This window comes from Hemicordylus capensis, chromosome 16 (assembly GCF_027244095.1).
Source record: "Hemicordylus capensis ecotype Gifberg chromosome 16, rHemCap1.1.pri, whole genome shotgun sequence".
Taxonomy (NCBI): Eukaryota; Metazoa; Chordata; class Lepidosauria; order Squamata; family Cordylidae; genus Hemicordylus; species Hemicordylus capensis.
Window position 1 is genome coordinate 6,998,714 of NC_069672.1, and position 71,599 is coordinate 7,070,312.

The 71,599-nt window shown below is 49.2% G+C and overlaps 1 protein-coding gene across 1 annotated transcript; it reads right to left on the reverse strand.

Moving 5' to 3' along the window:
* Nucleotides 1-242: 242 nt before the first annotated feature.
* On the reverse strand, nt 243-44,883 carry WNT4 (Wnt family member 4). The gene is made up of 5 exons (XM_053281506.1): nt 44,493-44,883; nt 13,021-13,256; nt 5,803-5,934; nt 2,830-2,972; nt 243-881 (listed from the first exon to the last, which is right to left on the reverse strand). Exons 1-5 carry the CDS (start codon nt 44,567-44,569, stop codon nt 414-416), a joined length of 1,056 nt encoding a protein of 351 aa, XP_053137481.1. The 5' UTR covers nt 44,570-44,883; the 3' UTR covers nt 243-413.
* Between the last annotated feature and the right edge of the window lie 26,716 nt (nt 44,884-71,599).

A 71,599-nucleotide genomic window follows, 5' to 3' on the forward strand; every position in this document is an offset into this window, starting at 1 on the left:
GCTAAGTTGAGCAGGCCTGGGTTTGACCCTCTTTTCAATCATCTATGGAGGCAAACCTCATTTACTGCCAGGCACGACCTTCCCCATTCATTGCAGGGGGAGCCCACACAGGTCTCAGATCCAGTGGAATCTCTGCAGCAGGATCGGCACACCGCCCCCCCCCCCCCACGGAGCAAACTGTACCCCAGTCCGGACGAAAGGGCTCTGGGTTCAGCAATAAATAAAACAGACCCACAAAAATGCAATCGCTATTGGAACTTTTAAATATCTCCCCCTTAAAAAAAGAAAGAAGAAAATCCATTTCCTCTGCAGCGTCTCCCCGCTGGGTAACCCCAGGTCCTTTCCACGCGGTCTCTGGGCCCGCCTCCGTCAGCGCCGCCGGGGTGGCCGAAACGGAGGCTGCGTTCCCCAGGTCACCGGCAGGTGTGCATCTCCACCACTCGGTGGCACTGTTTACACTTGACGAAGCAGCACCAGTGGAATTTGCAACTGCACCGCTCGACCACCTCCACCTCTTCGGTGTGGAAGCCCCGGCCGCAACACATGAGCTCGCAGCCGTCGATGGCCTTGGATGTCTTGTTGCAGTGCCTCCCGCCGGTGCCCAGCACGCCGTTCTTCAAGTCGTGGTCGCAGAAGTCCGGGCTGGAGTCCAGGTAGACCAGGTCCTCGTCCGTGTGGGGCTTGAACTGGGAGTTCTTGGGGACGAGGACCTTGGTGGAGCCGACTTTGCGCTGCTCCACCTCGGTGGCCCCGTCGAACTTCTCCTTCAGCATGTTGCCCACTTTGCGGAACGGCGGCATGGCCTTCCAGCAGGTCTTCACCTCGCACGACCCCGACACCCCGTGGCACTTGCACTCCACGCGCATGTTGTTCAGGATGGCCTGGAAGAGAGAAGGCGGAGCGCAGGGGCGTAACTATCAGAGGGCAAGGGGAGACAATTGTCCGGGGGCCCACTGCCTGGGGGGGGCAGAAGCAAGTCACACGACTGACTCCCCCAGCCACACACCCGTACGGGCTTCCTTCCGTTGTATTCATCCTCCAAAACTGATGTGAGTGTGAAGAGCTGGGGCTACCAGAACAGCATGGCTTTCTCTAGTATCATTAAACGACTTGCATCATCCACAATTTACAAAACCTTAAAAAAATAATTTAGGATGATGGCTGAGCTTCAATGAGGGGGGCACATTCTAAAATCTTGTCTCTGGGCCCTCTCCAACCTTGCTACGCCCCTGGCGGATTGGACACAGGGACACAGGAAGGTGCCATACCAAGCAAGACCCTCGGTCCATTGCCTGTCCAGACTGGCAGCGTCCCAGCCCTACCTGGAAACGTCAGGGATTGACCCTGGAAACTTCTGCATGCCAAGCAGATGCTCTACCGCTAGGCTATGGCTCCTCCCCACAAACACATGCATCTGCTTTATGCGGAATCAGACCCTTAGCTCATCCAGCTCAAGACTGTCTACTCTGACTGGCAGCGGCTCACCAAGATCTCAGGTTTCAGGCAGGACATTCTCTCAGCCCTACCTGGAGATGCTGCCAGGGGTTGAACCTGGGACCTTCTGCATGCAAAGCCGGGGCTCTACCACTGAGCCATGGAGGCTCCTAATGAACATTTGAAGCTGACATACAGTCAGACCCTTGGCTCCTCTAGCTAATTATTATCTTCTCTGACTGGCAGCTGCTCTCCAAGGTTTCAGGTAGGTGACTTTCCCAGCTCTACCTGGAGATGCTTCCAGGGGTGGAACCTGGAACCTTCTGCAGGCAAGCATCGGAATATAGGAAGTCGCCATATACTGAGTCAGACCCTTGGTCCACCTAGCTCAGTCCTGTCTGCCCAGGCTGGCAGCGGCTTCTCCAAGCTTGCAGGCAGGAGTGTCTCTCAGCCTTATCTGGAGATGCTGCCAGGCAGGGGTGTATCTAGGGTAGGGCAGGCAGGGCACATGCCCCGGGCGCCACTTGAAGGGGGCACATTTTTTAAAATGAAAAAGAATTTTTTTAATGGCTACCGAAAACAAAATGGCCATCATGCAAGCTCAAATGGCCTCTGCAAGGCCGTAGTATCTGGGAAAAGTCAAATTCTCCATTTATTTTTTAAAACTTATGTAATAGTGATGCTACAATACATAGTAGAGAATTAGACAGGCACTTCTGTTTAGTTTTCCAAGTACACCTCCACATAGTATTTGGGTGTTTCATGAGCCCCAGCATACTGAAATTTGTAGTTTTCGAGCATTTTTTGGTCGGGCTACGTCCACTGCTAAATAGTTTTTGAAATATTTAAAGATTAATGAGCTTGACTTGTATTTTTGAGCTGATATTATGGTAAAGTTATCTGAAAGATGGGTGTCAGATGTTTGGACAGGGGGCACAATTTCAGTGCTTGCCCTAGGTACAATTTTCCCTAGATACGCCTCTGAGGGAGGGAACCTTGTACCGTCTGCATACAAACATGGGTATGCTCTTACCAGATCGGCCCGATAGTGATCTAGATGGATCAAGGACCGTACCTGGCTCTCCGCTGATCAGGACCGTACCTGGCTCTCCTACCCTGGCTGGGGGCTCCTTTGACCCCAATTTTGACTGTGGGAATGAGCCAAATGCCATATCAGAGAGCTGGACATTTCAGGAGTCGGGCAAAGACCTGTGCTGGGAATTCAAACTCCATCCCCTACCAAACGCTCCTCCAGCTTTTGAGATTTCACCAGATGCAGCCTGCATATTTTCAAGCTCTGCGGAAGACTTAAGGACTAAAAACTTGCTCTTTTTTTAAAAGGCAGCACACACAAGCTGTGAATGTGGCTATCCCACTGACATGGGTTGCCCCTACCTTTCTTCCAGCTTCATTGTTATGAAGGTTCATGAGTGCCCGGCTGGAGGAGGCTCCTTTGCTCCTCTCCCGCACATCGACGAAAGACTGCGAGAAGGCCACACCGTAGGCAATGTTGTCAGAACAGCCGGACCACTGGAAGCCTACAACAGCACAAAGAACAGAAATGGAGGGAGGGAAAGTGAGCTAGTTCAGTGCTACAGCTCGTCAGAGAACCATGCAGGCTCTTTGCTCTTACGTGAATATCCCGCTCTTCCTCCAAGGAGCCCAAAGCAGTTTACAGGGTTATGCTTACCCTCACAACAACCCTGTAAGGTAGGCTAGGCTGAGAGATAAGCGACTAGCCCAGAATCACCTGGAGAGTTTCGTGACTGGCTAAATGGGGATTTGAACTCAGGTCTTCCCGGTCCTAGTGGACACTCTAATGACTATACCATGCTGGCCCTCCTCTTTTTCTTCTGGGCTCCTTAGAGGGAGAGTGGGATATACATGTAAGAATAAAATGCACAAACTCACTAGGAACATAGGAAGCCTTCTATATACTCAGTCAGACCTTAGGTCCATCTAGCTCAGTATTGTCTACACAGACTGGCAGCGGCTTCTCTGAGGTTGCAGGCAGGAGTCTCTCTCAGCCCTATCTTGGAGATACTGCCAGAGAGGGAACTTGGAACCTAGATGCTCTTCCCAGAGCGGCCCCATCCCCAAAGGGGAATATCTTACAGTGCTCACACTTCTAGTCTCCCTTTCACATGCAAACCAGGGCAGATCCTGCTTAGCTAAGGGGACAAGTCATGCTCGCTAGCACAAGACCAGCTCTACCTGGAGGTGCTGCCAGAAGCTAGAACCCTCTGCATGCAAAACAGGAGCTCAGCTATGAATGTTGCTAATGAACATATGAAACTGTCTTATGGCACTTCGACGTTCTAGTGCAGTATTGTCTACCCTGACTGGTAGTGGCTCTCCAAAGCTATAGGCAGGAGTCTTTCTCAGACTGATGCTGGGATCACAGAAGCAGGTAGAAGCTCTTCCACTGAGCTACTGTCCCGTCCCCAAGGCAGGCATAGGCAACATGTGGCTCTCCAGATGTTGCTGAACTACAACTCCCATCATCCCCAGCTACAGTTTATTTTGGCTGGGGATGATGGGAGTTGTAGTTCAACAACATCAGGAGTACCACCGGTTGGGAACCCCTGCCCAAAGGGACTGTCTTAGAGTGCTTACATGTAGTCACCCATCCAAATGCAAACCAAGGTGAACCTTGCTTAGTACAGGGGGCAATTTATGGTCACTACCCTCAGACCAACTAACCAGGAACCTCTGGGCTCCTTGGAGAAAGAGCAGGATATTATGGTTGGGGCGGGTGGGGGTTAGTAAAAAATGAAAAAAAGTAGCTAAACAGAACGGGGTGTACAGTCTCCTGGTTATTGCTCTCAGCATGTCGCCCAAAATTTGGTCCATTTTGGCCTCTCAAATTCAGAAGAGCATCCATCTAGTCCCGGCAAGATACTAGGATACCAGGCCCCGACATCTAGTCCTGAGAGGATACCGAAAACTAAGATTCTAGGGCCCAAGATCTAGCCCTGACAAGATACTGGATACTAAGCCCCGATATGATACTGGATATTAGGCCCCAACATCTAGGCCAGATGGGATACTGGATATTAGGCCGCGACATCTAGGCTCCAACATCTAGATGGGATACTGGATACTAGGCCCTGACATCTAGACTGGACAGGATACCAGGCCCCGACAACTATCCCCCAACATCTAGGTCCAATGGGATACTGGATATTAAGCCCCGACAGTATACTAGGCCCCAACATTTAGGCCTGATGGGATACTGGAAGGATATTAGGCCGCGACAGTATACTAGGCTCCAACATCTAGACCCGACGGGATACTAGGCCCCGACATCTAGGCCTGATGGGATACTGGATATTAGGCTCTGACAGTATACTAGGCCCCGACATCTATCCCCCAACATCTAGGTCCGACGGGATACTGGATATTAAACCCTGACTAGGCCTCAACCTCTAGGACCAACAGGATATTGGGCTCCAGCATCTAGGCCCAACGGGATAGTAGGCCCCGACAGGATACTAGGCTCCAACATCTAGGCCGAGCCGGACACTGGAAGCTAGGCGGCCTCAACATCTAGGCCCGATGGGATACTGGATATTAGGCCCTGACAGTATACTAGGCCCCAACATCTAGGCTGAACAGGACACTGGATACTAGGCCCCGACATCTAGGCCCCAACATCTAGGTCCGAAGGGATACTGGATATTAGACCCTGACTAGGCCGCAACATCTAGGACCTTCATATTGGGCTCCAGCATCTAGGCCCAACGGGATAGTAGGCCCCGACAGGATACTAGGCTCCAACATCTAGGCCGAGCCGGACACTGGAAGCTAGGCAGCCTCAACATCTAGGCCCGATGGGATACTGGATATTAGGCCCCGACAGTATACTAGGCCCCAACATCTAGGCTGAACAGGACACTGGATACTAGGCCCCGACATCTAGGCCCCAACATCTAGGCCCGATGGGATACTGGATACTAGGCCTCGACATCTAGGCCCCAACATCTAGGCCCGATGGCATACTGGATACTAGGCCTCGACATCTAGGCCCGATGGGATACTGGATATTAGGCCCCAACATCTAGGCCCCAACATCTAGGTCCGATGGGATACTGGATATTAGACCCTGACTAGGCCGCAACATCTAGGACCTTCATATTGGGCTCCAGCATCTAGGCCCGACGGGATACTGGATATTAGGCCCCGACAGAATACTAGGCCCCGACATCTATCCTCCAACATCTAGGTCCAATGGGATACTGGATATTAAACCCTGACTAGGCCCCAACCTCTAGGACCAACAGGATATTGGGGTCCAGCATCTAGGCCCGACGGGATACTGGATCTCGGTCCAACAGTAACCCAACCACTTTCCATAGATGGACTTACCCTGGGGACTGACGCCGTGCACTGTCCGATCGCAGCCGCATTTGTCGAGTTCTCCGCTGCTGCAGGCCCGGGTCACGGCAAAGGCAACCCCGGCCGAGGAAATGGCATACACAAAGGCTGCCTCTCGGGTCCCTGGCAAGGGAAGCGGAGTAGAACAGGCGTGAGTGGTGAGCGTGGTCAGCCATGAAGCTCCATGGCGCGCCCCAAGGAATTTCCCCAACTCACCCGGGCAGCTCCTGACCGAACATGCTTGCTTGGGCCCTTTGAGCTTGACTGGAAGTATGGGATGGACGGATAAAGGTAAACGATCAGTTCTTTGTGTTGGATTTAGTTGTTTTGAGCTCAGACTAGAACGAGGGGGGGAGGCATAACTCAGTGGCTGCGTACTTGAGTTGCACATGTGGTGCAGTGGTTAGAGTGCTGGACGAGGACCGGGAAGACCTGAGTTCAAATCCTCATTCAGCCATGAAACTCACTGGATGATTCCGGGCCGATTGCCTATCTCTCAGCTTAACCGACCTTTTACAGGGTTGTTGTGAGAACAAACATAACCATGTACACTGCTCTGGGTTCCTTGGAGGAAAAGCGGGATATAAATGTAATAAATAAATAAATAAATAAATGTCCATGTATAAACATCTCCTGTTAAAAGGGATCTCTGAAAACAGAGGTCTTGTTGTAAACCGCCCAGAGCCTTTGGATGGGGTGGTTTATAAATGTAACAAACAAACAAACAAACAAACACAAACAAACAGGGCCAATTATAGGAGAGAGAGAGAGAGAGAGAGAGAGAGAGAGAGAGATTGATTGATTGATTCACATCTGTTATCTATGTCATAACAGACACAACCCCCCTGCAAGGTCATTTATTTGTTTGTTTGTTTAGAATATTTATAACCCGTCCCTTCAGTACGCGACTGCTCAGGACGGCGTCCAACATTAATCAGACAGATACTATGTAGGATTAAAAAAAAACAAAAACCATTAAGGTCAAACAGTTGTAAAAGACCAGGCTAAAGCCACAGTTAAAATAAGTTTTTAAACTGATGTTAAAAGGTATCAGTAAAAAAAAAGATAAACACTGAGACCCAGGCTATACACAATGCAGAACCAAGAGTTCAATGGACTGCACCCTGGTGGCGCAGTGGTAAAACTGCCGCCCTGTAACCAGAAGGTTACAAGTTCGATCCTGACCAGGGGCTCAAGGTTGACTCAGCCTTCCATCCTTCCGAGGTCGGTAAAATGAGTACCCAGAATGTTGGGGGCAATATGCTAAAAATCATTGTAAACCGCTTAGAGAGCTCCGGCTATAGAGCGGTATATAAATGTAAGTGCTATTGCTAAGTGCTAGTGCTATTCTGGTTCTGTGCCCCCACCGCTTGCGTTCAGACATTGTCTCTCTGCAGTCAGTGAGGCAGAAGAACAGCCCACACAATCAATCGGGACGGAGTGAATCTCCCTCAACTCTGGCTCCATGGGTGCCAGCGTCCATATGTAACACTGACACCGCAGAAATGAAGTTTGCAGTGGCAAAACGGCACTCTGACCAAAGGTCCAGACTGGGGTTTGCCGAGGGAAACCGCAGGTCTCCCCACCCCCAAACTCCATTTCACCTAATTTGTATGTTCTGGTTTGGGAACCGGCGATGAAAGGACCTCCGGTTTCCCGTTACGTATGAACTGGGCCCATGAATCCTACCAGAGAAAAGCAGAGGATAGGCTATTAAAAAGACTCTAAAAAGATACGTCTTAAGTCGCTTCTTAACTGAATGGCCATTACGGGAACTCCTGATAAGCCAGGCCAGGCCCACAGATTTTGTCCATTGGTAAAATCTCGGGGGATTAATGCCCATCATGATTTTTGAACAGGAAGAACATCTTGCCGATTGCTAAGAGCTTTCCTGGGCAAGCATACAGAAGTCAGGACCAACCCTTCCTTTTACTCCTTTCCTTTGGGGAATGTTGACTGTGTCTGTCAAATGCAAAATGGCCTTTTCACTGACAATCACTCCTCCTCCTCTGATTCTGACCGGGCCATCCATGTATTGGAAGCATTATCCAAGGAAATCTAATCTTACATGTGGTAGGGGGACCTGTGGGAAATTAAGTCTGGCTGGCACAAGTTATCCAAATTCTATATGTTAATTGAGTTTTGGTTCCAGAGGAAATTAAATTTCATTACCTACCCTGATCATAGGAATCAGGCCACCAGCTTTGGTTCAGAAAACCACATGCTTGGTGCAGCAAAACAGAATGGCGGGGAGTATCCTGGAGGAAGGAGGGATATGGAAATCCCTGTGCCTGGAACCCTTTTTGTGCATGGAGGCTCTAATCCTTTTCAGGTTTATGTTGAATGTGTGTACAGGGAAGCGACCACAGCTGAGTCCTTTTAAAGCTGGTGGGCATCACCACGTCCTCTGGCAGAGAAGTTTGCAGATGTAACGGTTGCCAGGAGATTTAAAGGCAAAGTGTGCCGTCGAGTCGGTGTCGACTCCTGGCGGCCACAGAGCCCTGTGGTTGTCTTTGGTAGAATACAGGAGGGGTTGACCATTGCCATCTCCTGCGCAGTGTGAGATGATGCCTTTCAGCACCTTCCAATATCGCTGCTGCTCGATATAGGTGTTTCCCATAGTCTGGGAAACGTACCAGTGGGGATTTGAACCGGCAACTTCTGGCTTGCTAGTCAAGTCATTTCCCACTGCGCCATTAGGTGGTTTGCTAGGAGATTTAGGACTGATAAAAGGAAGTACTTTCCCCACCCACTGAGTGCATCATTCATCTCTGGAACTCTCTGCCACGGGATGCAGGGATGGCCACCAGTTTGGGTGGCTTTAAAAGGGGTTTAGACAAATCCATGGAAGACAGGCCTACTGTCTTGATGGCTATAGGCTACCTCCAGGCTCAGGTAGGATGCCCATGAATACCAGCTGCAGGGGAGCAACAGCAGGAGAGAGGGCATGCCTTCATCCCTTGGTTGCGTGGCTTCCCAGAGACATCTGGTGGGAAACAGGATGCTGGACTAGATGGGCCTTGGGCCTGATCCAGCAGGGCTGTTCTTATGTTCTTGTAAACATAAACTGTAAACAAACTGTGTGCAGCATACGCACAGGAAAATAAGACCATAGGAACAGCCCTGCTGGATCAGGCCCAAGGCCCACCCAGTCCAGCATCCTGTTTTACACAGTGGTCCACCAGATGCCTCTGGGAAGCCCACAGGCAAGAGCTGCGGGCATGCCTTCACTCCCCTGCAACTGGGATTTAGAGGCATCTTGCCTCTGCGGCTGGAGGTGGCCTCTAGCCACCAGACTAGTAGCCATTGATAGACCTCTCCTCCGTGAATTTATCTAAACCCCTCTTAAAGCCATCCAGGCTGTTGTCTGTCACTACATCTTGTACACACCTTTATGTTCAATGCACTTACAGCTGTAAACTTCTGTACTCTGTATCTCAGAGTATCTGAAAACACAGATATCTCTGTATTTGCACTCCGCATTTCAGGGAGCCTGTACCCAGGTCCACTTTTCAAACTGAATGAAGCCATATATGTTGCACATAACATGCAGGGAGCCACCACCTTCTTGTTTCCAGGTGTAATGTTCAATGTCCAGATCAGACTGGATGCCAACCAGCCCAAATCCAGCAATTTGCAAGCATTTAACATGTTACGTTGAGTGCATGCGTAATACCAGAGGAACACAGGATGCTGCCTTCTACTGAGTCAGACCATGGGTTCATCTAGCTCAGGATTGTCTAGATTGACTGGCAGCGGCTTCTCCGGGGTGTTTCCCAGCCCTGATCTGGAGATCTGGAACCTGGGACCTTCTGCATGCCAACCAGATGCTCTACCACTGAGCTACAGCCCCATCCCCTACCTAGGGAGAATATCTTACAGAGCTCACACACAGTCTCCCATGCAAATGCAAATCAGAGCAGGCCCTGCTTAGCAAAACAGATAATTCATGCTCGCATAGGGCAGGGCAGCAGAGGAGGGTGGAAATGAAAGCGGTACACTCAGATCATCAGTCCATCTTGCTCACTATTGCCGACACAGACTGTCAGCGGCTTCCCCGAGGTTGCAGGCAGGAGTTTCTCCCAGCCCCAGGTAGCGATGCCAGGGAGGGAACTTGTAACCTTCTGCTTGCAAACCTGCAGGTGCTCTTCCCCTAAGCTATGGCCCCTTCCCCTAAGGGGTCTTACAGAGCTGACACGTGGTCTCCCATCCAAATGCAAACCAGGGTGGCCACTGCTTAGCAAAGGGGGCAATTCATGCTCGCCACCGCAAGACCTCCTCCTCATACGCTGACTCTCCCTGATCCGGCAGCTGACATTTAAAAAAAAAATTATTGCATTACGCATATGCTTAATGCTGATGTGTTCTTTCCCCTCTAAACCAGGGATTCTCAACGTTGGGCCCCCCAGATGTTATTGGACTTCAACTCCCATAATCCCCAGGCCCAGTGGCCTTTGGCTGGGGATTATGGGAGCTGAAGTCCAATAACATCTGGGGACCCCACGGTGAGAATCTCTGCTCTAAACTAAATAGCAGCCCGAGCGAGACCCAGAGCTCGGATCAGGGACCTTTCCCACGGCTGCTCTTTGCCCAGGAAAACAAGCACACACACATCACACTCACACACACACACATCACACTCACACACACACACACACACGCCGCTGCAGCCCAAGAGAGCAGAAACCCAGAGTGCCGCCCTGGCTGAGTTTTGCTTAACTGCCTGCCGGCCAGCCAGCCTGTCTTCCCTGCCCATAGAGGTGTCTGTGTCCGTTCCCTCGCTGTCCTCGTGTGACGAAAGAGGAATACGGGGTTTCGTGGTTATCAATTAAAGCCTCGCAATGCGCCGGCTCCGGCCAAGGGCGGTTAGAGTGGAACAGGCCCTCCTGTCTCGGAAGATCCTGGCATCGGCCTTCCGCTCCCTTCCCACAGCACCCAGCTGCCAGCCGGGAGGGACACAGGCTGCCCTTGACCGCCCCCCCCCCCCCACCCCCCAACGAGCCTCCGCCGTCGCTCAGCAGTCTGTTCCGGGAGCACAAACAAGGGAGACAGCCAAACGCCCCGGCCTGCGGTCAGAACGGCGCAGGCACCAGTGACCCGGGGCGGGGGAAAGAAGCAACGGACCGACCTCTGAGTTAATCAAGGTCAATAGCAGGCTAACGCCGGCTGGTTTGTTCTGCGGCTGCCCAGCAGAGAGACGAGCAGCACTTTCTGGTATTTCTGGTATTTCCAGGCCGAAAAGCTTCATAAGCACAAACCTTCACCCCCCTGAAGACAAGGAGGAGAAAGTTAAATAAGAAGCGGTAGTGGCGGAAGTGGTGGGGGAGGAGGCAGAAGAGGCCGAGGTCCGATACCCTGGTATCGGACCTCGATACATGAGGTATCGGACCTCGATACGAGATGACAAAGCCAGGCCTAGTTTCATCACACCAACCCATGGAGGGGTCCTTCCTAGGAACATAGGAAGCTGCCATATACTGAGTCGGACCATTGGTCCATCTAGCTCAGTTTTGTCTTCACAGACTGGCAGAGGCTTCTCCAAGGTCGCAGGTGGGATTCTCTCTCAGCCCTAACTTGGAGATGCTGCCAGGGAGGGAACCCGGGACCTTTTGCTCTTCCCAGAGCGGCTCCATCCCCTGAGGGGAATATCTTACAGCACTCACATGTGTTGTCTCCCATTCAAATGCAAACCAGGGAAGACCCTGCTTAGCAAAGGGGACAATTCATGCCACAAGACCAGCTCGCCTTCCCTACAGCATGGATTCACCTCTTGCCAAACTGCTCTTTTGCAGAGCGCACGCACACACACACGCATGCTTATTGTAAACGGCCCAGAGACGTGAGTTTTGGGTGGTCTCAAAATATGTTAAATATAAATAAATAAATACACTCTATTATCACGGGCTGAAAAACGCCACGTGTCCATGCTTGCAGACCAAGACTGTGGGTCACATCCTGTGTGATGCGATGCACATGGCAGAGCGCTGTGTCGGGGAGGAGAGCTGGTCTTGTGGCAGCAAGCGTGAAGGGCCCTCTTTGCTCAGCAGGGTCCACCTTGGTTTGCATCTGGATGGGAGACTACACTGAGCGCTGGAAGATAGTCCCCTTAAGGCAGGGGTTCCCAACCTGTGGTGCTCCAGATGTTGCTGAACTACAATATCCATACTCTCCAGCCACAATAAATCCACTTTTTGGTGGTTTTAGGCATGTTGAGCTGCTCTGGAAACAAAGTCTTGTGATGAGCAGCTGAAGAAGAAGGCAGTTGTTGGCTAGACATTAGGAAGGATTTATAGGCTGTGAGGCACTGGGACGGTCTGCCTCATGCAAGGGTAGAGTCTCCTTCTCTCAAGGTTTTCAGAGGATGGGCTAGTTAGGGAGGCAGTAGCAAATTCCTGCACTGAGCAGGGGGGTGGACTAGATGACCTCCAAGGACCCTTCAGACTTCACTATGCTATGCTTCGGATTCCTGACTCTAAGAGCTGACTGACAGTCTGCATTGCACTGTGGTAGCCTTTCCTTTTCTAGAGGTTCTCCAGCAGAGCCTGGAGGGCCACCTGTCAGGGATGCCGTCGCAGCATCCTGCACTGAGCAGAGGGTTGGACTAGATGACCTCCTGGGTACCTCCCAACTCTGAAATCCTAGGATTCCAAAGTCCAGATTCACAGCATTATTGGGAAGGGTTTATGGAGACTGGCCATATTGAAACCCAGTTCCTGGCTGAAAGATTCACCATCGGAACATAGGGAGCTGCCATATACTGAGTCAGACCATTGGTCTATCTAGCTCAGTGTTGTCTACCCAGACTGGCAGCGGCTTCTCCGAGGTTGCAGGCAGGAATCTCTCTCAGCCCTATCTTGGAGATGCTGTCAGGGAGGGAACTTGAAACCTTCTGCTCTTCCTTAGGGGAATATCTTCCAGTACTCACACATCAAGTCTCCCATTCATATGCAACCAGGGTGGACCCTGCTTAGCTAAGGGGGCAAGTCATGCTTGCTACCACAAGACCAGCTCTCCTCTCCACAGGGCACACTTAGAACATAAGTACAGCCCTGCTGGATAAGGCCCAAACCCATCTTGGGCCTGATCCAGTAGGGCTGTTCTTATGTCCCTGCTTCCCCAAAATTCTGCTCCACCGTAGACCAGACTGAGAGGTCTGGATCTCCACATCGCCCGGTTCCTCCATGGCCTCCTGCTAAACCAGGCCCTCACCTTGCGTCACCACCTTGCCAAAGACAGGGAGGCTGTCCAGTGTCGAGCAGTTCCACCGGCGGTTTCTGAACTGGAATTGGCACTCCTCGATAGCCAGCTGGGCCCCCCGGCGCACTGAGTCCATGACCTCCAGGTTCCTTTTGCACATCTGCACTTGGCGCTGGATCAGGCCTTTCAGCTTCTCACAGGTCTCCTCCTCAGAGATGCTCCCCACCGACGACAGCTTTGCCAAATATCTGTGGGGACAATGCCAACAACATCCGTGAAGAGGGGGCACAGCCTCAAAGACCGCCCAGAGATGCAAGTTTTGGGCGGTGTAGAAATGTAATAAATAAATAAATCTGCAGCTCTGGCCTTTGGTTTCAGGTCCTGCCTCTTCACCAGGCAGAACTAGGCCATCGCCTAGGGTTCCAGTTCTTGGAGGGCGCCTAAACAGTGCCAGAGCCTATCACTGCCAGTTACTTAATATATTCACTTTATTATTTATATTTCTATCCTGCCCTTTGTCCAAAGACTCCAGGAAGGTCAACAAAAAGACAAACACTAATCAGAATTCAACAAGATGCAAAGCTAAGACTAAAACACAGCTACGTTAAAAAGAGAGCCAAGGGCCACTCATTGATCAAATGCCTCTTTAAAAAGGGCAGTCTTCAGATTCCTCCGAAAGGAATCTTTCTCTCCCTGCTGCATTGCACCCCTGAAACACTGCCCCCTGCTCCCCAAAAGGCCGGCACGCTCCGCACCCCAGAATCTACAGTCCTTTTTGCTCATTATACTTCAGCTCCCAATAAACAGCTAGTCTTATAAGCAGCACTTCCTCTCTTGAAGACTTGCCAGCCTCAGCGTTCATTTTTAAAAAGAAACGGCCGTAGGCTGGATTTCCAGATTCACAACAACATCTTTTCATCTCTGAAAGGGCTAGAGTTTTGCCCCCATAATAGACTGTGGAACTCTCTGCTACTGTATCCTCAAACTGGCGCGAGCTAGTCATTCGCTGGTCATCCATGCAGGCTAGTCATGTGACCTTGCTAATGAGCAGCCTGCGAGCCTCAAGTTAACACCAAGGCTCTTTACTTCTTGGCTGGTCAAATGGGGGAGCTCTTCACTTCTTGGCCCGCCCCCTGCAAAAACCAAATTTCGCCCAGAGTGCCCAAAACCCTAGATCCTGCCCAGATGCGTTGCAAAGGATGACAATGTCTCTTTACTGCTTGTGCTTCCCAGATTGGGCTCAAAGGCAGCCCAAGGTAGTTAATGAGACCAAAATCGTTCGAAGAATCAGCAAAATGCATTCCGAAAGCCTCCTGCCCCCAAATCCTACAAAACAGATACTGCCCCAGCTTCCAAATGCTTGGTGGACTAACCCACTTCCTAAGGGTTAAAACAGATATCACCAAACAAGCCTCAAGAGGAAAAAAAGATGTGAATGAAGGGGCCACCACAGAACAGGCCCCGTCCCTGGTAGAGGGTAACCTGGCTTCCTTAAATGATAGATCTTGGAACAGAGGTTCATGAGAGGAAGTCAGCATAAGGGGATGGGGGAATGAGATGGGAGAAGATTCTTTCTATAGTATCCTGTCCCCAGTCTGTCTTCCCCTCCCCTAAGCGAAGAGCTTTGCAGACACATCATCACCATCGCATAACTTGGGTTTTAGCCTGTTGCCACTCAAGAAATTGGTCATCGTTGGCTTGGGATGATGGGAGTTGTAGTCCAACAATATCTGGGGACCCAAATGGGAGAACCCTGCATTATGCCAATGCACTGTTTCGGTGTCCTTTAGGAACACAGGAAGCTGCCTCATACTGAGTCAGACCCTTGGTCCATCTCGCTCAAGACTGCCTACGCAGACTGGCGGCAGCAGCATCTCCCAAGTTTTCAGGCAGGAGTCTCCTCCTCAGCCCTATCTCGGAGATGCTGCCAGGGAGGGGACTGGGAAACTTCTGCTTTTCCCAGAGTGGCTCCATCCCCCGAGGGGAAGATCTTCCAGTGCTCAAACATGTCGTCTCCCTTAGCTAAGCAGGGTCTGCCCTGGGTGCATTTGAATGGGAGACTAGAAGTATGAGCACTGCAAGATCTTCCCCTCAGGGGATGGAGCCGCTCTGGGAAGAGCATCTGGGTTCCCAGTTCCCTCCCTGGCAGCATCTCCAAGACAGGGCTGAGAGAGATTCCTGCCTGCAACCTTGGAGAGGCTGCTGCCAGTCTGGGTAGACAAGACTGAATTCGATGGACCAATGGTCTGCCTCAGTATATGGCAGCTTCCTATGTTATTTATTTACTTCCTATGTCATGACTTATTATTTACATTCCAGGCATTGACCTTTCATATGTTCCCATTCCAGTGCAAACCAGGGCAGACCCGGCTTCGCCAAGGGGGCCATTCATGCTTGGTTCCATGCTATCCTTTGGCCAGGTCCTTTGACAGCATCCGGGGACTCGAGTCTGAGGACTCCTGGCCTAATGTCATTTGATGTTCCTCCAGATCTCACAGCACTCTCTCTTCTGCTCTGGGTGGCACTGCTGAGGAGCCCTATTGTGAACAGGGCTTGGGGACCCTCCCCTCCCCTCCCCTCGCCGGGGGGGCGGCTGTTGCCCTCCCAGCTCCACAGTTGTCCTTTGTTCCTCTCGAACGGGGAGGGTGAGGGATAGGACGGGCCCTGTCCGGCCGGCCGGGTCCCAGTCTATCCGAGGGCTATTCGGAGAAGCCAGAGTGGTCTGGAGCCGGCCAAAGTCAGCAGAATGAGGGCAGCGGCTGCCAGCTCGGGCCGCCACAAGCCTCCTCCCTCAACACGGGGCCCTGTTCTGCCGGCCAGAGGCTCCCTCAAAACCACTTCCCTCCTGAAGGCCAAGCGCAGCGCCGCCGGCTCCCAGCTTCACAGGGCCTTCCCACCGCTTGGAAGGGCCGTGGGGCTCGGAGACAGAAGCCTCTTGCAGACAAGCCAGAGGCGGGAGATCGGCGGGGCCTCTGGAGTCCCCGAGGCCTCGGCAAGCCACACGATGACAGCGGTCTCCCCTCCCTCCCTCCTCGCCCAGGGCAAGCAGACTGGTTCTCTGGCACTCCTGGGGGCAGAGCAGGAGCCACTGGGTTGAAGTGGCAAGGAAGCCAAGTCAGATGGGAGGAAGACGAACTTCCTAACTGGAAGAGCTGCTAGGCAGTGGAACAGCCTGCCTCATGAAGAGAGCTGGTCTTGTGGCAGCAAGCATGACTTGTCCCCTTAAGCGAAGCAGGATCCGCCCTGGTGGCATATGAAAGAGAGACTAGTAGTGTGAGCACTGGAAGATATTCCCCGTAGGGGATGGAGCCGCTCTGGGAAGAGCATCTAGGCTCCAAGGTCCCTCCCTGGCAGCATCTCCAAGATAGGACAAGATTTTATTTATTTTTTAAATAGGACAAGATTTTTTTATTGAACCAACAAACTACCAAAGCATCCAGTACGTTGCCAAGATTGGCTGAGAGAGATTCCTGCCTGCCACCTTGGAGAAGCCGCTGCCAGTCTGTGTAGACAAGACTGAGCGAGATGGACCAAGGGTCTGACTCAGTATATAGCAGCTTTCTATGTTCCTATGAAGTGGGGGCGCTCCTTCATTAGAGGTGTTCGAAGAGAGGCTGGGTGGCCAGCTGTTTTTAAAACAAGTGTACCCTTTCTGTTGCAAATCTTCAGCTTAGGTACCCCATGGAGATTTTGAGAGAGAGAGAGAGAGAGAGAGAGAGAGAGAGAGAGAGAGAGAGAGAGAGAGATATGTTACAAATTTAAATGTTACTAGCCAGGTCTCGTCACTGGCTTCTATCCAGACTAAGTTACTCATGAGTACTCCCATTGAAATTAATAGGCCATTAATTTCAATAAGTGCTTATGAGCAACTTAATCTGGATGTATGGCCATCTCATAGTTGTGACATTTAAATTTGCTCTCACTCTGTCTTCCCTTCTCTTTCTTTCTCCCCTTCTCTCTCTCTCTTTTTTCCTCCCCTTCTCTCTCTCTCCTTCTCTTTCTTTCTATTCTCTCTCTACAGCAGGGATTTCTAACCTGTGGTCCGACGGATGTTGCTGAATGACAACTCCCATCATCCCCGGCTTATTGTGATGATGGTTGTTGTAGTTCCGCAGCATCTGGAGGACCAAGGGTTGAGAACTCCTGATCTACAGATAACGTTTATAATTTATATTTAAGGAAGCTTTTGATTTGTGGCAACAACTTGTCTTGAACTAAAATTTCCTTTAAAAATTAAGAAAACCCACAATTCTTTATATTTGGTGGGCTACCTAATGGCGCAGCGGGAAATGACCTGACTAGCAAGCCAGAGGTTGCCGGTTCAAATCCCCGCTGGTGTGTTTCCCAGACTATAGGAAACACCCGTATCGGACAGCAGCAATATAGGAAGGTGCTGAAAGGCATCATCTCAGACTGCGCGGGAGGAGGCAATGGTCAACCCCTCCTGTATTCTACCAAAGAAAACCACAGGGCTCTGAGGGGGCCAGGAGTCGACACTGACTCGACGGCACAACCTTACCTTTGATGGTCTGTCAAGCCCCACCTGAGAGGACATTTTCCCCGCCTACTACATTCAGGAGCCGAGGACAGAATCTGCTTAGCGTGCGCTTGTCCTACCCAGCGGGGGTTCGGCAGTCGATCAGTCTCCCTGCCTCTGACCGTTTCTATCTAACACACGATCACGAAAGGGGAGTAGACCCAGCGCCTGAAACTGGGTAGGAGCGTCTCCTCCCAGTTTGCCGTGGTGCGAATTGCCAGGAGTTCCTAAGCTGTGGTGCTCCAGATGCTGTTGAACTACAACACCCATCAGCCCCAGCCCCAATAAATTGTAGCTGGAGATGATGAACATAGGAAGCTGCGTCAGACCTTTGGTCCATCTAGCTCAGTCAGCTTAGCTCAGTCAGGTCCATCTAGCTCAGTCAGTATACTGAGTCAGGTCCATTCAGCTCAGTATTGTCTACCCACACTGGCAGCAGCTTCTCCAAGGTCACAGGCGGGAATCTCTCTCAGACCGATCTTGGAGATGTTGCCAGGAAGGAAACTTGGAACCTTCTGCATGCAAGCAGGCAGAAATAATAATAATATGAGCATGTGGAGTACACAGTTAACAATCAATGGTGAGACACTTGGAAGGGTTAGCATTAGAAGAGGCATTTTCCAAGGGGACTCACTATCCCCTCTGTTGTTTGTAATCGCCATGACCCCACTTTCACAAATACTCAACAAAACAGGCCTCGGATACCAAACATCTAAAACATCAAGTCAAATAAACCATCTGCTGTACATGGACGATTTGAAGTTGTATGGAAAGTCCCAGTCAGAAATTGAATCACTGCTAAACACTGTCCGTATATTCAGTAGCAATATAGCAATGGAGTTTGGACTAGACAAGTGTGCTGCATTAAGAACAGAGGAAAAATAAGAAAAACAGAAGGAATAGAACTGCCTAATGGAAGCAACATCAAGAACTTGGCAGAGAAAGAACGTTACAAATACTTGGGCATTCTCCAGGCTGATAACATTGCACACACTGAAGTTAAAAGAAGAATGGGAGGTGAATACATCAGGAGAGTTAGAAAAATCCTCAAGTCCAAACTCAATGGCGGTAACACCATACAAGCCATAAACACCTGGGCTATACAGGTGAAACTCGGAAAATTAGAATAACGTGCAAAAGTCCATTAATTTCAGTAATGCAAATTAAAAGGTGAAACTAATATATGAGACAGACGCATTACATGCAAAGCGAGATAAGTCAAGCCTTAATTTATTATAATTGTGATGATCATGGCGTACAGCTCATGAAAACCCCAAATCCACAATCCCAGAAAATTAGAATATTACATGGAACCAAGAAGACAAGGATTGTAGAATAGAACAATATCGGACGTCTGAAAAGTATACAGTGTACTGTGCTTGATTGGCCAGTAAACTCGCCTGACCTGACCCCATAGAGAATCTATGGGGCATTGCCAAGAGAAGGATGAGAGACATGAGACCAAACAATGCAGAAGAGCTGAAGGCCACTAATGAAGCATCCTGGTCTTCCATAACACCTCATCAGTGCCACAGGCTGATAGCATCCATGCCACGCTGCATTGAGGCAGTAATTGCTGCAAAAGGGGCCCAAACCAAGTACTGAATACATATGCATGCTTATACTTTTCAGAGGTCCGAGAAACTATTCAACACCAATGAAACAAAGCAGGCCTACAAGAAAGAACAAGTCAAGAAACGAGCAGAAAAATGGAGAAATAAGCCCCTGCATGGTCAATATTTGCAAAATTTAAGTGGAAAATCAGACATCACCAAGACCTGGCAATGGCTTAAGAATGGCAACTTGAATTAAAAACAGAGGGTTTAATATTGGCTGCACAAGAACAGGCACTAAGAACAAATGCAATAAGAGCAAAAGTCAAAAAATCCACAACAAACAGCAAGTGCCGCCTTTGTAAAGAAGGAGATGAAACCGTGGACCACCTAATCAGCTGTTGTAAAAAGATCACACAGACTGACTACAAACAAAGGCATGACAAGGTAGCAGGGATGATACACTGGAACATCTGCAAAAAATACAAGCTACCTGTAGCCAAGAATTGGTGGGACCATAAAATTGAAAAAGTTGAAGAAAATGAAGATGTAAAAATATTATGGGACTTCTGACTACAAACAGACAAACATCTGCCACACAATACACCAGATATAACTGTAGTCGAGAAGAAAGAAAAACAAGTCAAAATAATTGACATAGCAATACCAGGGGATAGCAGCATAGAAGAAAAAGAAATGGAAAAAATCACAAAATACAAAGATCTACAAATTGAAATTGAAAGGCTGTGGCAGAAAAAGACCAAAATAATCCCAGTGGTAATTGGTGCCCTGGGTGCAGTTCCAAAAGACCTTGAAGAGCACCTCAACACCATAGGGGTCACAGAAATCACCACCAGCCAATTACAAAAAGCAACTTTACTGGGAACAGCCTATATTCTGCGACGATATCTATAACAACAGCAACAACATGGACAATACAGTTCAGCCATCCCAGGTCCTTGGGAAGGACTCGATGTCTGGATAAAACAAACCAGTCAATAACACCTGTCTGACTGTGTAAACAAGAAATAATAACAACAAATTAACCACAAATTAAGAGCTTATTATAAATGTTATCTGTAGATCAGGGTTCCCAACCGTTCAGATACTGCTGAACTACAATGACCATCATCCCCAGCCACGATAAGATGGGGATGATAGGAGTTGTCGTTCAGCAACTCCTTTCCTCCCAGAGCAGCCCCATCCCCTGAAGGGAATATCTTACAATGCTCACATTAAGTCTCCCATCCAAATGCAAACCAAGGTAGGCCCTGCTTAGCAGAGGGGGGCCATTCATGCTTGCCACCACAAGGCCAGCTCTCTTCCCCAACGCTGTGCACAGGATGTCACCCACGGCCCTCGTTTGCCAGCACTGACGCGTGGCGTTTCAGCCTGTGACAAAGTGCGTGTGCAAACCTCTACCTTAGTACTGGGGGGCGGGCAACCTTGGGCCCTCTAGCTGTGGCTGAACTACGACTCCCATCACCCCCCGCCACAATACACTGTGGTGGGGGGTGATGGGTATTGTAGTTCCCAAACAGCTGGAGGGCCCAAGTTTGCCCACCACTGCCTTAGTATCTGATCAGGGTGTCTCCGCAGAGCATGGCAGGGCTCCATCTGCAATCCAAGACCGGAGATAGTTCTGCCGATCTTTCCAGGAGATGGAGCATCCCGGACTCCAAGGCCAGGAGGACCGACCCGCAGCCCGACAGGCCCCCTTTCAAAGGCTTCCAAGCAGATGCTCCAGATAAGCGCTTCCCCAAACAAATGCTTATTGCTCTTTGGGAGGATAGAAGGGAGATAAATGTGTTGTTTCAGCGAGAGAGAGCGTGCTGTAATGGGATCATAGCAACCAGCTCTCAAAACAAGGATGCCAGATGTCCCTCCTTGCAGCAAATGGCAGCCCACAGAACAGAACGTCTGGCCCGTCCTTCATATCATGACGCCCTGGTAGAACCTGAACGCCAGTACCTCGAGCTGGCATTATTATTATTATTATTTTATTATTTTTCTATTTATATCCCGCTCTTCCTCCAAGGAGCCCAGAGCGGTGTACTACATACTTGAGTTTCTCTTTCACAACAACCCAGTGAAGTAGATTAGGCTGAGAGAGAAGTGACTGGCCCAGAGTCACCCAGCAAGTATCAGTTGCTGAATGGGGATTTGAACTCGGGTCTCTCTGGTCGTAGTCCAGCACTCTAACCACTACACCGCGCTGGCTCTCTATTTCCACCCTCCTCTGAGAGTGGCTTATTCTAAGGACATAACAGAAGCCCTGCGGGATCAGCCCAAGGCCTGCCCAATCCAGCATCTTGACTTGCACAGCGGCCAATCAGGTGCACTGGACAAGCCTGATTGGACAGTTGGAGCGGGGAGAGAGATTGCCCCCGCCCATGGGCATCCCCCAGCATGTGGTGTTCGGGGGCATGCCCCCTAAGATCCTGATGGAAGAATCTGGCTACCAAGGCTAGTACCCACTGATCGCCCAATCCCATTGGAGAGGAGAGCTGGTATTGTGTTTGCAAGCATGAATTGTCCTCATTGCTAAGCAGGGTCTGCCCTGGTTTGTATTTGAATGGGAGACTGCATGTGTGAGCATATTCTTTTCCAGGATGGTGCCGCTCTGGGAAGAGCACCTGCTTGCTTGCATGCAGAAGGTTCTACGTTCTCTCCCCAGCATCTCCAAGAGACTCCTGCCTGCCACCTTGGACAAGCCGCTGCCAGTCTGTGTAGACAATACTGAGCTAGATGGACCTATGGTCTGACTAGGTAGAAGGCAGCTTCCTACGTTCCTATTCCCCATAGTGAATGGGGCTGCTCTGGGAAGAGCACCTAGAAGGTTCCAAGTTCCCTCCCTGGCAGCATCTCCAGGGTAGGGCTGAGAGAGATTCCTGCCTGCAGCCTTGGAGAAGCCACTGCCAGTCTGTGAAGACAATGCAGAGCTAGACAGACCAATGGTCTGACTCAGTATCAGGGGCGTATCTAGGGCAGGGCAGGCAGGGCACGTGCCCCGGGCGCCACTTGAAGGGGGGCGCCATTTTTTAAAATGAAAAAAAAAATTTCTTAATGGCTACTGAAAGCAAAATGGCCACCACGCATGCTGAAATGGCCTCTGCAAGGCCGTAGTATCTGGGAAAAGTCAAATTCTCCCTTTATTTTTAAAACTTATGTAATAGTGATGCTACAATGCATAGTAGAGAAATAGACAGGCACTTCTGTTTAGTTTTCCAAGTACACCTCCACATAGTATTTGGGTATTTCATGAGCCCCAGCATACTGAAATTCGTAGTTTTCTAGCATTTTTTGGTCCGGCTACATCCACTGCTAAATAGTTTTTGAAATATTAAAAGATTAATGAGCTTGACTTGTATTTTTTGAGCTGATATTAATTATGGTAAAGTTATCTGAAAGGTGGGTGTCAGATGTTTGGACAGGGGGCACAATTTCAGTGCTTGCCCTAGACGCTATTTTCCCTAGATAACGCCTCTGCTCAGTATATGGCAGCTTCCTATGTTCCGATGTTTCTGTTCTAAGGATGTTACCTGCAAAGGAGACAAAGAGAAGCCCATTTCACAGCTTCCATCACTAATTCCAGTAATTTTGCCAAGTGTTCACTCTCTGGCTCCTAAATTTGGGGAAAGAAAAGGTTGTGCCGTTGAGTCAGTGTCGACTCCTGGCAACCACAGAGCCACAAGAGGGGGTCGACCATTGCTTTCTCCCGCGCAGTACGAGACGATGCCTTTCAGCACCTTCCTAGATTGCTGCTGCCCGATCTAGGAGTTTCCCATAGCCTGTGAAACATACCACTGGGGATTCGAACCTACAGCCTCCTGCTCTCCAGGCAGGTTGCTTCCCTGCTGCGCCATTTGGTGGCTCCTAAATTTTGGGGCTGGCTCCCAAATCCAAAGAGGAATGGCCAAAACCTGTGGAAGCCACTCACTGGCTTCAGAATGGTGTACCTGTTGCATTGGATGTACTGTGCAAGCAAAGAGAGAGAGCAAACACACCCCCACATACCCACACTCACACACACCTAGAACAGCTTGTGACGTGTGCTTGTTGGGAGAAGGGGAGCCCAATGCAGTGGCACCATCCAGGATTGGCGCGAGCCGGGAAGCAGCAGAGAAAGTGGGAAGGGTCCTGTGTTGGCCACTTGGCTGATCACCCAATCACAAAAAAGAAATCATCAATTGAATCCCAAAGCATTAGTTCAGAGAGAGGTCTCCTCGAACCGAAGACGCTGCCAAACCGAGTCAGACCATCGATTGGCCTAGTTCAGTACTGTCTGCGCTGACTGGAAGCAGCTCTCCGGGCCTTGAAATGGAATGAGAGGAGAGCTGGTCTTGTGGTAGCCAGCATGACTTGTCCCCTTAGCTAAGCAGGGTCCACCCTGGTTGCATATGAATGGGAGACTAGAAGTGTGAGCAAGATATTCCCCTTAGGGGATGGAGCCGCTCTGGGAAGAGCAGAAGGTTCCAAGTTCCCTCCCTGGCAGCATCTCCAAGATAGGGCTGAGAGAGATTCCTGCCTGCAACCTTGGAGAAGCTGCGGCCAGTCTGTGTAGACAATACTGAGCTAGACAGACCAATGGTCTGACTCAGTATATGGCAGCTTCCTATGTTCTTATGATTCTCCTGGAGGTGTGGAGGATTGAACCCTAGACTTCTTCATGCAGTGCATGAGCTCTACCACAGAGGAGGGAGGGAGACAGAGAGACTCTCTTTTCCATGTCTTTGAATGTGTCAGAGCCTGGGGCGATGTAGCTCAGATTTAAGAGGAGAAACAAAACAAGCCCAAATATGTGGTCCCTGCCAGTTGGTTAGCAACCAGTGTTTATGCAGAGGTGTGTGTGTGTGTGTGTGTGTGTGTGTGTGTGTGTAATCACATACACAGATTGCAGCTGAGTATTGTTTTGAGAGCGGAGTGCGTGAGCTCGCTTTAGGCTGAATTCATCTGAGGCAATTTGGAGAGGCGGCTAGTAAGAACATGTATCAGGAGCCTTCCCATTCTGACAGTTTGACAGATTCTACTCCCTTTCTTTTGGAACAAAAAGAAACTTCAGCTTCTTGGGTTCGGAGGCTGAACGTAGGCAGCTGCCTTCTCCTGAGTCAGACCATTAGTCCATCCACCTCAGTATTGTCAACACAGACTGGCAGCAGCTTCTCCAAGGTTGCAGGCAGGAGTATCTCTCAGCCCTACCTTGGAGATGCCAGGGAGGGATCCTGGGTCCTTCTGTATGTAAGAACGCAGATGCTTGTACCAGAGTGGCCCCATTTCTTACAATGCTCACATGCAGTCTCCCATTCAAATGCAACCAGTGTGGACCCTGCTTAGCAGAGGGGACATATTTTCCTCTGCTGGAACTGATGAATGCTCATTGAATGCTCAATGAATGCTCATTTCTATCCCGCTCTTCCTCAGAGGAGCCCAAGGAGAAGAGATTGATTGATTGATTGATTGATTGCTTAAGTGCCATCAAGTCGGTGTCGACTCTTAGCGACCACAAGCCCCTGCTTATCTTTGTCCTCACAACAACCCTGTGAGGTAGGTTAGGCTAAGAGAGACGTGACTGGCCCAGAGTAATCCAGTGAGTTTCATGGCCAGGAGGAGATTGGGTCTCCCTGCTCGTAGTAAAGGTTCTCTCTAATTTTTTTCATCTGTGTGCAGAATGAGCTTTGTTCTGGGCGGCAGGATCAAGGCACTGTGTGCGCCTTGAGTGGGGCCTTCCCGATTCAACCTGAGCAGGATCTTAAATTAACTGAGCGGACATTAAAAAAAATCTTGTGGGAGCATGCACACGCACAGGCCTTAGAGGAAACTGTGACCACTACCTCATGCTGGCTTTGTGACCAGGTCTACCCTACCTGTATGAAACACAGCTGCCTCCTTTTATTCTTAGTCGTGTATTTTTAGTAGTACTTTCAGTACCTTGATCTATGTGGAGGAGGACTTTAAAAAATTTATTTGGTTTTATTGTTTGTAGCAGAAGTTTGATCGTCTTCTCTTCTACGTTTATTTTAATCTCATGCTGGTTGCTGACCAAAATAAAAAGATTTACCCTAAGAGATGGAAAAGAGGGGATCACACTGAAGGACGTCCAGCCTTCCGTGAGTTCTCATGATTTGATTGTCCTGACCATCGGGCTTTCTGTGCCAAATCTGCAATGGTGTTTTACAAGCTTTGAAAAAGTGTTAGGAACATAGGAAGCTGCCATATACTGAGTCAGACCCTTGGTCCATCTAGCTCAGTATTGTCTGCACAGACTGGCAGCGGCTTCTCCAAGGTTGCAGGCAGGAATCTCTCCCAGCCCTTTCTTGGAGATGCTGCCAGGGAGGGAACGTGGAGCCTAGATGCTCTTCCCAGAGCGGCCCCATCCCCTAAGGAGGGGAATATCTTGTAGTGCTCACACATCAAGTCTCCCATTCAGATGCAACCAGGGCGGACCCTGCTTAGCTAAGGGGACAAGTCATGCCTGCTACCACAAGACCAGCTCTCCTCTCGCATTTAAAAGCACCAAAACTACTACATGAGGATCTCGATATTCCCAGGGGTTCCTTTCCCAGCTGCAACCATGGATACGGAAACCACAGATATCTTGGCATAGGGGTCAAAGGGATTGCGAAGGTTAGGTTTCCAGTTGGCTGGAAAATTGTCTAAAATTGCTGGAAATTGGCCAAATTTTGTTTGTGTGTGTGTGTGTCCCTCCCAACATATGCTGAGCGGTCTGTGTCTTTTACCCAACTGCAGATATGTGAATGCGTGGATAGCGAGGTTTCCCTGTATAACATTGTATCAATATGGTCAGTGAAATTGGCAGGATGGTCCTCCATGGAGAGAGTACGACTATTTGGACGATTTGTTCCTTGTTACCCTGACCATAACCTTTTCCCCTGTCCAAAGATGACTGCAACGTTACCTTAGTTGTCTGGGGTCAGGGATGACGAAGGGGCAATAACACCCGGAAAGCTGTAAGTCAGAGCTGCTCAACTTTGGCCCTCCTGCCTACAACCCCCATAATCCATGGCCATGGGCCATGGTTGCAGGGGATAATGGGTGTTGTAGTCCAAAACCAGTGGGAGGGCCAAAGTTGAGCAATCCTGCTGTTAGCATGCCTATATTTGGGTGGGGGGGGGGTAGGCAGCATGGCCAAAAAGCACTCTGAGCATGCATCCCCCTGAGATGGGACTAATGTTCAAAATCTGTGGGGCTAGCTCACAAACTATCAACCCACAGAAACCCATTTCTAAGCGCAAAAGTCCCGCCCCTCACGCTCGTCTCCAGGTCTCCGCCTGGTGATCCAGCTGGTTCTTCCTGCAGTGACACACTCGCTAATGGCATGCGTGATTCAACATGGCCTCGCCATAGCAACGGGCCGCATTTATTTATTATTTTATTATTTAGCATATTTTCATACCGCCCAAACCTTACATCTCTGGGCAGTTTACAACAAGATTAAAAAGTAAAACATTAATTAAAAACAAAAAATTAAAAATTGAAATTAATTTTAACTCCTCCATATGGTACCTTTGATCCCTGCTAACTGAGCAAAGAGGCACCTTTGAAAGTGACGATTCTCTTACGTTTAGCCAGTGGGGAGCAACTGGCTGTATCCAGCCCCAGCACGGTATCCCTCCTGTGGCCACTGCTGGGCAGCGGGGTCTCCCTTCAGCTTCTTTTTAAATTGACTCCTTCCCCCCCAAAGGGCTCACAAGCTAACTAAGCAAAGAGGCACCTTTGGAAATGGCGATTCTGTTATATTTAGCAGGGGAAGAGCAACAGCATGCTGGTCTTGTGACAGCAGCTGTGAATTGTCCCCTTTGCTAAGCAAGGTCCACCTTGGTTTGCATTTGGATGGGAGACTACAGGCGAGCATTGGAAGCTCTTCCCCTTAGGGGATGGGGCCGCTCTAGGAAGAGCATCTAGGTTCCAGGTTCCCTCCCTGGCAGCATCTCCAGGATAGGGCTGAGAGAGATTCCTGCCTGCAACCTTGGAGAAGCCGCTGCCAGTCTGTGAAGGCAATCCTGAGCTAGATGGACCAATGGTCTGACTCAGGATATGGCAGCTTCCTATGTTCCTAAAACTTTTTCAAAGCTTTTAAAACACCATTGCATATTTGGCACTTAAAGCTTGATGGTTAGGACAGTCAAATCATGAGATCACACTGGATCAGTGTGATCTCCTCTTTTCCATCTCTTGGCGGGGCAGACCTTGTCAAAAAGCCAGAAGGTTCCATGTTCCCTCCCTGGCAGCATCTCCAAGATAGGGCTGAGAGAGACTCTTGCCCGAAACCTTGGAGAAGCCGCTGCCAGTCTGTGAAGGCAATCCTGAGCTAGATGGACCAATGGTCTGACTCAGTATATGGCAGCTTCATATGTGCCTATGTAAGTGAGACTGACCAGCCCACAATTCAAAAATAATAAATCCAGAACATTTACAAACAAAGACCTTTATCTATTCTTGTTTGATTTTGTGCAAGCATGTTTTTTGTTTTTTTTAAATGTACATCCTCTCCTTCAAAGTAAAACATTTCCAGGGCAGTTAACAACAATAAAGTCTTTTTAAAAACGCTCTAACAACAAACAATAATAAAACAATAAACAAAGATCAAAAGAAACAAGATTTTAAAAATAGCAATTAAAAACACTCCCCATCACAGATTAAAAAGCCCTGGAGAATCAAGAGGTGTTTCTCAGGTGATAAAAGAACATGGACGGAGGCACCTGGAGAATTTCCACACAGCAGCTTTACTGCGAGTTTGAATTTGCCTCAAAAAACCCACACAAAAAGCGGATTTTTTTTCTTTACCCCAGACAAAAATTGGGCTATGCTCTAACATGCAATGAAAAACCTGAATTGTGTGTGAAGTGCTCCCCGCAGGGACTTCAGGGAATATCTCGCTGATATGTGAACACACACCCTCCATTCCGGAGGAGAAGTGAGCTAAGAGTCCCATCTAGAAATGCTCCTGGTGAGACTCTGGTGTGTGTGTGTGTGTGTGTGTGTGTGTGTGTGTGTGTGTGTGTGTGTTACTGAACTGTGGGGGGCGACAACTGAAACAGACCCAGCCGTCTTCCACCTCCCGTCTCAGGAAAGGGATGCTCATTGTAATTTTTGGCAACGCCTATCCCCGTAAAGGTAAAGTGTGCCGTCAAGTTGGTGTCGACTCCTGGCGACCACAGAGCCCTGTGGTTGTCTTTGGTAGGATAGAGGAAGGGTTTCCCATTGCCTCCTCCTGCCCAGTATGAGATGATGCCTTTCAGCATCTTCCTGTATCACTGCTGCCTGATATAGGTATTTCCCTAGTCTGGGAAACATACCAGCAAGGATTCGAGCTGGCAACCTCCGGCTTGGTACTCCAGACATTTCCCCACTGCAAAATTAGGTGTAGGCATATCCCCCTAGAGATGGGGAAATTGCTGATTGCATTGTGGCCCTTACAGGTTTTGGCATCACCTTTTCTTTACCCCTAACGCCCCAAACCACTAGGGTAAAATTTTATGGCTGGTTTTAAATTGTTGCATTGTTTTAACTTTTTATATTATTAATAATTATTATTATTTATTTACACAGTCAGACAGGTGTTATTGACTGGTTTGTTTTATCCAGACATCGAGTCCTTCCCAAGGACCTGGGATGGCTGAATTTTATTGTTAATGTTGTTGTTATTATTATTATTACATTTATATCCCGCTCTGGACTAGGACTGGGGAGACCCGAGTTCAAATCCACATTCAGCCATGAAACCAGCTGGGTGACTCTGGGCCAGTCACTTCTCTCTCAGCCTAACCTACTTCACAGGGTTGTTGTGACAAGAAACTTAAGTATGCAGTACCGCGCTCAGGGCTCCTTGGAGGAAGAGCGGGATATAAAAGGTAATTTAAAAAAATATATTCTTCTCTCCATGGAGTAAACTATGGAAGACATCCCTGCCCATTTCCATTTTCATTCCTCTGACAACATCAATAACACCCTTTAGTACTTAGTGAGCCAGGTCTCACGATCAGCGGGGAAGGAGCCCTGGGCAGCTGAATTGGCCCCTGGAAGCACTAGCGTGCAGGGCATGGTGGCGAAACCCCCGGAGCCGGGAGGCGGCTTATCGCCTCCCCTTTGGGGGTCTCCTTGTGAGTAGCTGCGCTGCGGCTACTCACGATTAAAAAACCCGAGTTTGCGGAGCGCTCCCCCAGCCTGATTTTGCCTGATCGTGGGAATAGCCCCTATGAGTTTTAATCCCCCCCCCAAGCTTTTAAAACACTGTTGCCCGATGGGACAATCAAAGCAGGAAGACACTCTGAAAGCGAGGTGCTACCACCGCTTTTTCATCTCTAGTGGGGTAGACCATGTCAAAAATTGCACAGAGCCTTCATCCCATGAAACCGATTGCCAAGACATTTGGGACCAACAAGAGGAAGGACTTTCTCACACAATGTATAATCAGCCTGTGGAATTCTCTGCCACAAGATGTGGTGACAGCCAGCAGGGTGGCTTTAAGAGGGGTTTAGATAAATTCATGGAGAACAGGTTCGGTTGTTTATATCCATGTAAACTTTTGTTGAAAAGTAGTATATACATATTTGTTGTGTTTGTGTTTGAATTTATTGCCGATTTTGGCTTCCACCTTCTTTAAGAGGGTTTTAGATAAATCCATGGAGGACAGGTTTATCAGTGGCTACTAGTCGGAGGGCTACAGGCCACCTCCAGCCTCAGAGGCAGGATGCCTCTGAATCCCAGTTGCAGGGGAGCAACAGCTGGAGAGAGGGCATGCAGATACCTCCTGCCTGTGGGCTTCTCGGAGGCATCTGGTGGGCCACTGTGGGAAACAGGATGCTGGACTAGATGGGCCTCCTTGGGCCGGATCCAGCAGGGCTGTTCTTATGTTCTTATTCCTGCCCCCAGCCCGAGTCAGCATGGAGTTGGCTCATGTGCTGAATTCCACACCCTGAAAAACGGAATTCCGAGAGCTGAATAAGTTACGCCCATGGAGGACGTTTTGTCCACCCACCAAGCCAGGAGAGGCCGGTGTGGTGCAGGTAACAGGATCCTGCCTTTTGCGCATGCTCGAAGAGTTTCCAGACGGAAGGCCCTCCCTCAAACCGATTCCCCTTTGCTGGCCCACTTGTCCAGGCACAGTTAAACACCTCCTGGGGCCATTTGGGTGGGGGCAGGGGAAGAAAAGACATTTGCATAAACATCCACTCCACTTAGCAATGCAAAAACAGCCAGCTCTGGCCTCCGGGGCAGTCCTGCCACATTCTCAACCCTCGTAAATAAGAAGTAGAAAGAGCCCTGGGTGGCACACCCTGATCCGACCTTAAGGAGCACACCAGCACTGTGTACGGCGCTCACCTTGGAGACCAGAAGCTTCCCGAACGGGAAAGGAACAGAGAGACTCCCCGGGACTTCCAAGAACACAAGCTTTGGACTATACTCCTTTGGGTCTAATAGACACCAGAACCAGGGGTCATCCCATGAAACGGAGTGCCAAGGAATTTAGGACCAGCAAAAGGAAAATACAACCAGTACAACCTTGACAGCATATAATCCACCTATGGTACTCTCTGCCACAAGATGTGGCAACCTGGATAGCTTTAAGAAGGGTTTTTTAGATACATTCATGGAGGACAGGTCAATCTTTAGTCTCTAGTCTTTAGGCTACTAGTCTGAAGGCTACAGGCCACTCCAACCTCAGAGGCAGGATGCCTCTCAGTACCAGTTGCAAGAGAGCAACAGCCGGCATGGTTCAAGTAGGGTTGCCAGATTCTGGCTTTCGAAATCGGGGGCGGGGGGGGGGGCTAATTTGCATATTCTGTAAATTGGTTTGAAACGGATTTCTGAGCAGAATAGTGACTGCATGTTTTGCTCCACAACTCCGCTTCTACAAGGGCTAGAGCTTAGCTTTTTTAAAAAAAGAAAAGAAAAGAAAGCTGAAATCCAGGCGAATCTGGGTGGGCTATGCAAGCTGGGTAAAATCTTTAAAATCCGGGGGAAGCCCAGAATTCGGGGGGGGGGCATGGCAACTCTAGGTTCAAGTGAAAACGGGGGCTACACATTTCTTGGCTGAGTGTGTGTGGCAGAATCGCACTTCTCCTGGGCTGCCAGAAACCCAGCGGCGGGCTCTGGCAGGTTGACTTGCGACGTTGAACAGAGAGCTCTCTTCCACAATCTCTTTCCCCCAAGTGCTGGGGAATGCGAGTTCTGACAGGCCAAGAAAGGCTTTCAGGAGCTGGGGAAGACAGACAGAGAGCGGGAGAGAAAACACCCTCCTGCTCCGGAGCTTAATCGCTAATCCGGCCGGTTTCTGGGGAGGGGAACCAAAAAAATAAATAAAATGCAAACGCTGCCAAGCTGCCTGCAGAGAAAGGGAACACCACCCCGGCCGCAGCCTAGAGCAACGGAGGACCCCGCCCACACCTGGGCACACAAAAAAGCAGGGGCCTGGGACAAGCGTGGATGCCCCACCTGACCCACGCAGGCCTACAGCGCTGACTTAGTAAAGAGGTGGAGGAGGAGGGAAGGAAAGACCGATGGGAGAAGATGCATTCCAAAGCAGCTGCCGCCGATTTTTTGGTGCTCGGTTTTTTGGTTCTCCGTGGATGCTGCCGAGCTGAGCCTAGTGCCCTCTGGCAATCCCTCCTGTGAAGAAAAGGATCTCTGTCTCACTGGCCAAAGTATGATAAAGCGGCTACCTTCTGCAGTAGCCACCGAATGGCGCAGCGGGGAAAGGACTTGACTAGCAAGCCAGAGGTTGCCGGTTCGAATCAGACTATGGGGAACAGCTCAGTCGGGCAGCAGCGATCTAGGAAGATGCTGAAAGGCATCATCTCATACTGCGTGGGAGATGGCAATGGTGATGCCCCCCTGTATTCTGCCAAAGACAACCACAGGGCTCTGTGCTTGACACCATACTTTATTTCCTGCAGTGGTCTCTCTAGGCTTCTGTGTGTCTGAGGCAGGGGGTCAGAGGTTCTCCCCCCCCGCCACATGTGTGCACCCCCTTTTTTGAAAGGTGTTGCCCCCAAGACCAGGAGAGCTGGTCTGGTGGAGGCAAGCATGGATGGTCCCCTTTGCTAAACAGGGCCCACCCTGGTTGGCATTTGAATGGGAGACTACATGTGTGAGCACTGTGAGAGATTCTCCTTAGGGGAGGCCTGCTCAGCTTTGGCCCTCCTGCAGATGTTGGTTGACAGCTCCTTTAACCCCTGGCTATTGTCTACTGTGGCTGGGGATGATAGGAGTTGTAGTCCAAGAGAAGAAGAGGACAAGCAGCAGCAAGGTGGATGGACTCAATGATGACAGCCATGAAAGCACCACTGAGAGACCTGAAAGGCCAAGCTGAAGACAGACCACCCTGGAGAGAATCGATCTCTGTGGTAGCTAAGAGTTGACACCGACTTGACAGCATTTGATCAATCAATCAAGCGGGGGGGGGGGGCTAAGTTGAGCCTTAGGGGATGAGGCTGTAGTTCAGTGGTAGAAGGTTCCAAGTTCCCTCCCTGGCAGCATCTCCAAGATAGGGCTGAGAGAGACTCCTGCCTGCAACCTTGGAGAAGCTGCTGCCAGTCTGTGCAGACAATACTGAGCTAGATGGACCAAAGGTCTGACTCAGTAAGGCAGCCTCTTATGTTCCTTTTTAGAGATGGGTTCCTAGCTCAGTGGCAGAGCATCTGCTTTGCATGCAGAAGGTCCCAGATTCACCCCCTGGCAGCAATTCCTCTGAGGCCTGCGGAAGGCCTCCTGCCTTCAGCCTTGGAGAGCTGCTGCCAGTCAGTGTAGACAATGCTGAGCCAGGTGGACCAAGGGTCGGACACGATAGAAGGTACATGCACCACAGGAACCAGAGGCCTGCAGCGACTCCGATGCACAGACCGAAACGGCAGCCAGTTCCTTCTCGGATCCAACAGCTGTCTTACATTGTGAACCAGCTCTTTCCTTTTCAAGGGTGGTCACAAGAATTCTGCCCCCCCCAAATAAGCACCCATGGGTGCACACTCAGCACGTACCCCCAGAGGCCTCATCATCGCTGCCTGCCTATCCAGACCCGCTGGAATCCGGAGTGGGACGTGGAGGGTCAAGGCGAGGACGCCTCTGGCACATTCTCCTCCAGCTCGCGCCGAGAACAAGTTGAAACAGCGACATGCCCGGCCCTAGTAATGCAGATGGTATGCGGTGCCCCCCCCAAACCCCACCCCACCCCGGGGCTGGAGTCTACTGAGGTTAGGCGCTGTACCTCTAATGGCAGTGTAAACGCATCTCGATGAATGGGCTTCTGCTCAGCATCGGGCCCACAGTGGGAAACAGGATGCTGGACTGGATGGGCCTTGGGTCTGATCCAGCGGGGCTGTTCTGATGTTCTTAAAATGTCTCTTTGGCCACAGGCTCCTGGCTGATCGGTGCCTTTCAGTAGATCCTGGCCATCATTGCAAGGAAGGGGGTCAATTCCTCCTATGAAGGAATAACCTTCTTACAGTCTTACAAAGAGGCACCTTTTAATGTGGTGATTCTCTTTTATTTAGCAGGGGGAGAGCAACTGGCCTTATCCACCCCCAACACCGCATCCCTCCAGAGACTGTTGCTGGTGTCTATCTTGTGTTTCCTTTTAGATTGCTAGCCCTTTGGGGACAGGGATCCATCTTCTTTATTTGTTATTTCTCTGTGTAAACCGCCCTGAGCTATTTTTGGAACGGCAGTATAAAAATCAAACAAACAGACAAACAGACAGATTACCACCTACAATTTGTGTCCTTTGGGGACAGGGAGCCATTTTATTTCTTTGTTTCTTTCTATCTTTCACCACCCCGAGCAGTAGTGTACTGGAGGGACGGGGTATAAATATTTTAAACAAATAATAAATAAATATCTGTAAACCTTTTTGGGAATATTTGTTGAAAAGCGGTATATAAATATCCGCTGTATTCATAATCTTTGACCAGTCAAAATCAAGGCAGGAGAGCTGGTCTTGTGGCAGCAAGCATGAATTGCCCCCTTGCTAAGCAGGGCCCACCCTGGTTTGCATTTGAATGGGAGACTACATGTGTAAGCACTGGAAGATATTCCCCTTAGGGGATGGGGCATGCATGCAGAAGGTTCCCAGTTCCCTCCCTGGCAGCATCTCCAGATAGGGCCAAGAGAGATTCTTGCCTGCAAATTTGGAGAAGTTGCTGCCAGTCTGTGCAGACAATACTGTGCTAGATGGACCAAGGGTCTGACTCAGTACAAGGCAGCTTCCTGTGTTTCTAAATAGAGCTAACAAGCAGCAAGTTTTCCTCCCACCTTGCTTCCGCACAATCACTTTTACCCAGGTTTCCCTCCCACCTTGCTTCCACACAATCACTTTTACCCAGGTTTCCCTCCCACCTTGCTTCTGCACATTCCATGCTACCCAGTTCCGCCCCCCCCCCCCCCCGCTGGCTTCCACACAACTGAAAATTGGGAGCACAACCAGCCCCCAAACCCGGATTGAACACCATTTTTGATGGTGTCAATGACCTCTGATTGTTGTTGATATGTTTCGATCTGCTAGAAGGACGGAGGGATAAAACTCTTCCAACCTGCCTGCTGTACTCAGTAAAAAAAAGAGGCATTGAAAGTGACACAGATACCCCGATAAAACGGACTATATAAAAGCACGTGGGTCACAATTTCCATTTCCTCTGGACCACTTGGACATATTCACTCAGTCAGTGGGCTTTTCCAATATCCGCCCTCGAGAACAGCAGAGGGGAGAGCATTAAAACGCACCATCCAAAATGCGGCTTCAAAGTTGGGGGTCAGTTTCTAGCCATTACAACAGAGCTGTTCTCCACCAAACCCCCCCCCCCAAAACCCCCAATCCATGCCCAGCTGTATCCCCCTCATGCCTACAGCTGCATAATAAGAAAAGGCCAAGCACTTTTCCGCACGGCAGGAAGCTCTCTGTCCTGACAAAGAAGGATCCCACCCACCCCATTCCCAGCCCCTCGGAAGAAGCGGCTCAAAGCACTCCCCCCCTCGTGCGCTCACACACACACACGTCGGGGAATCCCGACTCAGGGTCACCCATCGGAAGGACATCAAAGGACAGCTGTGGCGGAAAACCCATCAGCTGCAGTTCAGAAGGGGACCCCCCCCCCCCGCACCTGATTCTGATTTCAGATACAGACTAAGCTCAGGAGGGAAGATTATAAGGGCTGCAGCCTTGAGCCTATGAATTGGCTTGATCAGAAGAGGCTGAATAAGCAAGAAGGTGCCCCAAATTAATCAGGTAGTGATTTCTTTTTCCTTTCTTTTTAAAAAAAATGGTTAAATCATTTCTAACAAGCTTCTGACAGACAGTCAGCTTGGAAGATGCAGACTGTTTTTTAAAAATGCAAACTGTTTTTAACACAAGGATGTGCTTTGTGTTAAAAACAGAATGCATCTTAAAGCAGACAGCTTGGAAGAGGCATTCTGTTTTGTTTTTTTTAAATTCCCGCCCTGGCTTCTCCTGGCTGAGAGCGATTCCTGCCTGCAAACTTGGAGAAGTTGCTGCCAGTCTGTGCAGACAATACTGCGCTAGATGGAGAAGCCGCTGCCAGTCTGTGAAGACAATACTGAGCTAGAGGGACCAATAGTCCGACTCAGTACAAGGCAGCTTCCTCTGTTCCTATGCATTAAAGGTAAAGGTAAAGTGTGCCATCGAGTTGGTTTCGACTCTAGGCGACCACAGAGCCATGTGGTTTTCTTAGGCAGAATACAGGAGGGGTTTGTTTTATGTATTTATTTTTATGTATTTATTTTTACATTTTATATCCTGCTCTTCCTCCAGGGAGCCGAGAGCGGTGTACTACAGACTTCAGTTTCTCTTTCAAAACAACCCTGTGAAGTATGTTAGGCTGAGAGAGAAGTGACTGGCCCAGAGTCACCCAGCAAGTCTCATGGCTGGAGGGGGATTTGAACTCGGGTCTCCCCGGTCCTAGTCCCATTGGTGCAGGGAGGCAGAAGAACGGCTGGGAAGGGGGATCAATCACAATGCCCAGCGCTTGATGTGTGAAAAGAATCCACGATGCCCTTGGAACTCCTTGGAACTAACTGGGGATGGGGCTCTGTGCTAGAACACCTGCCAGTGCCTTCCACGGAGAAGGCTCCAGGTTCAATCCTGAGCAGCATCTCCAGGTAGGGCTGGGAAAGACCCTGTCGGAATCTTTGGAGAGACGCTCCCAGTCTGAGCAGACAGTACTGAGCTAGATGAAACAATGGCCAGACTCAGTAAATGGCAGCTTCTTATGTAACTCACGTCCCCCCTCCTGCAGATACTAGGGGCATGCATTTCAGAAGAAATGAAAAAACTGAACAGGACAGGACCTATTGGGTGCAATTTTCTTTTGGACCCAAATAAATGGGAGGAGGAACAAATGAAACTGAGGACGGTAGGATAGAAAAGTTTTAGATAAACAAAGGCTAGATAGGATTTCCTAAATGTGAGGCCAATGGAACAGTCTGCCTCATGCAGTCATGGCCTTTCCTTCACTGGAGGTTTCCAGACGGAGGCTGGATGGCTATCTGTCAGTTATGTTTGTAACACAAGGGTTCGCAACCTGGGGTCCTCCAGATGTTGCTGAACTACAACTCCCATCACCCCCTGTCACAAAAAATTGTGGCTGCGGGTGATGGAAGTTGTGGTCCTCTAGATGTTGATGAACTACAACTCCCATCATCCACGTCACAATAAATTGTGGCAGCAGGTGATGGGAACCCCTGTTGTAGCAGGGTTTGGACCAGAAGACCTCAGGACCCCCCTCCAAGTCCATACCTTCATAATCCCATAAAATAAATACGGTGGCCACCGGTGAAGGCTGCTATGTTTTTTGTGCCTTTTCCTTTCCACAAGGCCCAAGAATAACACTTCATTTGAGGCACTGGGAAACATGCATGGAAATAGACTGAAGAGATGAAGTTGCTGCCACCATAAAGAGAAAGGGGAAATGTTAAAATGCTGTTTAGCGACAAGTACAAAATTCAAACAAATGGGAGTTATGAAAATAAAACAAGGCCGGGCCAATGCACAACATCCAATTTATTTATTTATTTGGAACCCTTCTATACCGCCGCATATGCAAGTCTCTGGGTGGTTCGTAATCTACCAACCCAGCGATCAAAACATTGACACAATTAAAATAATTTAAAATACAGATTTCAAACTCTGAAACTGTAAACTTTTAAAACTACAAATCAAAAGCCTGATTAAGCAGGCATGTGTTCAGATTTAGGAACGTCCCGAAAAGGAGAGGCTCTAATTTTGTTAGGGTTAGGCTGCTTTTCCCAAGAAAATGCAGCTGTCAGGCAAACACCACACAGGTAAAGCACACTTTATTTATCTATTTCCCCTCCCTAATCCAACTGAAAACCAGCGACTGGCAAATACTTTGCATGTTATAGCCAAGAAAACGTCCCGAGGCTCAAAGCAACCAACAACAAATATTTTACGCCATGGAAAGCCAAATCCTACAACCTGTAGACATTATCCAAATTATGCACTGTTATGATCTCTCTCGTCAAGCACAGGGGTGAAACAGGGAAGGAGGCTGCCTAGGGAGCAAGAGGCTGTTAATTCGAATCCTGGCTGGTGTGCTTCCCAGGCTGTGCCTAGTAAATATATATTTGTAGTCACTGATATCTGGCAGCAGTGATATAGGAAGGTGATGGAGGCGGATGCTCACTTCAGTGACAACGGCAAAGGCATCATCTCATACTGCGCGGGAGGAAGGCAATGGTAACCCCCTCCTGTATTCTACCAAGAAAACCACACGGCTTTATGGTCGCCAGGAGTCGACACCGACTCAACGGCACAATCTTTATGATCTCTCTTAACTTTGCATCGGCCAGTAACCTTGGAGAAGCCGCTGCCAGTCTGTGAAGACAATACTGAGCTAGATAGACCAAGGGTCTGACTCAGTATATAGCAGCTTCCTCTGTTCCTACCAGTTGGTCTTTGGGAGGAACTTTCATATGCACTGTTTCCCTTTCCCTTGAACACTGGAAATCTTATTTGGCTTACCCTCTGGCTTTTAAGATTCACCCATGCAATGCCACCACATTTTAAAGCCTATTATAATAACCATGAGGACTACCAGCTTGGTTCTTTGCTTTAAAACAAATGGCAATTTTTCTGGAATTCGGCACCATATAACCTAAACGTGGCACAAACACAGCTTTTAAAAGGATTGTCTACACGGACTGGCAGTGCTTCCTCAAGATTACAGGCAGGAGTCTCTTACCTAGAAATGGTGCCAGGGATCGAAGGTGGGATCTTCTGCATGCAAGCCGAAGTGGGCTCCAGACTACCACTCATTTCAAACATTGCAGAACGCATAGAAACAAATGAACATACGACGCTGCCATACTGAGTCAGACCATTGGTCCATCTAGTTCAGTATTCTCTGCACTGACTGGCAGCAGCTCTCCAAGATTCTGGGCAGAGAGCCTTCCCAGTATACCTGGAGATGCTCCATCCCCGAAGGGGAATATTTTGCACTGCTCACATGTGGTTGCCCATCCAAATGGCAAACCAAGGTGGGCCCTGCTTAGCAAAGGGGACAATGCATGCTCACTGCCACAACACCAGCACTTCTCCCTTAGCACATAAGAAAAACCCTGCTGGATCAGGCAAAGGTCCAGCAAGTCCAGTATCTCGCCCCCTCCAGTGCACCTGGGAAAGCCCCAAGCGGAGGAAAGAGGGCAACCCCCCTCCCATTGCTGTTCCCTAACACCTGGGATTCAGGGAACATAGGAACATAGGAAACATAGGAAACTGCCATATACTGAGTCAGACCATTGGTCTATCTAGCTCAGTATTGTCTTCACAGACTGGCAGCGGCTTCTCCAAGGTTGCAGGCAGGAACCTCTCTCAGCCCTATCTTGGAGATGCTGCCAGGGAGGGAACTTGGAACCTTCTGCTCTTCCCAGAGCGGCTTCATCCTCTGAGGGGAATATCTTGCAGTGCTCACACATCAAGTCTCCCATTCTTATGCAACCAGAGCAGACCCTGCTTAGCTATGGGGAGAAGTCATGCTTGCTACCACAAGACCAGCTCTCCTCCCAGAGGGGGCATGCCACCTCTGATCCTGATGGATGTATCCAGCTACCAAGGCTAGTAGCCACTGATCGCCCTATCCTCCATGAATTTGTCTACCTTTTCAAATCCGTCTAGATTGGTGGCCACCCCCACATCCAGTGGCAGTGAGTTCCATAGGCATAACTCCACCCCGTGTCAAGAAATCCTTCCTTTGGTCTGACCTGAATCTCCCAGCATTCTGCTTCAACGGATGATGACCCCAGGTTCTAATATTATGGGAGAGGGAGAAAAACATCGCTTTCTCCCCGATGGGGATAATTTTATTATATGCGCCCATAGGAACCATAGGGAACTGCCCTTTACTGAGTCAGACCATTGGTCCATCTAGCTCAGTATATACAGACTGGGAGTGGTTTGTCCAAGATTACAGGCAAGAGTCTCTCTCAGCCGTATCTTGGAGATGCTGCCAGGGAGGGAACGTGGAACCTTCTGCTCTTCCCAGAGCGGCCCCATCCCCAAAGGGGAATCTCTTACAGTGCTCACACATGTCGTCTCCCATTCAAATGCAAACCAGGGTGGATCCAGCTCAGCAAAGGAGACAATTCATGCTTGCTGCCCCCAGACCAGCTCCCCAACTTTTCTTCTTTCTAAACTCAAATTCTTTTCATCCCTTCTTCCTAAAAGTCCACCCCCACCAGAGAATGAATCAACGCAAATTTTGAAGGGGGAAAGAAAGGCACAGAAGGTAGGCCTCCTCTCTAGGGTCATCCCCAAAGGTCACGCGGCATCCTTACATACTGCAAGACACCGCAGTCTGGCAGGGCTGCTCAACTTCGGCCCTCCTGCAGACGTTGGCCTACAACTTCCATAATCCTTGGCTATTGGCCATTGTGGCTGGGGATTATGGGAGTTGTAGTTCAAAAACAAAGGGGGGGCGGCAGCTAAGTTGAACAGGCCTGGTCTGGCCTGTAAGGGGAATTCCCAGATGTTGTTGACTACAACACCCACAATCCCCAGCCAAAGGCCACTGCTGCTTGGGATTCTGCGAGTTGGGACTCCCTCTTACAGGGAACACTGCTCCCAACAATGCTGGTCCGTGGCCGTAATAAAGATGGATTTGATTTTATCTGCTCTCAACACATTTGTATGCCCAGATTTTGATACAGCAAGCACCCCACAGAAATCCTGCCCTGCGTGGTGTAGTGGCTAGAGTGCGGGACTAGGACTGGGGAGACCCGAGTTCAAATCCCCATTCAGCCATGAGACTTGCTGGGTGACTCTGGGCCAGTCACTTCTCTCTCAGCCTAACCTACTTCACAGGGTTGTTGTAAAAGAGAAACTCAAGTATGTAGTACATCGCTCTGGGCTCCTTGGAGGAAGAGCGGGATATAAATGTAAAGAATAATAATGATATCCCCCAGGCCACTAATTTTCGAAGGGGGGGGGGACATTTTTGGGAAAAAAAAATCCCTTCCATGTGATAGCTGTTCCCCACTGTGCGTAGGGTTGCCCTATTCAAGCTTCGCAAATCTGGGTGGCCTAATTTGCATATTATGCAAATGAAGCTGCTAATCTGCATTTTTAAATTTGAGAGATTTGTATATGTTCCCCTCCTTCCGTGTGACTGGATCCAGAGTAAAATCTGGGCAATCCGGGCAGTATCTTTGAAATCCGTGTAAATCTGGGTGGAGTTGAGCAGCCGGATGGGGGGAGCCAAAATCTGGGGGCGACTCTAAATTCTGGGGCACATGGCAAGGCTCACTGTGCAGACCTCTGGCCAGCAGGACTCTGCTTGAGAGTGAGCAAGTGCCTCATTCAAAGAGCTGTAGGAGGAAAGCTCTAGGAAAGGTTACACTTTCCAGCACTCCAGGCACCCTCTCCGAGATGGGGCAGGGGCTCATTTTCCCTTAGAGGAGCCCCCCCCCGACAATGTGCAGCACTGCATGCTGGGAAGGATCATCTCTGCACGCCAGGGGGACTGCGTGGAGTATTCCACTTCGGCCCAGCTTTTGCACAGGCTCAGCAGGCAGCTAATCAGGAGGCCACATGGTGTTGAGGGGGCCTGCCCCACACCCCCCAGTGAAGAACAGTGCCCTGGGCCCTGACGAATCTCCTCCCTGCCACATTGGCATCGAAAACAACGCTGGCAGAACCAAGGAATTCTGGCCACAAAGCTACACTGAGTAACCTCATAGGAACATACGGAGCTGCCATATACTGAGTCAGACCATTGGTCTATCTAGCTCAGGCTTGTCTACACAGACTGGCAGCAGCTTCTCCAAGGTTGCAGGCAGGAATCTCTCCCAGCCCTCTCTTGGAGATGCTGCCAGGGAGGGAACTTGGAACGTAGATGCTCTTCCCAGAGTGACTCCATCCCCTAAGGGAAATATCTTCCAGTGCTCACATGTAGTCTCCCATTCAAATGCAACCAGGGTGGGCCCTGCTTAGCTAAGGAGACAAGTCATGCTTGCTGCCACAAGCAGCTCTCCTCTCCTCCATCTCTGCACTCCAGGGCGCTTTCCAGATAGAGTTCCCATGCCCCTTGAAATTTCGGGTTTCACCCAGATTTTAAGCATCTCACTAAGATTACTCAACCTTGCTAGATTTGCCCAGATTTCATCTTACTTTTTTTTTTTTTTTAAAAAAAGCTAAGCTCTAGCCCTTGTAGAAGTGGAGTTATTGAGCCAAACATGCAGTCCCTCTTCTGCTCAAAAGTTATTTTCAAGCCCACTTACATAATATGCAAATTAGGCACCCGGGTTCAAAAAGCCAGATTAGGGCAACCCTGTTTCCCGAATGCGAGCCGTACACCGCAAAAAGCAGCATAAACGGCACCGTTTGGTGGCCCCAAACTGCAGTAGAGTTCCGTTGTAAGTGGGCAAGCCCACAATGGAGCAAATACAGGTATTTTTTTGCAAGGCAGACGCGACATTATAGGGCTGCGACGGAGCAATAAGATCCGAAAGAGGACATCGGAAATATGAACGGCACCTTCCTTACAACTCAGGGACCGCGATGTCAAAACACAGGCAATATGGAAGCACACTTCAGGGACCCGTTGCGATGCTGTGATAGAAATGGGAGCGTGTCTGCAGTGCACAGAGCCATGGCCATGAGCATCGCTATATGCAACAACATCCACAAAGCCTGAACTCGTGTCATTCTGAGCCTTCTGCACACAGGAATCAGCTCCGGATCTCCTTGCAGAAGGACGCCCAACAGAGCCACCCACAGAGGCTTTTCTCATTTCAGAAAGCTCTTCACCCCAGTTAGTTTTAAAACCAGTTTTCCGCCTCGCCGTATGCGTTTTTGGATGGGTTTAGTGGATTCTACTTCTTTTGCTAGATTTCATGAAAACAACAAGAACAACGCTCTCTCGGTCGGAGGCTCTTGTACTCCCAGGTGTCACCGGACTACAACTCCCATCATTCCCTGAGGCAGGGGATGATGGGAGTTGTAGTCCAACATCTGGGGCCCCAGGTTTTTGAGAACCCCTGACCTAGAGAGTGTGTTTTCAGTGCTTCTGGGAACCACACAGAGAGCACTGGTTACAGATCAGTGTCTACGTTTAGTGACAGATAATATTATTAAGCTCAGGAGGGCTTGATTTCTGAGAAGAGTACATGGGCCATCAAATCGCACCCTCTGCACCAAAAGCTCTGCCCTCTCATTGCCGAATGTGTGGGGTGTCAGTGACAGACGCCCCTCTGTACATTTGGGGCCGTGACCTGAAGCACTCATTTATTTATATCCAATCCTTCCACACATGGAACTCAGCACATGTTCACTGTAGCCTCACAACAACCTTGCAAGGTAGGACAAGCCAGAAAGACTCCACTCTCTGCACACCTACCCAAGTTCCACGTCAAACTCCATTGCTGACAACAGGTTCTGGAGATAATCATCTGAAGAACCCCTGACTCTTCTGGAGCTGGTCAGCTTAGCCTTCTCTTGACTTGAAAACTGGACAACAATTTTTAAGGTCAAGCATCCAGTCTGCTACTATGCATGATTATATACCATGTTTCAACAAAAGTTCTGAAAGTGGATCACATTAAAAAGTAGATAAACAGATGGTTCTCTGTCCCCCAAAGGGCTCACAATCAAATAAATAAATAAATAAATAAATAAATAAATAAATAAATAAATAAATCAAGGGAGACACCAGCTGGGGGCTGGATAGGACCGACTGCTTCCCTCCCCCTCCCCGCTAAACACAAGGGAACAATCACTTTCAAAAGGTGCCCCTAGGTACAGTCAGCAGGGGCCAGGGCAAGCAATGCCACGGCACAGCCAGAGTGCCTCAGAGCATGTGCAGAGTCTTTCACCACGAGGGGCCCCACGCATGCAGCACTGTGGGAGACAGGGCCTCAGGGCTGATCTGAGCCCAGGGAACCTTTTCAGGGAATTCAAGCGCAGCAGCACTCGAGCAAGACAGGAGGGCGCCTTGGGCTGGAGAGAGCAGCTGTGTGCTTCCCTCACCGACGGGATGGGGCTGTAGCTCAGTGGAACAGCCCCTGCTTTTAGCACTCAGGAGGTCCCAGGAGGTCCCATCCCTGGCCACATCTCCAGGTAGGGCTAGGGCAGACGCCTGCCTGAAACGGAAGGGCTGCTGCCAGTCAGTGTGGACCATCAGAGATGAAGTTGCCCAGCCAGAAGCGCAGGCGCCCTCCACGACAGCCCCCCGGCCATGCCCACCCCAACAGACCCGAGAAGCACCGGCGCCCCGTCCCTGCGTGTCCGGCTCCTCGACGTCGCTGCCGACAATCCTGAGCTGGGCGGACCCAGGCTCTGACTGGGTACAAGGCAGCCTCCTAGGTAGAGCAGAGCCCCATTGGGAGGACCGAGTCGTAGCAGCTCGTCGGCAGACCTGCTGGGAGAGACCCCCCTCTCTGCCTGAATCCTCGGGGAGCAGCTGCTGCCAGTCCGTGCCGACAAGACTGAGAAGACCGTCCGACTCAGTCGAAGGCCGCTTCCTGTGTCCCGAACCTCTCCAAAGGAGCAAGTTCAGTGGACGGCCTGCGAGAGACCCCCTCCCCCTTGCTCGGGACGGCCTATGCGGGGGAGGGGGGTCCCTCCTGTGTGGGGGCCTCCCCTCGCTAACCGATAAGTCTCAACCCCTCACGCCCCCAGGTGAAGAAGCGCGGCCAGGCCGCTGCGAACCGCCGCCGCCGCCGCCCGAGGGAGAAAGGCAGCCTCCGCGCCTTTCAACAGCTCCGCGCGGCCCCGCCGTCTGGCTCCCAGGCGCAGCCGGGCACCTGCTGCCAGCCGGGGCGGCAGCGCCCCGGCCGGCTGGCCCCGTGCTGGGCTCTGGCCGGCTTGGGGGGCTGCCCCCGTCCGTCCCGTCCCCCCCGTCGCCCGCACTCACAGCCAGTTGCTGGCGTTGGCCGAGAAGGCGGCGAAGATGAGCAGCAGCAGCGAGCGCAGGAAGTAGCGCGGGCTCATCCTGGACGGGCGCGGGGCCGGTGGAGCGCGCGGGCCGGAGGGCGGGCAGCAGGACGGGGCCCAGCCCGGGCGGGCGGCCCGGCTCAGGTGCCGCCGCCCCCGCCGCCTCTCCGACGGGCAGAGCCGCAGCAGCCGCGGGGCGCAGCCGGGCAGGCTGATGCGCCGGCGGCAGCTGCTCAGCCGGACTGTCAGCTCGGCTGGGCGCTCCCGGGATGGAGCGGCGGGCGGGCGGGGCGCGGCCCCAGGGGGCGGCTCTGGGGCGGAGCGCCCGGCGGCCGCCTCGCCCAGCTCAGGGCGGGCTCCCGCGGCCCGATCCTGCGCCGCCCGCCTTGCCTGGCTGGCAGGCAGGGAGCGAGCGAGGGAGCCAGGGAGGGAGGGAGGGAAGGACGGAGCGCTCGCTGCGCCGCCGCGGGCAGCAGCAACGCCCGCACCAGCGTGGCGGCGGCGGCGGCGGCCTGCCCGTCGCCAGCGGGCGGAGGGGTTTCGCTTTCGCTGCCCCCGCCGCGCCGCTTCCTCGCGCGTAAGCGCCCCTGCAGGTCCGCGCTCTGGGTCGGAGGCGCCGCGGCTGGACACCTTTGGGGCGGTGGGGCGCCTGTGCCTGTGGGGAGAAAGTGGGTGCCTGTTGCAGCGGCGGGGGTGGGAGCGAAGAATGCGAGCGACTGGTGCGATTTCGAGGATGTGATTGAATACGGAGCGGAGAGAGTGGTGGACGCCGAGGAGCGGGGAGGTCTCGGTCCCCTGCTCGGGTTGGGGAAGAAGGTCCCTGCAAGGCGCCTTCGCTTTTCTTCTTTCTCTTCTTTGGTTTCCTTCCTTCCTTCTTCCTTCCAGGGGCGTAGCTAGGGAAGAGTGGGCCGGTGTGCTCACCCCTCTCCCCCGCGGGCCCTCCGGATGAGGCAGAGCATGAAGAAAATAGGGAGGGGTGGAGGAGCAGAACCCCCCGCTCAGTTATAAGTACACCCCTGCTTGCTTGCTTGCTTCCTTGTTCCTTCCTTCTCTTATTTTCATTTTCTTTCTAATCTCTCTTTTTCTCCCTCCCATTTTCATTTCCTTCCCTTCCTTCCTTCCTTCCTTTCTTCCTCCTATTTTCATTTCCTCCCTCCCTCCCTCTTATTTTCATTTCCTTCCTTCCTTCATTTCCTTCCTCCCTCCTCTTATTTTCATGTCCAGGCTCAGACTGGCCCATAGGTCAACAGGGCATATTCCCGGTGTGTCCTACCCACACTTTGCCCCTGTGCCCCAACTCTCACCCTTAATTACCTATTCTGCTCAAAACCTGGCGCCCTCCCCACATACATTCTGGCGCCCTCTCAGCACTCCCAGTCCGGCCCTGTTCATGTCCTTCCTTCTTTCCTTCCTTCCTTCATTTCCTCCCTCTCTCCTATTTTCATTTCCTTCCTTCTTTCCTCCTCTTTATTTTCATTTCCTTCCTTCCTTCCTTCCTTCCTCATTTTCATTTCCTCCCTCCCTCCTCCTATTTTCATTTCCTTCCTTCTCTTATTTTCATTTCCTTCCTTCCTTCCCTCTTGGTCTCTTTCTCTTCAGTTCTCTGCCTGTTCTCAATTCCCCTGTTATGTTTGTCTTCTTCTTTTCCAATTCGAAAAAGGCCTGGAGGTGCTCACAGATGAGGAATGGGGTGCACATGCTCCTATGTGTGCCCAGCGTGCACTCAGGCTCCACACGCTCTACGCCCAGGGAAGCCTGAGTAGCGCTTGCCTTTCTGGTGGCTCTGCAGCAGGGTTCCTCACGAGGGAGAGGTTCCCTGCTACCTTTGTTTGCACAGAGCTGCAGCCTGACAACAGGTCTACTTATGAGTAAAGCCCCACAATGATCAAGGGGACTTCCACACATCTGGAGTTCTTTCTATGGACTCAGTGGGTCTTTTCAGAGTTAAGTGGATTGCGACCAACGTTGTAATGGAATAGTGTGAAACACCCCCGCAAGAATTCCAATACAATAAAAACGTAGAAGTCAAAATGGGATGATGCCTTTTTAAATACACCAATGAGTATTTGTCACTTGATGGCGGCACCATCAAGGGATGACTCTGCATGTCTGAAGTAGTGACCACAGGATACGCCAGAAACAAGAGAGCTGGATATAATTTCAAATGCAATCATTTGTCAAGTCCATTCATATCTTCAGCCAACAACCATCACGAGTTGATAATCAGGTAGTGCACATGGACATCTAGTATTAGAAATTGGCTGTCACACCTTCAGAGCCAGCTTGGTATAATAATAATAATAATAATAATAATAAATTTGCTTTTATTTTGTATAGTGGTTAGAGTGCTGGACTAGAACCGGGGAGACCTGAGTTCAAATCCCCATTCAGCTGGGTGACTCTGGGCCAGTCACTTCTCTCTCTCAGCCTAAACCTACTTCACAGGGTTGTTGTGAGGAGAAACTCAAGTATGTAGTGCACCACTCTGGGCTCCTTGGAGGAAGAGCAGGATATTAAATGTAAATAATAATACTCCCCCCCCCAACTAAACACATCTAGTTCTTGCAGTCAGTTTTCATACCTTATAAGATCTAAACCCTTTTTCACCTTTCTGGCTTTTGTGGCAATGTTCTCTGACTGTCTGTTCCAACGGAGTGATCACAACTGGATGGATATTTGAGTTGGGAGAGAAATAGATTGGTATAGTTTCCTTTTCTTGTTTACAACCAGTTGTAGGAGAGCAACAGATGCATCTGATGGGCCGTTGTTTGAAACGGGAAGCTGGACTAGATAGGCCTTGGGCCTGATCCAGCTGGGCTGCTCTTATGGTCTTATGACATTTGTATTCTCCTTCCTCTAATAGGCCCAGGGTAGCAAGCATGGATTTTTCACATATGATCCCTATGATAACCCTGGAAAGTAGGTTATGCCGAGAGACCGGGTTATCCTACGTTTCCTAGTGAGCTTCATGGCTAAATAGAAACATAGGAAACTGCCATATAGCGAGTCAGACTATTGGTCAATCTAGTTCATTGTTGTCTACTCTGACTGGCAGCAGCTCTTCAAGATTTCAAGCAGGAGACTTCCCCAGTTCTACCTGGAAATGTTGCCAGGGACTGAACCACCTGGGGTCTTTTGCATGCTACGCAGATGCTCTACCACTAGGTTATGGATGCTCCAGATTATCATATGAAGCTGTGAGACCGTTGGTCCATCTAGATCAGTATTGTCTGCACTGACTGGCAGCAGCTCTCTAAGATTTTAGGCAGGAGTCTTTTCCAGAACTACCTGGAGATGCTACCACGAACTGAATCTGGGGTCTTCTTGCATGGCTTCAAATGCAAGGTTCAACTCCTTATGAGGGATGGGGCTATGGGTCACCATTTGAACCTGAGTTTCCTGATCCAAACCCAATATGTTGTTCACACCAACTCCTAACAAATCTAGGTTGGGTATCATTATGGATGGAACACAGAAGAGAAACTCATCCAAGTCGAGAGAATTTCTGGCAGAAACATCCTACGTATCTCCACCACTATAGGTGGTAGTTCTAAGAGGCTGCAAGCAGTTCCTGAACCAACCACTAGAGGGAGACATGATCACATAAGACAAGTACCATCACCCATGGGGTTGGGCCTGAATCGACCCCCTAGGTCACCAAAGGTCGGTTTCTCACAACTGTAATTTGTGGAATGAGTTTACTTTCTCAGCCAGCCAATGCGGGCATGGAGCATACTTCCCAGTCTTGTAGACCATTCATCAAGTGTGGGGTTGTAGCTCAGTGGTACAGCTACACAGGTGGTACTGTGCACACAGGTTCACTCCCTGGCAGCATCTCCAGGTAGGCCTGGGAAAGACCACGGAGAGCTGCTACCAGCCAGAGAAAGACAGTCGAGGGGAGGCAGATTCACTGGTAGCTTCATCCAGATGGATTTCGAGACCTGAAGGAAACATGGCCAGAGCTGGTCTTATGGCAGTAAGCATGAATTGTCCCCTTTGCCAAGCAGAGACCACCTTGGTTGCATTTGAATGGGAGACCACATCATCTGAGTGCTGGAAGAGATTCCCCTCCGGGGACGGGGTTGCTCTGGGAAGAGCATGTAGGTTCCAGGTTCCCTCCCTGGCAGCATCTCCAAGACAGGGCTGAGAGAGACTCCTGCCTGCAACCTTGCAGAAGCCGCTGCCAGTCTGGGTAGACAATCCTGAGCTAGACCAAGGGTCTGACTTATGGCAGCTTCCTATGTTCCTAAACACAGCTGGCAGAGGCAGGATCAGTGGTTGCTTCATCCAGACAGATTCGGAGACTGGAGGTAACCATGACTGGAAAAACAGCTTGGGGGAGGTAAATTCAGTGGGCATGAGGAACTTCCAATACCTCTCTCCCACCCACTGCTCCCCCACTTTAGATCACCCTGAGAAGCTATGTTTTAAGATGCATGCTGCGACCATCACGTCCAGGGAGTCCCTAAACCTTTCAGCCGAGAAATGCCTGGACTTCCAAGGTCCCTCTGCTGTCATCTGGCTGGGAATGGAGGTAGTGTGCATATTGACCATTTAGTCTTTGGTCTGGATTCCTGCTCTCCTTTGGAGACCGATCTGCCCTCTGGCAGCTGCTGCATTCATCAGCTCCATGTGGCTTGGTTAGGTGTTTTCAAATATTGTCCCAATATTAATGCACCAGAGGCAATCATAGCATTTCCCTCTCAACCTTTGAGCAGGCTTCTGGCTGGGGAACTGGTCACGATTCTTGGCTACAGGCTGCAGAAGGCACACTTTGTAAAGTACTCACAAAAGCTCAGTATAAAAACAGGGAGCTGTCATCAGACATTCAGAACCAAATGCTGCCAATGGCCGTTAGCCATGCTAGCTAGCTGGAACCTCCATATTCAGAGGCAGTCTACCTGAGGGCCAGATATTCGAGATAAGCTAACAGTCTCTGTGTCTTGTCTCTGGAACTTGCCTGTGGGATTCCTACAGAGGAAAGTTGTTCCCTGGCATAATACATAGAACACAGGAGTTAGGAAACAACCATTGTATCGTTAAGTGTAAGTTCATGGGGGTGTTAAATCTTTCAGTACCGATTTGTTAGTCTTGGGACATTTAGAGTTGAAAAAAGGCACTGGGGTCTCACAGACCCCATGTAGAAAGGGCTAGTCACCTACACAACAGCTGCTTTCTGTTGGTGTTTGGAATTGGGACACATACACACACATGCACACAAGAAAAGGAAACAAAGCATTAAAATGCAAGTAGTGACTTAATTGGGGTCTACTTGAATACCTTTACAGTAAAGTTTGTTTGTTTGTTTGTTTATTTATTTAATATACCGCCTAGTATAAAAATCTCTAAGGGATATAGGAAGGTGCTGAAAGGTATCATCTCATCCTGCGCAGGAGGAGGCAATGGTCAAGCCCTCCTGTATTCTACCAAAGACAACCACAGGGCTCTGTGGTTGCCAGGAGTCGACACCAACTCGATGGCACATTTTACCTTTACCACATTAAGTGGCAGTGAATTCCATAGTTTAACTCCACATTGAGCTTTTCCTCATGACCAGTGAGAAGAGCTCCGGGGCGGTCTGTGGGGTCTGCATCATGCAAGTGCGCAGTGTATTATGGGCTCCCCCCTCCCATCCCCAAGTGTGCAAAAAAAAGGGAAAGAAAAGAAAAGAAAAAGCGAGCCCTTCCTTAACTTCCTCTTCAAGGCTGGCTAAATAGGCAGCTTTGCCGGCCCAATTCTGGTGGTTCATGCTCGTGTGCATAACTGGGCTGGGCTCCCTTAGCCTGGTTTTGCACACGTGTGTGAATAGCCTCATTGTGTAAACAAGAACTATCTTTTTTTTCTGTCCGGAATCTCCCAGCATTTAGCTTCAACTGACGACCCCGGGTTCTAATATTCACAAAAAATGGTGAACGTAAGCTAAAAGCAACAATAAATGTTTAGAACAGAAACTACGTTTAAAAAGAAACGGCAAGAGAAAGGAAACAAAGCATTACTGTTTCTACTTGAATCCAAGATTAGGTTTTTTGATACTAGAAATTAGGAGGTTGTCTTAAATTCTGCCCTGTCCCTTTTGAGCAAATGCAGGTATAACCTGTATTCAGCCTCTACCTTTTAAGGGGATTGTCTTAAATTCAGGGTTGTCTTCCATTTGGGTAAATATGGTGAAATATAAATGGTGACTTAATTGGGGTCTACATGACCCCAAATACCTTTATAGTAAAGTGTTTTCACTGGGAGGGAGAAAAAACTTCTCTCTGTATCTACTTTGTCCACACTGTGCATAATTTTCTATGTCTCTGTTCTGTTCCCCCTTACTGCCCTGTTTCTAAATTAAAAAGGCCGAAACACTGCGGTCTTTGCTCATAGGGGGGTCCCCCCCAAGCCCCTAATCGTTTTACTGCCAACCTACCTTGTACGGCTGTTGTGAAGATAAGCCCTTTGAACATTCTAATGGGCTATGAGCAGAGGACTTTCTGCAGCTCAGTTTCTGGGTTGCATGTCGTGCCCTAGTTGCCACCTTGCAACTAGATGCAATCTTCTCCGCACATCAGCAGTTTCACATACCGGGGAGAGAGATTCACTTCATCTGTTCAGCTCGGGGGTAGTGCAAAATGTACCATGGAGACAAATAATTAACTCGATATCCAAACAAAATCTACACGAGTCACCTTTTGCCCAGAGGCTTTGTACAGGGCAGGCTGCTAGGTTGGGGGAGATCTGTGCGCAGATACATTTCTATGTGTAACTGAAATAAATGCATAAATATGGGCTGAATTGCAATGTTGGTGCTGGTGATATTCTCCCCCGCCCCAGTAAATTTCCTTCCTTCCTTCCTTCCTTCCTTCCTTCCTTCCTTCCTTCCTTCCTTCCTTCCACCAGTTAATCAATCTCCCTCCCTCCCTCTCTACACACACCCATAAGTTAGTCTCTCTCTCTCTCTCTCTCTCTCTCTCTCTCTCTCTCTCTCCCCCCCCCTTGGTTTCTCCCTATCTCCCTCTCTCTCCCTCTCCATCAGTTTCTCTCTCTCTTCATTGGCTTCTCCTCTCTCCATCAGTTTCTCTCTCTCTCTCTTCATTGGCTTCTCCTCCCTCCCTCCCTTCCTCCCTCAGTTTCTCTCTCTCTCTCTTCATTGGCTTCTCACCCCTCCCTCTCTCTCTCCATCAGTTTCTCTCTCTCTTCATTGGCTTCTCATCCCTCCCTCTCTCTCTCCATCAGTTTCTCTCTCTCTTCATTGGCTTCTCCTCCCTCCCTCTCTCCATCAGTTTCTCTCTCTCTCTCTTCATTGGCTTCTCCTCCCTCCCTCCCTTCCTCCCTCAGTTTCTCTCTCTCTCTCTTCATTGGCTTCTCCTCCCTCCCTCCCTCTCTCCATCAGTTTCTCTCTCTCTCTTCATTGGCTTCTCATCCCTCCCTCTCTCTCTCCATCAGTTTTTCTCTCTCTCTTCATTGGCTTCTCCTCCCTCCCTTTCTCCATCAGTTTTTCTCTCTCTTCATTGGCTTCTCATACCTCCCTCCCTCCCTCCCTCAGTTTATCTCTCTCTCTTCATTGGCTTCTCCTCCTTCCCCCTCTCTCTCCATCAGTTTTTCTCTCTCTCTTCATTGGCTTTTCCTCCCTCCCTCCCTTTCTCCATCAGTTTCTCTCTCTCTTCATTGGCTTCTCCTCCCTCCCTCTCTCTCTCCATTAGTTTCCCTCCCTCCCTCCATCTCCATCAGTTTCTCTCTCTCTTCACTGGATTCCCCCCTCCCCCCTCATCAGTTTCTCTCTCTCCCTTCCTCCCTGATGTTCTTTTCTTCTCCTCTTTGTAGTATTACTAACTGCCTACCTGTAATCTCGTCTTGGATGTCACAATACAATCTGAACATGGATGGAATGAAACCTATCACATTCCCTGCCATTCCCCCCCCCCGCCCACCCCAGCTTGGTATTCCGGTCACGCTTACTGCACCAAGACGGTCTTTTACTGCCTGCAGTCTTGGCGTGCTGCTTGATTGCGGCCTACCTTTTTCTCTACATGTTAGTTCTGTTGTGAAATCTTGGTGCAGTCCTGTTATTGGCATGGCAAAGGCACACCCACATCTTTCATTTTGCAGCTGCTGAAACATCAAGTCTGAGTTCTTTACCTGATGCCATTATTTGTTGCGTCGGTCTCCCAGCTTCTCAGTTTTCTCCTTGTATTGATTTTTGGTTCTGCTGCTCGTCTTGGTTTCTCAGAGCATCGTTGTGATCACGTCTCACCTCTCTGTGTTTCCCCTCACTAGATTCTTTTCTCATTCTATATCATAATAAGCTGTTTTTTTCCAAGGCTACCTCCTCCCTGATTTCTAATCATGTGAAATCAGAGAGCCAGCATGGCATCGTGGCTGGAGTGTTGGACTGGGACCGGGAAGACCCAAGTTCGAATCCCCATTCAACCATGCAACTCACTGGGTGACTCTGGGCGAGTGATGAATCTCTCAGCCTAACCTACCTCACAGGGTTGTTGTGAGGATAAAAATAAGCATGAGGATGCTGAGCATGTTGTGAGGATAAAAATAAGCTCCTCGGAGGAACAGCGGGATATAAATCTAAAAAATGAATGAATGAAATGAAAGGAAATTTGCCCCTTTGTTCTCCAATCAACTTCTGATTGGGCCAAGAGGCACCTTTGAAAGTGGCAACTTTCTTATATTTGGCTGGAGAAGAGCAACTGTCCCTATCTAGTCCAGTATAGTATCCCTCCCAGTATGTTTCTTTTTGGACTGGGAGCCCCTTTGGGATAGGGAACCACCTTCTTTCTATACAATGCTGAGAACCATTTTGCTAAAAGGTGTCAAAATGAACAATTATTGTTGTTTGTCTTATTACTATATACCAATCTTTTGTTGAAAAGTGCTACAGAAGGTTGCCAGTTCAAATCCCCGCTGGTATGTTCCCCAGACTATGGGAAACACCTATATTGGGCAGCAGCGATAAAGGAAGATGCTGAAAGGCATCATCTCATACTGAGTGGGAGGAGGCAATGGTAAACCCCTCCTGTATTCTACCAAAGACAACCACAGGACTCTGTGAGTGCCAGGAGTTGAAATTGACTTGACGGCACGCTTTACCTTTACCATCAGACAGTAATGGTAATTAATCCAACCAGTCCTCACTTAAATCAATATGAATATAGGAACATAGGAAGCTGCCATATACCAAGTCAGAGCACTGGTCCATCTAGCTCAGTATTGTCTTCACAGACTGGCAGCGGCTTCTCCAAGGTTGCAGGCAGGAATCTCTCTTAGCCCTATCTCGGAGATGCTGCCAGGGAGGGAACTCGGAGCCTTCTGCTTGTAAGCAGGCAGATGCTTTCCCCAGAGTGGCCTCATCCCTGAAAGGGGAATATCTTCCAGTGTTCACATGTAGTCTCCCATCCAAATGCAAACCCAGTTGGACCCTGCTTAGCAAAGTGGACAATCCATGCTTGCTGCCACAAGACCAGCTCTCCATCCCAATGAGTTAGATTAGTGTGTCCAGATAGCTGTGCAGCCAGACAGGTTCATGTGATTGGGTGGATAGGGGTAATCTGTTACTTAATCTTTAGAGTGTAATAGATATGTGGCACTGTTTTCTTGGCTAAATTTCCAGTTATGTTTTAAGCATGTTTGCATATTATTTGATAGGCATGGGATTTGTTGTTAATTTGTGTTATACTATCTCTGGATGGTGACCGTAATAAAGGATGTTGATGATGACGAAGAAGACAAAGAAGAAGAAGACAAAGAAGACAGATGATGAAGAAGAAAAAGACGACGATGAAGATGATGATGATGAAGAAGATGAAGAAGAAGAAGATGATGAAGAAGAAGAAGAGGAAGAAGATGTGGAAGAAGACAAAGAAGATAGATGATGATGAAGAAGAAGAAGATGAAGATAATGAAGATGATGATGATGAAGAATAAGATGATGATGAAGAAGAAGAAGAAGAAGAGGAAGAAGACAAAGAAGACAGATGATGATGGAGAAGAAGATGACAAAGACGATGAAGAGGATGACAAAGAAGAAGATGAAGAAGAAGACGAAGAAGACAAATACAGATGATGATGGAGAAGAAGACGATGAAGAAGACGATGAAGAAGGAGAAGACGATGACAAAGAAGAAGATGAAGAAGAAGAGGAAGGAGGAGAAGAAGATGATGATGAAGAAGAAGAAGATGAAGAAGATGAAGATGAAGAAAATGATGAAGATGATGATGATGAAGAAGATGAAGATGAAGAAAATGATGAAGATGATGAAGAAGGAGAAGACGATGACAAAGAAGAAGATGAAGAAGAAGAGGAAGGAGGAGGAGGAGGAGAAGAAGGAGGAGGAGAAGGAGGAGGAGGAGAAGAGGAAGAGGAAGAGGAAGAGGAAGAGGAAGAAGAAGAAGAAGAAGAAGAAGAAGAAGAAGAAGAAGAAGAAGAAGAAGAAGAAGAAGAAGAAGAAGAAGAAGAAGAAGAAGAAGAAGAAAAACAACCTGGGACAATTTGCATGCAAGCAGATGCTCTCCTACCTAGCTATGGTCCATTCTCCTAAGGTGAGAGAGCAGACAGAGCTTACGTGCAATTACCCCTCCAAATGCAAACCATGCAAGGATGGCCCCTTCCATGGGGCAAGGCGGCATTTGGCATGTCACCTCAGATGCTCCAATACCTTAGGCTAAAAGCATAAGCTGCCACAATCTGTTCGATCTGACCTTAACATTGGATATGGATAACATATTGGATAATAACACATCCTTGGTGAGAGGTGCCTTTCCTCAGCTGTTGCTGTTCCCAGTGGGGGCTCACCTGATATATTGGAAGCTGCCTGAGTCAGACCCTTGGTCCATCTAGCCCAATATTGTCTACACTGACTGGCAGCGGCTTCTCCAAGGATTCAGGCATTAGTCTCTCCCAGCCCTACCTGGAGATTCATTATTATTTATTTATTTCACATATCTGTATACCGCCCACTGCTGAAGTCTCTCGGTGGTTTACAGCCATAAAGCAAACCAAGACATTTCCAACAATTCAAACATATACAGATATATCAAATTAAAAAGCCCATTAAAAACTACCAAATAGCTAAAAAAAGATGTACATATCCAGAGATGTGGGTATCATCTGGTATAAAAACACGATAGATAGATAGATAGATAGATAGATAGATAGATAGATAGATAGTCTGAAGAGATGTGTCAGGAAATGAACCCGAAAGTGAACCCAGAAATGGACCTTCTGCTCTACCATTGAGCTATGACCCCCATCTTGTAAACACAGCCCTACCTGGAGGCTTTACACACAGGGCTTCTACTCTGAATCTACTTCAGAGGCGAGTATGTGCGTTCACACACCAGCCAAACTTACCTCAAAGTCCCTTCGAGATTCTTGGACTCACTCCCAGGGGCGTATCTAGGATAGGGCAGGCAGGGCACGTGCCCCGGGCGCCAGTTGAAGGGGGAGCCATTTTTTAAAATTTAAAAAATGGCCACTGGAAACAAAATGGCCACCACACATGCTCAAATGGCCAGAGGCCCTAGGCCATGCCAGGCCTCGCAGAGCCCATTTGAGCATGCGCGGTGACCATTTTGTTTTCAACGGCCATTTTTTAAAATAAAAAAATTAAAAATGGCCACTGCACATGCTCAAATGGTCCCTGTGAGGGCATAGAGGCCAGCAGGGGAAGGGGGAACCTTTGCAGACCCCCCCAGCCTTTCGGAAGCCCCCAAAGGGGCTACAGGTAAAAGAATTTAATATAATATGTCACTGTACACATATTCAGTTTGGCACCATGTACAGAGAATTGGGGCTTGTGAATACTGAGCTGAAGCTTATGAGCTAGGATTGTATTCATTTGCTCTTACTCTGCTTCTTGTGATAAGTGAGTTAAATGTGATGTCTTAATAATATGGCTATTAATGGTGAGTTTGTCTTTGAATCACTGTGAAATCCTTAGTATTAAGTCCCACTGGGAGTTTCTTTCTCTCTCTCTCTCATTTTAACTGTCTTTCTGAAATACTAGAATATATTCCAAGCAGTGACACAGTTTACTCTGCATATCCTTTAATTATTTTCAGAGTATCTGAAAATATCTGGGAAAAGTCCAATTCTCCATTTATTTTTAAAACATATGTAATAGAGATGCTACAATGCATAGTAGAGAATTAGACAGGCACTTCTGTTTAGTTTTCCAAGCACACCTCCACATAGTATTTGGGTATTTCATGAGCCCCCGCATACTGAAATTTGTAGTTTTCGAGCATTTTTTGGTCCGGCTACATCCACTGCTAAATAGTTCTTGAAATATTAAAAGATTAACGAGCTTGACTTGTATTTTTCAGCTGATATTATGGTAAAGTTATCTGAAAGGTGGGTGTCAGATGTTTGGACGGGGCGCAATTTCAGTGCTTACCATAGGCGCTATTTTCCCTAGATACGCCTCTGCTCACTCCACATACAAATCCATCTTTGTGATGCAAATTCTAGCTTATCTTGACGTATTTCCGGATTTTTAAAATGCTGGTTTTAAGCGACTATTTCTAAAAATGCCAGAGCAAATAGGGAGAGGCACTGACGTAGAATCATAAGCATGATAAGAGGGATGTTCTCTTTAGAAATGCAGACATTGCTCTTAAGAAAGCTGTCACTCACCCCCCACGCCTGTCACATTGGCTGGAAGGAAAACACGGAGCATGCCACGTGGACTTGTTTCAAAACAAAACCTGAGAGCAGAGGGGAGAGGCTGCGTCCCTCAATTGCCGCGAGTGTAGTTCAAAGTGGCTTTGCTCAAGATTTACCCCGAAGCATGAAGCTGTGTGCGAATAACTCCCTTGAGATGCCACAGATCTAACCTGGGATTTTCTACATGCAAGAAGATACTCTACCACTGAACTACTGTCCCATACCCTAAGGATCTTACAGCAGACTGTGCTTACGTGTAGTCACCCATCCAAATGTAAACCATGGCAGGCCCTGCTTAGCAAAGGGGGCAATTCATGCGTGAAAGTAGTCAAATCCCAAATCCTGGCAGTGGCAACCCTCTGCAGTCCAGGAGTAGTTCTACCACCAGACCCAGCCTTCACTGCAGAGCCTGAAAAGCTGGTACAGCTTCTCACCTCACCTCTCCTCTCCGGCTCCTTGGTGTTCTGGCTTCAGCCCAGTCTATTTAAGGAGAATTTATAGCTGCTGTTTGTTTATGGACACAGTAAACAGCTGATCTGGCCGAGGCGCATCCACGGCCAGCTGAAAACCGAGTCGGGCCGCGTCCGTTCGTATCGGACCACGCAGCTGGGGCAGGGTGTGTGAGGGTGTCCTTTCTAGAGGCTACAGATGTACACTGGACATTTGCGAAAGGGATCCCCCCCCCTTAAAAAGAGTAATTGGTTTATTCCTGAGGTAAGCTGTATAAATAGGAGGGAGGGGAAAGGTTGCCTGTTCCAATGCAAATAATGAACTGGCAGCCCGCTGGCCGACAGCCATGACAGAGCAGAAGGCCGCAGGCTTCAATATTAGCTCTGCGTCCCTCTCTTGCTGACTGGCAAAAGAATGTTTCTCTTGAAGTTGCTAAAAATGTTTGCTTTTCCGGGCTTATATATATTTTCTGAATGGCCTGTTCAATGGAAGGCCGGCCGGGTAGCTTTCTGCTGCCCATATGAAGTGCAAGCATAGGTGGGCGTAGCCAATCTGCCATTGGCTGATGGAGTCTCCAGGGAACCAATCGGCTTCCTTGTGTCTCAGACTTGGTGGAGTTAAGGTTGGTAACCCTCCAGGATAGGTGTGGAGTCTCCCACAGGGACAGAAGAAGCGGTCTTATATTGAGTCAGACCCTTGGTCAGTCTAGCTCAGTATTGTCAACACTGACTGGCAGCAGCTCTCCAAGGTCTCAGGCAGGAGTCTTGCACAGCCCTGCTTGGAGAAGCTGCCAGGAATGGAGCCTAGAACCTTCTGGATGCAAGCAGATGCTCTAGCACTGAGATTTGTCCCCAGGGAATATCTTACAGCATTGACTTGTAGTCTCCCATTCAAATGCAAACCAATATGGAAACTGCCATATACTGAGTCAGACCCTTGGTCCATCTAGCTCAGTATTGTCTTATACAGACTGGCAGCAGCTTCTCCAGGTTTGGAGGCAGGAGTCTCTCTCAGGCCTTTCTTGGAGATGCTAGGAAGGGAACTAGGAGCCTTCTGCTTGCAAGCATAGGGATAGAGGGAGCTGCCATATACTGAGTCAGACCCTTGGTCCATCTAGCTCAGTATTGTCTTATACAGACTGGCAGCAGCTTCTCCAAGGTTGCAGGCAGGGGTCTCTCTCAGCCCAACCTTGGAGATGCTAGGGAGGGAACCTGGGATATTCTGTATGCAAGCATACAGATGCTCTTCCCAGAGTGGCCCCATCCCCTAAGGGGAATATCTTACAGTGCTCACATGTGGTCTCCCATTCAAATGCAAACCCGGGTGGATCCTCCAAAGCAAAGGGGACAATTCGTGCTTGCTGCCACAAGACCAGCTCTCCTCTCCTCAGATTTTCTCATACTGGATTCTCATATCTTCCCATACTGGATGTTGGATTACTTGCAGTGCCTGATCAGTGGGGTGGCCATTTATAGTCCTCCATGGATTGCACCCCACAATCCTTGATTGATTGATTGATTAAGTTCCATCAAGGCGGTGTCGACTCTTAGCGAGCACATAGATAGATTCTCTCCAGCCTCCAAACCTTAGTTGTGAATTAAATAGCAAGGTATGGGGAGCTGAGAGTGATTGTGTGGGAGGCAGGATCTGGGCCAGATAGGTTCACTCTGCCCTGATTCTGTCCCCTGGCCTTGGGGTAGCCAGCATGAATTGTCCCCTTTGCTCAGTAGGGTCTGCCCTGGTTTGCATTTGGATGGGAGACTACATGTGTGAGCACTGGAAGCTATTCCCCTTTAGACGATGGGGCTGCTCTAGGAAGAGGGGCTGCTCTAGGAAGAGTACCTGCAAGCTTACATGCAGAATGTTCCATGTTCCCTCCCTGGCATCTCCAAGAGAGATTCTTGCCTGCAACCTTGGAGAAGCCGCTGCCAGTCTGTGTCCACAATACTGAGCTAGATGGACCAATGGCCTGACTCAGTCGACAGCTTCCTATGTTCCTATGAGGATTTCTTTCTGAACCACTTACAGAAGCTGGTAGGAGGGAAATATCAAAATTTAGTATCTCCTTTCCCAATTATGTCCCAGATAGTTCCCTTCGGGGATGGGGCCGCTCTGTGAGCATCTGCCTGTTCCAAGTTCCCTCCCTGGCACCTCCAAGGTAGGGCTGAGAGAAACTCCTGCCTGCAACTTTGAAGAAGCTGCTGCCAGTCTGTGTCAACAATATTAAGCGAGATGGATGGAACAAGGGTCTGACTCGGTCCAAGACACTTGGTTGGAGGAGTCATAACTCCTCTACGTTGCATGCAGAACATCCCAGGTTCACCCCCTGGTAGCATCTCCGGGTCCTGCTAGGAAAGGACCTTGGAGAAACCTTGCAGAAGCTGCTGCCAGTCAGAAAATCCTGCGCTAGATGTAGCAATAAATGTCTGACTCAGTAGAAGGCAGCTTCCTAGGTTCCTATGGTGGCAAGGGAAGACTGAATCAAGGCTGGAGTGTGTTTGTGTGTGCGAGTTACAGCTTCCTGCTGCTGTCTTTCCCTCGATCTTCTATCTTCTTGTTTTCCAACTTCCAAGCAACATCAACAGTGGCGGCAGCGGGAAGCCACTGAGTTAGGCTGCTCTCCCTACAGGGCTCTCTTCTCATTCCTTGCTGAAGAGGATGGAACAACAAAGTGTGGCGGTGGGCGGGTGGGGGTTGGCTCTCCAAGCCCAACACAAGATCTGTCTTTGTCTTGGAAAGGAGCCTTCACAAAAGCAACCTCCCGCCAGGCTCCTGAGCCACGCCGTGAAGATGCACAAAGGAGCCGAGAGTCCCCTTCGGTCGAGTCAGAGAGATGACGGAGGGTCGGAGCGATTCGAGAGCTCTTTGGAGACGGCGGGGCACCCAGGTGGAGGAGCAGGGCCATCCCGACCTTTGCCAAGGATACAGAAAAGAGAGGGCTCCATGGAAGTCAACTGGACCAAGATGGAAACAACCCGGTTTATTCCAAAGGGGCAGGGGGGAATGAAGATGTGAGAAGACGTTGATGTTTGCCATTTCGTTCTTATCAGCTATCCTGACCAGTGTTCCCTGTAAGAGGGATTCTCTCCCAGATATTATTGACTGCAACTCCCATAATCGCCAGCCAAATGCAATTGCAGCTAGGGATTATGGGAGTTGTAGTCAACCACATCGGAGAATCCCTATAACAAGGAACACTGGCCCCAGATATGGGACTCCCCCCACCACATGGGGAACAAGGCAGACACATCAGAGGCTGAGACAGGGTGGAAAGACCCTACAACCCAGACCCTGAGTGATTCCATTCCTCCAAGACCCTCCACATCAGGAGCCCTAGGAGAGCCACAGCCTTGATCCTTACCATGGCCCAGAGACACAGCTCTGCTCATCTCATTCTTGGAAGAGGAACGGGCTGGGCCGTAGCTCAGTGGTAGAGCCTTCGCTTCACATGGGAAAGGCCCCAGCTCCAATCCCTGGCAGCATCTCCAGATAGGGCTGGGAAAGACTTCTGCGTGAAGCTTTGGAGAGATGCTGCCGGTCAGTGTAGTCAATACTGAGCTAGACGGACCAAGGGTCAGACTCAGTATAAGGCAACTCCCTATGTTTCTATGAGTCCTTTAAGGACCTACTAGCAGAAAGATTCCCCAGTTCTGCCAGAGCCAGCATGCAGAAAATAAATCAAGACCCCTTTAAGAAGCTTCTCCATGGAAGGGCTGGACCAGGGCAGTTTCTATAAAAACCACACAGCCTGTCCCAAGCCTCTGCTGGAGTAAAATCCCTCTTATGTTGCAATACCCAGCAGTTGTGCCTCTCTGTGTGGAGCTCTCCGAGGTCCTGATCCCATTCCCCTCAGAGCTGTGTGAGGCCTGTGTCTTTCCCACATCCCTGCCAAGAGGATAGTAGCAGAATGGATAAAAAGAAGAGTGAGACATGATTATGGAACATATTCTAATTAACCAACTAGTTATTGTTAGTTTTATATACTGTCTTTCATTAAAACAATCTCAAGATGGTTTACAATAAGTTTTTTTTTAAAAAAATGCAAAACTATTGAACAGATATTAAATTGCAATATTATTATTATTATTATTATTATTATTAATAATAATAATAATAATAATTTGATTTCAATTCAATATAAGAACAAATACAAATCTATTTAAGAAGCTCAAAAACATATATACAATAGAACCACAAAATACAGCACAGAAGCAGCAGTACCAAGGAAACAACATTCATCTAAAAGTCTGGGTAAAAGGTGATGATTTTTAGTTGCTTGCCAAAAGCTGTAATGGAGCCGGAGGAGAGGATGCTCACTGGGAAAGCATTCCAAAGCCTGGGAGCCATGACCAAGAAGGCCCTGCCAGCCTGCATCACAGCCAAGCTTACGTTGTTGGCGGTACACAAGCAGAGATTAACTGATAGGCACAAAGGAACGGTTTTAAATGTATAGCTCCGGATATAGTTGGGAGAGTACAGAAGACAGCGAAGGAATAGCAGGAGAGAAGGAACACAGGATGGTATTTGAGCCCAAAGAGTTTTGTCAGTTCAAAGGATGGGGTGGAATGATACGAGAAGGAAGAAGGAGCCAGTAAAGCCATGTCAGAAAAGAGGAGGAACATGGGTCAAGCTGATGTGCAAGAATGATAAGGTGAGCAGGTTTATATTCGTTGTTTCATTATTTATTTATTTACACAGTCAGACAGGTGTTATTGACTGGTTTGTTTTATCCAGACATCGAGTCCTTCCCAAGGACCTGGGATGGCTGAACTTTATTGTCAATGTTGTTGCTGTTGTTATAGATATCATCGCAGAATATAGGCTGTTCCCAGTAAAGTTGCTTTTTGTAATTGGCTGATGGTGATTTCTGTGGCCCCTATGGTGTTGAGGTGCTCTTCAAGTTGTTTTGGGATTGCACCTAGGGCGCCAATTACCATTGGGATTATTTTGGTCTTTTTCTGCCACAGCCTTTCAATTTCAGTTTGTAGATCTTTGTATTTTGTGATTTTTTCCAATTCTTTTTCTTCTGTTCTGCTATCTCCTGGTATTGCTATGTCGATTATTTTGACTTGTTTTTCTTTCTTCTCAACTACAGTTATATCTGGTGTATTGTGTGGCAGATGTTTGTCTGTTTGTAGTCAGAAGTCCCATAATATTTTTGCATCTTCATTTTCTACAACTTTTTCAATTTTATGGTCCCACCAATCTTTGGCTACAGGTAGCTTGTATTTTTTGCAGATGTTCCAGTGTACCATCCATGCTACCTTGTCATGCCTTTGTTTGTAGTCAGTCTGTGCGATCTTTTTACAACAGCTGATTAGGTGGTCCACGGTTTCATCTGCTTCTTTACAAAGGCGACACTTGCTTTTTGTTGTTGACTTTTCTACTTTTGCTCTTATTGCATTTGTTCTTAGTGCCTGTTCTTGTGCAGCCAGTATTAAACCCTCTGTTTCTTTCTTCAAGTTGCCATTCTTAAGCCATTGCCAGGTCTTGGTGATGTCTGATTTTCCACTTATATTGTGCAAATATTGACCATGCAGGGGCTTCTTTCTCCATTTTTCTGCTCGGTTCTTGACTTGTTCTTTCTTGTAGGCCTGCTTTGTTTCATTGGTGTTGGATAGTTTCTCGTTATTGACCATTTGAAGTGCATCTTCTTCATTGTCCTTGATATATTCTTCAAGGCCTCTTTTCTCCTCCTCTACTGTTTGATGGACTTGCAGCATTCCTCTTGCACCTGAGCTGCGAGGGAGGTAGAGCCTATCTACATCACTGCGGGGGTGCAGAGCATGATTGATGGTCATGATTTTCCTGATCTTACAATCTAGCATCTCTAGCTCTGCCTGGGTCCAGTCTATTATTCCTGCAGTGTATTTGATAACAGGTATAGCCTGTGGCTTGTATGGTGTTTATGGCTTGTATGGTGGTCCCACCGTTGAGTTTGGACTTGAGGATTTTTCTAACTCTCCTGATTTATTCACTCCCAATTTTTCATTTAACTTCAGTGTGTGCAATGCTATCAGCCTCGAGAATGCCCAAGTATTTGTAATGTTCTTTCTCTTCCAGGTTCTTGATGTTGCTTCCATTAGGCAGTTCTATTCCTTCTGTTTTTGTTATTTTTCCTCTCTTCATTATTAATGCAGCACACTTGTCTAGTCCAAACTCCATTGCTATATCGCTACTGAATAGATGGACAGTGTTTAGCAGTGATTCGATTTCTGACTGGGACTTTCCATACAACTTCAGATTGTTTATGTACAGCAGATGGTTTATTTTACTTGATGTTTTAGATGTTTGGTATCCGAGGCCTGTTTTGTTGAGTATTTGTGAAAGTGGGGTCATGACGATTACAAACAACAGAGGGGATAGTGAGTCCCTTTGGAAAATGCCTCTTCTATGCTAACCTGTCCAAGAGAATTCTTCTATTCTGGTATTATTATTATTATTATTATTATTGTTATTATTATTATTTATTATTATTATTATTAACATTTTATATCCCGCTCTTCCTCCAAGGAGCCCAGAGCAGTGTATTACATACTTAAGTTTCTCCCCACAAGAACCCTGTGAAGCAGCTGAGAGAGAAGTGACTGGCCCAGAGTCACCCAGCAAGTGTCATGGCTGAATGGGGATTTGAACTCGGGTCTCCCCGGTCCTAGTCCAGCACTCTAACCACTACACCATGCTAGTTTTCACATTGTTTTAAATTTGAAATTGTTGTCATGTTTTAACCTGTTTACTTGTTGCTTTTATTGTTTTGTTGTAAACCGCCAGAAACTTGCATTTTGGGAGGTCTACAAATATGTCAAATAAATACGTAATTAATAAATCCTGAGCTAGATGGACCAAGAGTCTAGGGATGTAGCACCCTATGTTCCTATCATGGATGAAAGGATGAGAGAGATCTCAGGCAGGGAATGCCCTCTGTGGCCTGACACCGCCAACTTGCTATCACCTTCTTTGGGAAGCCACCTGGAATCGTAAGTTGCCTCCCCCTCCAGATCTTTAATCAACTGCCTCCCGCTCCCCAAAGAGTCTCCCAAGGCTGCTGTGAATCTGAAAATCCTGTTAGTCTTGAATTAATTGCCTTTTCTCACTGAGCAGCGGTCTGGAACTGGCTGCCAGGGACGGCAATCATTAACCGGGAGAGGGTTAGCTGTGGAGAAGAGGCTCGTGCTGTGCTTTGCTTTGTAAACTTCGTACCTCCCCAATCTTTGATGGCTTTCTCCCCCATGCTTCAGTCAACCTTTTATCTAGGAGGGGTCAGCAGGGCACTGAACTGCAGAATTACGTCCTGCCCTGCCACCCCAAGTAGTTGGAAACTGGGCTCATTTGACTTCCAAGAGATATGGCAGGGCTTCTCACACCCGGGCCCCCGCAGATGGTGTGGGACTACAACTCCCATCACCCCTGCCACGGTGGCAGGGGATGATGGGAGTTGTAGTCCCACACCGTCTGCAGGACCCCGGTGTGAGAAGCCCTGAATTATGGGGATGGTGATCAGGCCTCTCAGTGAGTTTGTCATCAGCCACTCTATGCCAGGAGTGGTTGCGTGCTTTTCCCAGCGGATTGCTATGTGGAAACTTCAGTTTCCCCGAGCACAAGCGTTCAAAACCTGTGGTACTCCAGATGTTGCTGAACTACAACTCCCATCACCCCCAGCGACAATTTATTGACCTAGAGTTGAAATTTGGCAACATCTGGATTACCACAGGTGATAGGGATGTGCAAAATGTTTCGATGCCAAACAGGCCGTTTTGAGTGTCTCACGCGCGAAAAAAAGCACCCTTTAAATAGGGGGCCTGTTTTGAACTTGGAACAACAACAACAAAAAACCATTTTGATTCAAAACGTTTTGAACAAAACTACCGCGTTTCGATTTACATACGAACATAAGAAGAGCCCGGCTGGATCAGGCCCAAGGCCAATCTAGTCCATCGTCCTGTTTCGCACAAAATCTGTTTCGTGCACATCCCTACCCGCAGATTCATGAAGTGTGGACGGCATGCTTGCGTTGTTCAACCCCCGAGCCGGTTTGTCAGGGGGTGTCAGCCCAATCCGAATTCCAGGAAATGTAGGACTACTGGAATCATCCCTAACACTGTTGCTGGGGATTCTGGGAGCTATAGTCCAAAAACAGTGGGAAGGCAGCAGCTGAGTCACCCTGGTGTAGACAGTCCTGAGCTAGATGGGGCAACTGATTCTGTAAGCAGCTTGGACTCACAAGCATGAATTGTCCCCTTTGCTAAGCAGGGTCTGCCCTGGTTTGCATTTGAATGGGACACAACGTATGTGAGCACTGGAGGATCTTCCCCTTAGGGGATGGGGCTGCTCAAGGAAGAGCATCTGCAGGCTCACCTGCAGAAGGTTCCACGTTCCCTTCTTGGCATCTCCAGATAGGGCTGGGAGAGACTCCTGCCTGCAACCTCGGAGAAGCCGCTGCCAGTCTGTGAAGACAATACTGAGCTAGATAGACCAAGGGTCTGACTCAGTATATGGCAGCTTCCTATGTTCCTATGCATGTCTCTCCAGCTCTGACCACATCTTGTGGAGTTGCTCGAGGTGGTGGTGGTGGGGTGTCCTCAGAGGTCCCCCCTCCCCCGGCTGGCCTCCATTATTGCCCAATGGGCCCGTTTGGCCGGCTCTTCAGGAATGACCCAGGCCACGCAGAGGCCCATTGCGCAGGCGAGGCGGCCTCCAAAATGGCCAACGTGCCAGAGGGGGAAGGCCCGAATGGGCTGGAACTCCCCCAGAGGGGGTAAGAGAGAGAGAGAGAGAGAGAGAGAGAGAGAGAGAGAGTGTGTGTAAAAATATAAAATCTGGACCCCTCTGCCCCCAGACTGAACCAACCCTGGGGTGGGGGGTTCAACGGGGGTGCCGGACCAAACTGGCCCAGTCCAGTTTGGGTCCAATTTGGACCCAAACCGAACCAGACTAGCCGGTTCCATGCACACCCCTTATAACGGCCCACAGGGACTCTTTTGATGACCCACACTGGCAGCTGAGTCATGAAGAACCCTGCTAACTTGGCAAAGAGGCACCTTTTACCGTGGTGATCCTCTTTCTTTAGCAGGGGGAGAGTAACTGGCTCCCTCCATCCCCAGCACAGCATCCCTCCAGTGGCTATTGCTGGTGTCTATCTTATGTTTCTTTTAGATTGTGAGCCCTTTGGGGACAGGGAGCCATCTTATTTATTTATTTATTATTTTTCTATGTAAGCCACCCTGAGCCATTTTTGGAAGGGTGGTATAGAAATCAAATTATTATTATTATGATTAAGAACTCGAGGATTGCAGCCTGAAAGCAACAGGAGAGGAGGAGACTTGGCATTTATTTGGCATTTATTTGGGGCTGCCATATACTCCAGGTGCTCCACGAACCGAGCAGGGACACGGCCTATTTTATGGATGCTATCCTCAGTTCAAACTGTGGGTCCCTCGACGGGGTGTGTGTGTGTGTGTGTGTGTGAGATCCATACGTTACTAATGAACCACTAATGAATGTTTTGACGAATCGTTTTTAACATAACAATGCTCTTGAAAACTGACTTGGCCCCCCCTGCGTGCCCAAATCGTGGTTGGGTCCGGCCCAACCAGGGCATTGGAGTTGTGCACCCCAGAGCAAACCTCGCTTCAAGCCTGGGCACGACAGCCGTGGATCGCACGGTGACCCGCATGAGCTCAGCGCCTCCAGCCAAGGGGTGGGGGGCAGTGAGAAGGGAGGGGGACCCCGGGGCGGTGCACGCCAGCTTCCCCCGGCCTTGCCGTGGGATTAAGCCGGATCCCTTCTCACAACTGTGGCCGGCGGGGCCGCGTGAAACAGGAACTTCCAGCTTCCCAGACGAGGTTATTTTGGTCGGGCTGCGTAAACCTCCCCTTTGGAAAAAGTGACACGCTCTGATCCCTTTTGTATTGTCTCACCAAACACTAATTAAGGCATGTAATGAAGACAGGGGCGTCCATTAATAAAGCATAATTATGGAGCGGGCTTAGCCAGCTTATCGGAAACAGGTGGCAGCGAGGCGCTTGTCTGCTCTTGGGGGCTGCCGGCATGAGCGAACGCTCCCCCCCCGTCAGCCAGGAGCATGGGCTAATCCGGAGAACAAGTCCCCCCCCCCGCCGCCCCCCAAATGGCCCCCTCCTTTCCCAGCTGTGTCCTTCCTTTGATACTTGACTTTGTGGGATGGAAACACAGCCCCGGGCCTTGCTAAGGAACTGCCCGAGAGGTAGGTGGCCTGTGGGCCACCAACCTTTCTCTCTGTCTTTATTACTACTGCGACTACGACGGCTATTTATATGCTCCTCTTCCACGAGATTCTCAAAGCGGTTTACATAGAGAAATAGAGAAGACGTCAAGAAGATGGCCCCCTATCTCCAAAGGGCTCGCCATCGAAAAAGAGGCATAAGGTTAGACGCCAGCAACAGCCACTGGAGGGATGCTGTGCTGGGGATGGAGAGGGCCAGGTGCTCTCCCCCTGCTAAGTACAAGAGAATCACCACGTTAAAAGCTGTCTCTTTGCTCAGTTAGCAGGGGTTGTAAGTGGCTGGGTGGCCATCATGGTGGGTTTTTATCTGCCCTAAGGATCAAACATTGGTATGTATGTATGTATGTATGTATGTATTTATTTAGAAACATTTATATACCACCCAAATCTTGTGTCTCTGAGCGGTTTACAAGTAACGTGGTGATTCTCCTTATTTAGCAGGCGGAGAGTAACTGGCCCTATCCCCCCCCCCCCCCCAGCACAGTACCTCCAGTGACACTACCGAGTCAGACTCTTGGTCCACCTAACTCAGTATTGTCTACCCAGACTGGCAGCAGCTTTCCAAGGTTTCAGGCAGGACACTCTCTCAGCCCTACATGGAGATGCTGCCAAGCATTGAACCAGGGACATTCTGCATGCAAAGCAGACGTTTTACCACAAAGCTACAGATTCTCCCTGTATATGAAACTGCTCCTTCCTAAGCCAGAGCCTTGGTCCATCTAGCTCAGTATTGTCTGCTCTGACTGGCAGCAGCTTCTCCAAAATTCCAGGCACGACTCTCTCTCAGCCCTACCTCGAGATGCTGCCAGGGATTGAACCTGGGACTTTCTCCCCACTGGGGTTTCCGCTGAGGTACTGCCTCCTTTGCACCATCCCATCGTTTGGGTTGCCTATTACCTCCTTCCTGCCCTCCCTCTTCCTGTCCACTTGCAGCGTGAGATTGTTGATCATCCAGGAGGTGGAGCTTGAGGAGATGATGCACTCCATCTGTGGTGATGCAATGTGGTTCTGGCACTTTCTTGCCTCTCTCTCCAAATGTATTTTGGGTGCCTGGGAGTAAGGATGCTCTAGTGCAGGGATGGGGAACCTTGGCACTCCTGCAGATGTTGGCCTACAATTCCCATAACCCCTAGCTATTGGCCTCTGTGGCTGGGGATTATGGGAGTTGTAGTCCAAAAACAGCTGGAGTGCCAAGGTTTCCCATCCCTGCTCTAGTGCATGCCCTCCTGCAGATGTTGGCCTACAACTCCCATAATCCCTGGCTATTGGCCACTGTGGCTGGGGACTGTGGGAGTTGTAGTCCAAAAACAGCTGGGGGCGGGGGCAAAGTTGGCAGGCCTGGTCTAGAGCAGGGTTTCTTAACCTTGGGCCTCCAGATGTTGTTGGACTACAGCTCCTAGAATCCCCAGTCACAAAGGCCATGTCTTGGGATTCTGGGAGTTGTAGTCCAACAACATCTGGGGGCCCAAGGTTAAAAAACCTTGGTCTACAGCGTACTGCAGAGAGATGACATCAGCAGAGCCCAGTGCATGTGCTAGAAACGCTGGGCATGCCATCTTCAGCATCCATATGATTCATTAAAATTAGAGCTAATTGCTAAAAATTCCTCTTTGTTTCCATTTTGCCAAAACAAGCCAACAAGCCAGCCAGCCAACCAGCAAGCTTGTTCAAACTGTGCTGGGGAATGCATGTTCATAGAAACATAGGAAGCTGCCACATACTGAGTCAGACCATTGGTCCATTTCACTCATTATTGTCAACACAGACTGGCAGCGGCTTCTCCAAGGTTGCAGGCAGCCCAGTCTTGGAGATTCCAGGGAGGGAACTTGGAACCTTCAAGTTCCAATCAGATTTGATCTGATTTTTAACTCATTTTAAAATGTGTTTTTAAGCTGCTTTGTATTGTATGTTGTATTTTATTTTCACCTTTGTTTTGTCTGTTTTGATTGTTTGTTTTAATCCTCTGTTGCAGGCTGCCCAGAGAAAAATTTGTTATGGGGTGGCTAACAAATACTCCTCCTCCTCCTCCTTCATCACTACTATCACTACCACTACCACTACTATTAACCTTCTGCATGCAAGTACGCAGGTGCTCTTCCCAAAGTGACCCCATCCCCTAAGGGGAATATTCTACAGTGGTCACGCATGTAATCTCCCATTAAAATGCAAACCAGGGAGGACCCTGCTTTGCAAAGGCAGCTGACCATGCTTGCTAACACAAGACCAGCTCTCCTTGGGGAAGAGCAGGATATAAGTGTAAAAATAAATAAGACATTATTCTGGTCCTTCCAGGAGTAGAAAGGTCTCTGTTGATGTGCCATCGTGTGGGATCTCCTAAAGGAGCAGGACCCTGGGCAACGTCCCTCCTCACCCACCCATCAGACAGCCCTGATTATCAACACTGACTGGCAGCAGCTCCAGAATTTCAGACGAGGTCTTTCCCAGCCCTACCTGGAATACTAAGAATTGAACCTGGGGTCTTCTTCATGCAAAGCAGGTGCTTTATCAGTGAGCTATGGCCCTTCCCAACAAAACTCCCGAGGACTGTAGATTTCCATGCTTCCACTACCTTCCCCACTAACTTTTCCTGCAGCCAAACCCCTCCCTCCTCAGACAGGCTTCACCATGACTCTTCCTCCGCAGCTCCAAATTGCTTTCTTCCTCCCACAGAACCCCTTGATCTGCCTGCCAAGAGAAGCAGCCTGTTCCATCCCAATGGGGTCAGCAGTTGGCTGACACTGACCGGTCCTGGGCTGTTGTCGGGAGGCTCATGCTGATCCTGAGATGCTGCTGAAGGGGGTTGCTTGAACATGGAGCCATGAACTGTAGGGATATGCTTGGAATTCGCTCGAATCGATTCGAATTTGAATCGGTTTGAATCAATCCGAATTTGAAATCATTGAGAAGAGTGGAGATACGCTCAAATTGATTCAGGTTTGCCCAATGTCTTTTCAATTGAGAGAATCTCCACTCTAGTCAATGGTTTTGAATTTGAATCGATTCAAATTTGATTCAAATTCAAAACGATTCAAGCAAATTTTGTGCACATGAACTGCCTGGTTGCTTGGCCCAGTTTGCAGGGAAATGTGGGGCTGTGGTCACTAACCACCATCACCATCAACGTCGTTATTTTTTAGCCACCCCATAACAAATTGTTCTCTGGGTTGCTCAAGACAACTCAACAGTAAAAACATCCAATTAGACATTCATAATACACACACACACACAAAAGGAAATTACAAGAGAAAATACAAAATACAAAATACAATACAAAACATTTTAAAACTTTTATTTTTGTACAAAATCAAATTTTAAAAGCCTGAGTGAACAGAAAGGGCTTCACTTGGCATCTAAAAGAACAAAGTGATGATGCCAGGCTAACCTCACTGGGCGGGGGCACTGTTCCATAAATGGGGGTGCCACCACTTAAAAGGTCCTTTTCCTAGTAGCCACCCTGCCCTGGGCATGGGCGCTTGGAGCAGGGCCTCCAAGGAAGATCGTGATGTCCACATATGGCGCAAGGCGCTCTCTCAGGTAACCTGGTCCCAAGCCATTTAGGGCTTATAGGCAGCTGTAGGCAGGCAGCAAAGCATGCCACATCAAACATGAATTAGGGAATGGAAGAAAATCTGAAGGGGAAAAAAACCACCCAAAGGGCAACCCCAACTGCCCTAATGTAACTCACTGGAGTGGAATGTTCATGAACTATGGGGGC

Excerpts from the sequence above, each read along its gene's own strand:
- WNT4 (XM_053281506.1), bottom strand. The coding sequence starts at position 44,569 with ATGAGCCCGCGCTACTTCCTGCGCTCGCTGCTGCTGCTCATCTTCGCC. Across the intron at positions 13,257-44,492 it reads GCCAACGCCAGCAACTGGCT|ATATTTGGCAAAGCTGTCGT; the intron begins GTGAGTGCGGGC and ends TTGTCCCCACAG. Across the intron at positions 2,973-5,802 it reads GCACGGCGTCAGTCCCCAGG|GCTTCCAGTGGTCCGGCTGT; the intron begins GTAAGTCCATCT and ends GTGCTGTTGTAG.